General features: G+C 42.0%; 1 protein-coding gene and 1 pseudogene across 2 annotated transcripts; both read left to right on the top strand.

Moving 5' to 3' along the window:
- The first annotated feature begins 2,851 nt into the window (after positions 1–2,851).
- On the top strand, positions 2,852–41,890 carry Tmem65 (transmembrane protein 65). 2 transcript variants are annotated; one of them, XM_075960971.1, is made up of 8 exons: positions 2,852–3,593; positions 18,601–18,681; positions 26,385–26,429; positions 29,483–29,550; positions 33,948–34,002; positions 34,670–34,712; positions 36,411–36,516; positions 38,451–41,890. In XM_075960971.1, exons 1-8 carry the CDS (start codon positions 3,308–3,310, stop codon positions 38,550–38,552), a joined length of 786 nt encoding a protein of 261 aa, XP_075817086.1. In that variant the 5' UTR covers positions 2,852–3,307; the 3' UTR covers positions 38,553–41,890. The 2 variants fall into 2 exon arrangements, with proteins under 2 accessions (XP_075817086.1, XP_075817087.1); XM_075960972.1 differs by lacking the exon at positions 18,601–18,681 and having other exon boundaries at positions 2,855–3,593.
- LOC142845339 (U1 spliceosomal RNA) lies at positions 7,588–7,725 on the top strand (annotated as a pseudogene).
- Positions 41,891–51,653: the final 9,763 nt, after the last annotated feature.

The following is a 51,653-nucleotide window of genomic DNA, read 5'->3' on the forward strand; positions in this document are numbered from 1 at the left end:
CATAACTTAAATTAATCTGCTTCTACTAATCTACGTTCTGCCACACTTTTTACCTCTCTTCCTTTCTGTCTGTATGTCCGACTCTCTTCCTGTGTCTTGCTGGCATATTCCATGTAAGCCTAGATTCTTCCCAAGTTCCTCTCTTTCCCTGGAAGTGCCACCTAACCTCTCTTGCCCAGCTATTGGTTATTCAGCTCTTTATCAAACCAATCAGGTGCCCTAGGCAGGCAATGTAAAACAGTGACCCATACTGTTTGTTCAAATATCCTGCAGCAGTTGGGAATGACTATTGACAATATACTACTTAAATTTTAAAGAAAAGGTCTTTTATGTAGTTTAGGCTGGACTTGAATTTACTATGTAGTTAAGGCTGGCCTAGAACTCCTTGATCCTCCTGCCTCTGCCTTCTAAGTGCTGAGATTACAAGTGTGCCTCACCACTCCTTGATTAATAATGTACTATTAATATGTTTAGGAAATGGCTGATTAGTGTATCAGGCAGGGTTCTGCAGAGAAACATAATCTATAGTGTGTGTGTGTGTGTGTGTGTGTGTGTGTGTGTGTGTGTGTGTGTGAATGAATGCGCTTTCAGTCCATCAGTGACCATCTGCATGCTAGAGAGGCTGAGAACACAGAAGCCACTCAGTATTGTGAGGACATGAGTGGTCACAGGTCAGCACTGGAAGAACCAGGAATGTTAATCACACAGTGTTGTTTCCTCAATGGAGGAAATGGATACATTTTCCTCCCACAAGGCTGGCAGTGGATTTTTTTTTGTTTTTCGGATAGGGTTTCTCTGTAGCTTTGGAGCCTGTTCTGGAACTAGCTCTTTTAGACCAGGCTGGCCTTGAACTCTCAGAGACCTGCCTGCCTCCCGAGTGCTGGGATTAAGGGCATGCGCCACCGTGGCCTGGCTCGGCAGTGGATGTTGTTAATGACCTGGTGACCTTTGCTATCTATAAGTACCAGGCCTCACCTATATCTCCCAGAATGCTTGTCCCAGGCTCTTCCTCCCCAGACCTTTAGCTTTGTTTCTCAGTCAGTAGAACCCATGCTTACCTTTATGCTATCTCAGTCAGAGACGAGACCAGATCCTAGGCCCTTAAACTATATATCCCAGCTTCATGGTAGAGGTCACATGGTACACTGCCAAAGACATGCGATGAGGTACATCTTACCCTTTATTGTGCACATGGGATTGGGACAGTTGTTACCAGGAAACTTTCTTCAAGAGTTATTCTGTACTTAACTATGTCTAAAATAAACTAGCCTGGTGTCAGACTCCAGACTATCTAAGTCATGCTGAACCCAGTTCCCTCCTTGCCTCTGCTGGCTGTAGAGCTAGCAGGGACTCCTACACAGTACAGGAAGCACAGTCCAAACCTGGTGCCGAGGACCTGGGAGATTCCTGGAGGGTTTCTGATCTGCATTCCAAATCGGAAGGTTGAAGAAGATGAACGGTGGTGTCAGGGGAAGGCAGCGTCAGTAACAAAGATGGACATGTTCACCAGTAAGATTCAAAGGCAGGCAAACAAGTGGTACTGACTTCCCAGAGTCCTCTTCCTCTCTGGTCATCTGGCAGAAGGTGCTACCCAATCTAGCCAAGGGTCTTTCTCCCTCAGCTTGGACACATCAATTTTAACTAAAGCATTTATGAAGATATAACTGATTGGGTCCTCTGACATACTTTAGATCACCTCTCAATTATTTGCAGTAACCAAGGAAGTCTAAGTACATGAAATAGTTATTGCTCTGATGTATTAGGGGAATAATCACAAGAGAAAAAAAAAGACATGTGCTCCAGGCAGGGGCACATTTTTCCCCCAAGTACTTTGGATCTGAGACTGATTTCATCTGCAGATTCAGAACCATAGTTAGAGAGGGCTGACAGTACCGTCTTACCCGCTTATAGCATATTTACGAGACACAAGGTTCTGAGCTGGCAGCAGCTGTGGTTACGATAAAGATGGGGATTTGGATCTTGATTACACTTGAGTAGATTTATCGTCTAATCAGATTTATTTTCTAAGATAGGGTGCCTAAGTGTCCTTAGATAGATTCAGATAAAGCTGTCATCTTCCCCCTTACGAAGAAGGGAAAGCTTCATGGAGTAGGTGACACCTGACCCAAGCCTCGGAGATATCTAGGGAGACGAGGGACCACGGAATTTTCTCTTCTGCGTGGCACACAGAAAGACGTAAATCACTAGAGACCACTCAAATAAGGTTTTACTACATGTTTGTCTCTGGCTCCAGAATTAACAATCTGCAAGTAAGCAGCTGACATCAGGCCAGGGACCGGTGTTTTCCTCCCTAAACCTTGAAGTCTCAGTCTCAAACCCGCCCGCCTCTTCTCGGGACGGGTAGAACCGGCCCTGCTCTCCCCAGGGAGCGGCCAGAGCGGGCGTTTCAGCGCCGAGCTGTCTGGCTGCGGTGGGCACCAACTCCGCAAAGGGCGCGGCTCTTTGTGCTCCATTTCCCACAGGCCTGGGCAGGTGCGGTGACCCCACGAGGCTCTTAGCCGCCCCGCTGCTCCACCAGGGTCATTCAAGCTCCGGATTTAGAGAGACGCTGCAGAGAGCAGCGCGGCAGCCGTAGCACCGCGCGGACCGCGGGTCCTAAACTCTGCTGTTCCCTGCTGTGCATTTAACAAAAGCAGACACCACCAACCCCGGTATGAGCCCCTGTCTTCCCTCACTACGCAAGGGAGTGGGCGGAGACTCCAGGGTGAGGTTCCTCTAGGGAGACTTTGCGCCTGCGTGGCTCCGCCCAAGCCCCGCCCTCTCTCCGCCGCCCCGCCCTGCCATCCCGCGCTCCACCGCTAGGGGTGGCGGCTGCGGCTCCGGTCTGATTGACGGCGCGGTTGCTTTGAGGGCGCCGCAGCCCTACAGAGCGGGGACAGCGAGAGGCCGGAGGGTGGGAAAGCGGCTGGCGGCGGAGGGCGGCGCCGAAGGAGGGCGGCGCGCGGTGACTCATCCCTCTGGAAGATCAGACACGCTCGCTGAGCCCGCCCGCCCGCGCTGCCGCTCCTCAACCGGGAGGCGCCCGCCCGCTCGCACCGCCCTCCCCGCTCCGAGCTCCCGGCCCGGCTGCTGCACAGAAAGTTTTTCCGGGCTCAGGGCCTGCGGGAAGCGGGGCTGGCACGGCAGGGGAGGCGGTCGCCGTGCGGGCCCGCCGAGTGCATGGTGCCTGGTGCCCGGGCCGTGCGTCTGGAGGAGCCGGGGCGGGGCGGGGCTGAGCCCAGCTCCTGAGCCTCTGTCCAGCTGCGTCCGAAGCCAGGGACTGTCTCGGGGGTCGCGCTCCAACGCCATGTCCCGGCTGCTGCCGCTGCTGGGGAGCCGGACGGTGCGCAGCCTGAGGCCGGGCCCTCCCGCCGCGCCCCGCCCGCCGTTCTGGTGCGGCTGCGGCCGGGGACTGCTGGCGCTCGGGGTCCCCGGCGGTCCCCGGCTCCTTGGCACCCACCCCAAGAAGGAGCCCATGGAGGCGCTGAACACTGCGCAAGGCGCGCGCGATTTCATCTACAGTCTGCACTCCACCGAGAGGAGCTGCTTGCTCAAAGAGCTACACCGCTTCGAGTCCATTGCCATCGCCCAAGGTAAGCGGGTGGGGCCGCCTGGGAAGACCTCGTTCTTGGACCCCTGTTGCCTCCCCACCCGCTGGCCCCGCGCCTGGGACCGACCGAAAGGGGAAACTTTCCACCACCTAAGTGTCCCCGAGGCAGGTAGGACACGCACACGCACGGGTCGTGCCAGGCAGCTGGGGCCAAGCCTGGCTGGGGCCTCCCTAGCCATGGAATTCAGGAGCTTCAGCCTGAAATGCCTGCTGACTCTTGGGATTGTGTTTTGGTTTGTCCCGTGTGCCTCCTCTCTCCGGCCCTCCATTCCCTAAGCTTTTAGTGTCTTCCTGAAACATGCACCCATGCAGGTGGTATGCCCTGCCTGCTCTATAAAAGGGCTACGAACTGAGCAGGCAAGAAGAAACTTTCTTGAAGGTGCGTGGATGTCCCCCCCAAAAGGGGTGTAACTTCCCGAGTCAGGGATGCTCTAGGGTGTGCATTGTTGCATCTGGTTGTGGACCGGCCCAAGGAAATCTTTTCGCGGAATGGAAAGAATGTATCGAGCCAGCCACTATGTGTGTCCTGGAAGCCTGGAGATTAGAATTGAACTCCAGTTTTTGTTTCCTTCGAGTTGGAAAGAATAAGGGAGTTCTGGGGTGGCTGAAGTTAGGGAATCTGTGGCTTGACAATGAAGAGCACGCGTCTACTTAAAAATAATTGGGAAAGGATGAAGGGACAGCTATTTTTAAACAGACACGTTAAGATAGGATATTTTTAAGACGAGCGCCGAATGTGGTAGGTCAGATTTGAGTGTAGGTGAAAAGGCCAAAAGTTCAGAAAAAGACTCAAAAAAAATGCAAAGACAAAAATGGATTAAGTCTTAAAATACATTTTTGCTACATAAAATTCTGTTGTATACACAGAACACACTACTGTTTTATATCACTCTCGAATGTGTCGGAAAGTTTTTAGATAGTTGAAGTTGGCACTGTACAATGTATAAACATTCCATACGTTTTGAAGTGTGGAGTGCATGTATTTGGAATGTGTCTTTCAGGCCCCTTAAAAGTTTGTCCATTGGCCTGTGCCTGAGAGGAAAGTGAGTTTTACCTCGTATTAACATACCTTACCTTTATTACTTAAGAAACTTTTTTATTAGTTATACCCTTTAACTACTTTAATTTTTTTTCTCAGTTTAGGTGATTGTGAACCAATATAAAGTAGTGGATAATTTCAAGCATTGCTTACCCACAATGCTTTTTACAGGAAAATGCAGCATCCCAATCAATTCAGTTGGTGAATCACAGTATTACAGGAAGTCATACTGAATACTAGCACATTTTTAGTCTATGTGTGTTCGCTATGTGTGGCTTAAAAACGTGTTCTTTGAAAAGCAATATAGATCATCATGTCTTAGAAGGTCAAATTTTGTCACTCAGGCAAGACTATGTCAACATTCAGTTCCCTTTTCTAAAGCAAGATCTTGGAAATTCTACATTGTCAACACGTTATGCTGTAAGACAGGACCCTGCGACTATAATTTTATAGCCGTTATTGAAAAGCATGTTCCACAATACCTGACCTGCTCAGTTTTATCTCATGCGTTACTATTTTTGCACATGCTGGCAGAGTATCAGGTATGAGTGCCACATTGTCTAACTAAGGTAGTACCTTTAAATCTAAGATGGTTTTAGATATCCTTGGAAGAACCTAGAAACTCAAGTCCATGGAGGTCATTAGCATCAATAAAGCCTAATGACCTAAGTTATTTGAGGATGCCATTGGTGGTGTAAACGTGTTTGTTCAGGAGAAAAGGGTGAATATCTAGGAAAGGATGTGGTGGGTGAATGCTCCCTGTTTATAGGCCAGAGGACTTTGGTGTTTGCCCAGATGTTTTTGTGGATGCTCCTGACTAAATCATTGCCTTTTGAGTTAAGTGACACTTAGAGGTGCTGCTGCATTAATTTTTAGCCCGCCTCAGTGCTCACTTACAGTTTGCATCACCAGTACATGTAGTTATGAGAACAGCTGGACTTACTTAGTAAGTTACTTTTGATCAATCACTAGGGGTCTTACTGCATTGGGAATGCGTGCAGCTCATGTATGCTATTGCTGAAATCGATGTAGCTTCCCCCCAAAAGAAAACCTCTCATGTTTTTCTTTGCTTTCCCAGTGTTTCTTCTTAATTTTTAATTATATTTTAATCTCTTATTTTTGTATGTGAGTGTGCCTCTTTATGCTTTTGGAGGCCAGAGGACAATGTAGTGGGAGTCATCCCGTCTTTCCTCCCAACGAGATCACACCCAGCCCTTTGGCCTGGCAGCAAGCGCCTAGTGAGCCCTCTCACCCGTCTTCATGATGTTTTAAAATGCTATCTAATGTACTAATGTATTAAATATATGAGTACTAGGGGCTGGAGAGATGGCTCAGTGGTTAAGAGCACCAGCTGCTCTTCCAGAGGTCCTGAGTTCAATTCCCAGCAACCATATGGTGGCTCACAACCATCTGTAATGAGATCTGGTGCCCTCTTCCGGCGTGTGGGCATACACGGAGGCAGAATGTTGTATACATAATAAATAAATAAATCTTTAAAAAAATATATATATATATATGAGTACTAGCTGCCCTTTCTAATGACATCCAGTCACTTGAAAGGGCTGTTTCTTACTATAGAAAGCCTGTGTGCCCTTGGGAAGGTGCTTAGATCATCCAAGGAAGTGTTCTGACTTTGATGAAACATTACAGAAAGAAAAAAAAATCATCTTTCTTTGAGACGGGTCGTGAGATCTGCTGAAATTTGGCACTTGGTCCTTATCTTTCTCGTGTGCCACAGCAGGCTTGTGGTAGGACTTGTGAGAAGATAGCAGCTTTTTAGAATCAGTTCACAGCCGTGAGGCTGACTTTGCGGGGTTGCTTATCTTAGTGAGTTGGGTTGTATTGATTTTAAAATTACAAGCCGATTTCTTTCCCAATTTGAAGTTTATGTCGCACTCTGATCTGCACACCTGGCTCTCTCTCCCAGAAGCGGGCTGCATTCTGCTGATGGCTCTTTGGTAGGACTGATGACAAGCCGAAGTTGTTACAGTTGCCTTTTAGCTTTAGCCAAGTTGTTTTTTTTTTTTTTTTTTTAAATTTTCGAGACAGGGTTTCTCTGTAGCTTTTTTGGTTCCTGTCCTGGAACTAGCTCTTCTAGACCAGGCTGGCCTTGAACTCACAGAGATCCGCCTGCCTCTGCCTCCCGAGTGCTGGCATTAAAGGCATGCGCCACCACCACCCGACTTTTTAAGCCAAGATTTTTAAAGCAGTCTTTCTTCTTCCTCATTTTTGTTTATAACATTTCTGTTTACTTTTTTTTTTTTTTGCATTTGAACCAAGGTAACAGTCACTGTATTAGTTGTTACCTGATACTGGAAAACAAATTATGCAGAAACACAGAGCAAGCCTCTCACAGTTTCCTTCACAGTTCTGGATTCCTGGAGCCACTGACTTGGGTTTTTCTTATTCTTAGTGTTTCATGATATGGAAATCAAGCTTTTGGCTTTTTGAGATCTTGGCTGGGGCATTCCCTCCCAGCAGGACTCACATGGCTACTGGCTGGCATTGTCGGTTCTTTGTTACATGGACCTTTCTACAGGGTAGGTAGCTTTCAAGGTAGAATTCCTGGAGAGGTAGGTGATAGAGGAGGCAAGATGGGTGCTCAGGGAAGGAAGGATGTCTGGAAGCCAGTCTTTTATAGTGCAGTCTTAGGAGTAACAGCTCTTGTGTACTGTGGTACCTTGTAGGAGGGTCCTCTACAGGATGTGAATATAGCATCAGTGATTGGGAGCCAATGAGGTCATGCTGGAGGCTGATTGCCATACTTACTGAGGTTTAATGAACAGTTACTATAGAGTTATGTAAGACAAGAGCTGGCTTTGGGAGAGATACCATAAGAGACGAGATTTGAAAAAAGCTTCTTAGGGAATATTATTGTTAAATGTATTCAAAACTTAAAAAAGATTTTTTTATATGGCAAATAAGATATACCAAGTTGACACTTACCTGGCTGAGGGGATACCATAATCAAGTAGGTGGTTTTCCTAGATGTGCTGACCCCTGCGGTTTCCCCAAATGGGGCAAACTTGACTGTATATTTTGTGGTAGGGAGGGACTGTGTTTATGTTTTACTCTGAAAAGAAAAAAAAATATTTCAAGGTGAATAGTGCAGTTTTTCTGACAACAGGAGACACATTAGCTTACAATTTTTGTTTCTTTGTGTAAACAGTAATTGTGTACTTTTAAAGTTTATTTTTATCACTTATGTGCTCCACTCCATGTTACTTAGATAATTCTAAACTGTATGTCTTCACTCCTCCCCTTTTGTGATTGTTTATTTAAGGTAGGCCAAGCCTCTGTTTGAAGTGCTGGCAAGTAACCTAAAGGGCCTTTGACACAGTAAAAGTCTGGCTTCTCTTGGTCTGGATTCTAGCGTCCTTATACACGATCAAGTTTTGTCTTGGAGATTGTTCTCCTAGGGGTCTTGTCCCTTTAAAAACTCTCTCCCTATTCTCCAGAGTCTGTTCTTCAGGATCATATGAGAAAGAAGCAGTTGTGCCAACATCCTAGCCTCTGGGATAGATTAGAATGGTCTCAGCTTTTGCTCCAAGAGAAAAAAAGCACTTTCTATGCCAATTAAGAAACAGGAATAAAGACTTTTCAGTGTCTTAGTTGAGATAATAAAGGAGAAATGCAGGAGGGATAGCCCCAACTGGACTCAGCAAGAGGTCAGAAGTGGCTAACCAGAGGGTCCAAAAAGGGTTTACTCACAGGGGGCTGGGCCAATTAGAACTGCTGACTCAGGCAGAGACAGGTTTCCTCAGTCACGTGAGTGGCATATTCAGAATGGCCGCAGCATTTAGGTAATAGGTTAGAGCTCCTAGAGGAAATGTTCAAGATGGATAAAAGAAGCTGTAAAACTTTGTGTCAGTTTTCATTGCTGCTGTGCCAAGTTAGCACCATTCCTGCTTAAAACAACACACTGTTACTCTTCTAGAGTTTTGGCAACTCAGTATCCAAAGTGAGTCTTCAAGGGTGTTTGTCAGCAAGGTCCAGTCCTTCTGGAGTCTCCGGGGAGAATCTGTTCCTTTTTTCTTCCAGCTTTTAGCATTCCTTGGCTCTTGGCTCCATCTCTTGATCTCTGCTTTAGGTGACTTTTGTTTTGTTTTTGTTGTTGTGTTTTGTGCCTTCCTTTTGTAGGGACTCTTGTGACTACATTTAGTTTTCAATTAGCAATTATTATGCCCTGGACAAGCCTCATCGCACATGCCCCTTTATAAAGCTTGTGACAACATTTAGGACTCAACCAGATAATTCAGAATAATCTCCCCTTAAAATCTTAAATTACACTTGTAAAGTCCCTTTACTATATAGGTAGCATACTCAAAGGTTGGATGATAAGTCTGTGGATATCTTTGAGGCCCCTGATCCAGCTTCCTTCAGACTTGTTATGATCTAGTCTCGAAAGCCCTCACTGCCCTCCTTGCTGCATGCTGTTGATGAAGAAAGCACATCTCTAGGGCTCATTCCACATTCAAGGAAAGAGAACTTAGTATTTTATGCGAGTGATTCTGCCAAATATTTTAGTTTCTTTGTATCTGTATATTAAATGAATTTCCTGTTGAAGGTTTTACAGATCATTGTGTTAGTTTTTTTATAGGGTATAACCCTTTTGAACATTGGTTCCCATACCAGGTGCTGCTACAGTGATTCTTTTTAGCTGCTGAGATGCACAGTGTTCCTCTCTTTCTATCAGGATTTACCACTTTCTAGGTGTTGGCATTTTGGGCTGGGTAATTCTTTGCTTTGGGGGCTGTCTCATAGGATATTAAATAGCCCTCCTCTCTGTGCCTACCATTTATTTGCTGGTGGCCTCCTTCCACACTCTCCTAGCTATGTTGGCCAAAAATGTCTCTAAGTGTAGCTAAATGTTTCTTGGATGGTAGGGAATGTGGTGCCTTGCAGAAAGAGGCTTATCAAAATCTGTCTGAGAGACGTCATTTATATGAAACGTTGAAATGGTTTCTTTAGCTGTTGGGACTTGTCTCTCCTCTCATTAGCTTCAAGTTTGCTACTCGCCACATGCCACTGCCCCGACTTCACTGTTTTGTTTGACAGCGATTTGTGTCCTGAGGATAATTCTTAACCTAATTAGTAAACTTGTCATCTGTCTGATCAATGAACTTTATTGATAACTACTTTCCTTGATTATGTTGTTTCTTCATTTAACTAAATTCAAAACATTAGCAAGTTAGAAAGTATGGCTTTCAAATAAATCAAGTGTCACCCTTCTTTGATTTACTATTTGGTGTTTTCTCCTCCTCTTCCTCCTCCTCCTCCTCCTCCTCCTCCTCCTCCTCCTCCTCCTCCTCCTCCTCCTCCTTCTCCTCCTTCTCCTCCTCCTCCTCTTCTATAGCAGTTATGGCAAGCACGTTTTTAATGAACAAATTTGTGGGTAGGAGAATTGGAACACTATAAAGCCAGAGATTTATAGGATCATGAATAGGATCGCATGGAACTGAAAGAAGTTGCATGATCTTGAATGTTGGGTATGACTTCATATTAAGTCATTCTTAGTCGAGATTTAGTTTTTCTAAAAATAGTGATGTTTGCATAATCACATTCTTGTCTGCTTTCCTGTGGCGTGCCTGCTTATAAAATCACTGGAACAAACAGACCAAATCCCTGAGTGCAGATTTTATTAACATATTATTCTAGTCAGTTGAATTAATTAGTAGGTAGCTTTATAGGATTTCAGTCATGTCTTTCGCTTATTGCTTTATATCTTCTTTAAGGCACATAATCATGTAACAAGTAGTGACGTTAAAAATCACCTCAAACAGTCCAATTAATGTGAGATTCTTGTAAAAAGAATTTGCAGGGAAACTATGAAACATTTATTCTTACTTTTGATGTGCTACATTTGAACATACTCCCTTCTCTGCCTTAGATAAAGTGTGAGAATGTGTACAACGTACCCTCCACTAAATGCCAGAGGCCTTCCATACTGCAGTTTGGTATGATGACTTTCTCTGAGCCTACTTCTATTTGTACACCAAATGCCTGCGGAACACAGCTGTTTTAGGTTTTTAGACAGTCGTAGTGAGAGTGAAGTACGTTGGGCTTAGCCTGCTTTTTACCCCGCTCCACTCCCGACCCCTCGGGGCACTCACACATTCTGCTCTGTTCATTCATTCCTGGTGACTCTTTCCTGCTCTGTGAGGAGGTGTGCTTCTGGCATTTCTGCTGGTGTTTCCATTTCCACTGTGTGCCATTCTGTTATTTGTTACCATTCCACAGTGCTTATAATTTATTTTTCTTTTATTAGTAAAATAAAACCCGTGTCCCTCCACGCCCCCCCCAACAGAAGGTTTATTTTATTTTATTTTTTTTTTAAAGATTTATTTATTTATTATGTATACAACATTCCTTCTATGTATGCTCGCATAGCCAGAAGAGGGCACCAGATATCATTACAGATGGTTGTGAGCCACCATGTGGTTGCTGGGAATTGAACTCAGGACCTCTGGAAGAGCAGTCAGTGCTCTTAACCTCTGAGCCATCTCTCCAGCCCCCCAACAGAAGGTTTAATTCTGATTGATACTTCAGGGACCAATACTCTTTCCAGCCAACCAGTGACATCCATCACCTGGTTATAGATCCAGCCTCAGCTTTCTCAGTGAAGATTTCCTTGGGAGTGTTTTTATTAATAACATCTAGGATATGGCTGGATTATCATTGTTCTAAACACTCAAAAAGTAGTTGTCTTTTTATGAATCTTTAAGCTGCTAGAAATTTAAGTTAGAATGATGTTCTTGGCTTAGATCAGATTTCCTGTTTTCCTTCTGAATTTGAGGACAGACTGTTTAGCATGTTAAAAAAATCTATAATTTAAAAGTCAGTCTGGAATTTTGTCAGGTAACTTCTGGGTTTTTGTTGTGTATTATTGTTACAGGGATTGCTGTTACAGGCATGTCTTCACTACTGCTCTGTGTAGGTTACTGGGTAGCTGCTAGATACACTGAACTGAATTTTCATGTACTTACCCTGTTTACTATTCTTGGAGGATGTTTTCTTTTTTTTTTAGATTGACAAACAGAGGCTAAGGGTACTTTGTCCAAGATCTTTCAAGCTGCATGTCCTATTTGAGTTATAACCCTGCTTTGCCTGGGTTTAAAACTTCAATTCTTATTCTTCCTTTTTGAATATTTATACTGAGATGAATATACAAATATCCAAAAATAATAACTAAAATCAATACTTGCCAGTGTTATCTCTTTTGTATGTTTGCTTGTGTTTTGGAGGTAGGGTCGCCTCAAACTCCTAAGTGCTGGCATTGTAGGCCTGCATTACCATACCCAGCTGGTACCATAACTTAGCCCTTTTCTGTATATGTGCACAAATACATATTCAATACACACACACACACACACACACACACACACACACACACACACACACGGCATCATTACTTTGTCAGTAAGGGACCTCAGTGTGCAGCGTAGTTAATAAGATTGGGTAGAAGTTTGGAGAAGTCTGGACACTAGTGTTTGAGTTCATTCACAGCCTTCTGTAAATTGTGCGCCTGTGAGATAATTATGGAGAGCTATTTAGTGGGCACTAGTGTTCAAAGTGAGTGGAGTGAAAGGAGAAGCTCTTAGGAGGTCGTTCTGAGATGCACCAGTGCTTCCTGGATGGGGAGAGGAAGGAAAACCAGAAGTAGATGGCTACAGATGTCTAGACGGAGATGGAAAAATAGCAGTAATGTGATTTGAAAGCTAAGTAAGGAAGAGAGCATTTCAGACGAATGGGTGATCGGGCAGTTCAGATGGTGAGAGGGGCACTGGGTGGGGTGGGGGTGTCCCTTGGCGTTAAGAACAAGAGGGAGCAGTGTTTGTTTCAGAAGTCGGTTATGATGGTCACACGGGGAGCGGCCAAATTTAGTTGGCGAAAAAGGAAACACAGATAAGGAAGGGTTTGACTCTGTAAAGGGAAGTTGGGGTACAGAAGGTTGCTGTGGGGCTAGATTTTACCCCACAGCAATGTGGGGCTCATTGCCACATGTGGCTCCTGAGTAGGATTCTAGTTCATCACAGACGTAATTTCCAAGCTGTGTAAATTCAGATATCTTGTCTTTCTCTGTCTCCACCCCTTTCCGACCCTCAGTTTATTTGCAAATTGTGCTATCCTTCGAAACATGGCTTCGTAGCAGGATGACATTTTAACATTTTTCCTAGAACCAGCAATAGAAGTGACCTTGTAGGCAGCCGTCTAGAGGGCCATCTTCCATTGCTGTAATCTCAGCAATCTACTCTGTTTGAGGAAAACTGAAAAGTAATTAAGAATTTTCATTATGAAAAAACTTAAATTTCACATGTAAACGAGTTGCACTCATTGGCAGCGTTCTGTAGAGAATGTGTGGCTGTTCAGCAGGTGGATCTGTTCTTGGTGAGAAGCTTAGAGGCAGAGTGGGATTTGCCAGCGTTTACATTTGCACCATATGCAGGAAAACTGAGCAATGTCTAGTTTGTATGTAGATAAATTATCAGCTACGAGCAGTTCAGACTCAGAAGCTGTAGAAGTAAATTTCTGGGGCATCAGGTGCCCTTTGGTTGGAAGACATGAATTCGCACAGCTCTCTGTTCCTAGGAAGATGGGGAAATGGGACTAGTAGTCCTGGATTTGAGCCTTGTTTGTTGGCCTTGAGTGGCAGTCAGAAGCACGGTGTAGTGGAGTTACACTATATGTTATGGGCAACCATCGTCAGGAACACTTTGGGTTGGTTCATTGTGGATAATTTTGAGTAGAAATCTTCAAGGAGATGCAGGCAGACTCCTAGCATCTCTGCACTCCCATCAGCCTTCACGCTGCCTTGCCTGCTCTCCATCTGCTCTAGCTGGACTCTTTTAATGGTGTATGGTTTCATCCATCTCAGGCAAACAACTGCTAATGTCTCCTCTGCCCTTGTAGGCTCTTGACAAGGTTCCAGTTGCTTGCCCTGGACTGCCGTTCTCTTAGGGGTCTGAAATAAGATTTAAATGTGAACTGACTTTGGTCTTATTTCATTATAGACATGGATAATGTTTCTTGTAGCTCTCTGTATTTCCGTGGAAAGGAGACTGGCTTTCACAGCGTTTATTATATGTATGTTATCTGAAAATAGGATATAAATGAAGAGTCTGTCTCAGTAGGTTTAAAGGCTTTACACTTCCTCGGGAGTTCCCAGGGATTTCCATGTTTTACAGGTTCAGGGACTGTATTTTAAATAACAAAGGTTAGAACTTTTTTTTGTTTGTTTGTTTATTTTAAGGTAGTAGGAAATTGAAGCCATACAGATAGTAAGTGTAGGTGCATCTGAGTTGAGCAGTGTAAACAAGTATCATCACTACGCTGTAACATGTGGTACATTTTACAAAGTGGTAGAATTTTAGATTTGCATGTGCAAATGGTCTTATATGTTAAAGAAATTATCCTAGAATTTTTTTTTTCTGCTTTGAAGGGGTTTCCTTCAAAGGAAACATGACCTGTTAATATGGTTTTGTAGCTACAAAGCATGAATAATGTATAACAGAGGCCACATTCTGATGCTGTGCCCAATGCCAGGTTTGTACTGCTGTAGTGAATACTTGAGACTTAGCTTGGAGTTTTGGAGGCAGAGTCTTGAGAAGCCTAACTGTTCAAGCCCTGCAGATGCCTCGTGATTGCATTCCTTCATGGTGCAGACAGCAGCGTGGGAATCCTGTGGAAGCCATTAGCAGACGGGTAGAGGCGTAAGTGGTACAGTCTCCACACACGAAGTCAGGGGCAGGGGAGGAAGGATGTGCATGAGAGACAGACAGACCCTGGATCTCATAGGTTCCCATAGTCCCTTTCTAGGGCCTATCTCCAAGGACCTAAGGAATTACTAGGCCTTGTAGAGAGAGATTCTGTCACCCTCAGCAGCACTACCCTAGGGCCCACCGCATCTTTGGAAATCAGGCTATGCTCAAACCGTGGCCGTGGTGAACCGCATATACCATGGTGCTCCAGAAACTCGGAATTGCCTGGCGACAGGATCATTGTTTAAATATACTCTGTGACGTTTGCACGACTGGGATTTCCTGACAGTGCTTTTCTCAGATGTGCCCCTATTAAGTGATGCATGGCTGGATTACTTTTTTATTTTATTTCCTGTTGTTGCCTAGAACATACTCCCCAGTCAAGCATTTCATCAGGGAATATCTCCAGACACAGAGCATTTTCATCTGCCTTTTAAAAGTGCTGTTCTCCTCCTGTGATTTCTGCACTTATTTTTGATTACTCAGAATTTTTTTGGTACAAGCTCACATTTACAGACTTCCAAGTATTGTTCAATAAACATTTTTTTTCCCTTCCGTGAATCATTAGGAATTGAATTCCTGGGATGAAGCCCTGTTGTCTCAGTCATAGGTTACAGAACCTTGGGAAGCAGTCTGTGTGACAAAGAATAACAGGCAAGAAGTGTATCGGGTTCTGTTGCTTCAGTCCTTACCGTAGGAGAGAAAGGGAGACCCAGGCCCAGCTTCAACAGGGAAAGGAATACAATTTTGGTATAATCAAATCTGAAGAGAAGACTCAGATGCCCCTGGGGAGAGTTCTAGAGTTGGGGTGACCCTTCTTCATTGTTCTGAGGTGGTGGGGAGTTCTTAGTCTTGCTTCTGTGAAGCGGGGCTGTTGACAGTAGACGGTTCTGGGCAGAGTCTATAGAGCCTTAGGTAAATCAGTATTCTCCAGCTGCAGCCTCCTCCGCTCCCCCAGACCATGGCTGCTGAGAGCCCTCTCTTAGGCCTGCAGGCAGCTGAAGCTGGTATTGTACAGCCAGTGTTCACTGCGATCAGAGCACTTTGGTGTGCATTTCCTATAAACTAGAACACCAGAGGAGAAGAGGTATTGGCGAAGGGTTAACCAAGACTAAGGATGTTTGAAGAAATCTTAGAGACCCTACTAGTTTGTAAACTAATTAAAAATACAGTTAAAAGGGGGGGGGGGAAGGGCATTTGAACAGGGGTACCATGAATGAACAGTACTGCTCCCAGGAGACAGTTTATTAGTGAAAATCTCAGTGCTGTGTACAGGCCGTCGCCCTATGAGTTACTGGCCAGGGAGGCCCCGGAGTCATCCATACAGTAGCAGCTGTTGCTACTGTTCCTGCTATGTTACCCATCACGACTAGGTTGTAAGACTCTGTTGCTGAAGATACCACATTGGTTGTAGGACTTGGTGAAATCAATCCTTGAGCTGACCAGAGTATTCTCTCTCCCTCTGGCTAGCTTTCCTGGAGCTAGAAGGTGCTGGGTAGGCTGCTGGGGCATGGGAGGGAGGAGAGACATCAGTGGTCTTACCCAGTACTGCATGCTGCAACACTGACCTGCCAGTCAAGGTGTGCCTACAGCTGCGATAAAGGCAAGACAGTTTATAGGGTAACCAACCACTCTCTTGATTGGATTTGAGGCCTGCTCCCCAGGATTGAAGTCATGCCTGGCACTGAAAACACTGAAAATCCAAGTCTTGAGAAGTCATAGGCCCACGGGGAGAACTTATTGATATTGTTTTGCTAAGTGGTCATGTTATCAAACTTTTTTCTAAATATTTATGTGTATATGTGCTGCCCCCAGCCTTAGTCAGAGAAGCTGCTTCCTCTGTCAGGTGGTGGTTCATGCAGATGTACATGACTGTTCAGGGTGCTGGGAGTGAGTGACTGAGCCGTCAGTGGTAGTGGGGCAGCTGTAGCAGGGCTCAGGGAGCTTTGCAGAAGAGTGGGTAGAAGGACCGGGAGCCGTGACTCCTATTAGTCTCTGATTCTGTTGTCACCAGCGTGCCACCACCAGCACTGCTGTTGCCGTCTCGTGCCAATGCCCTTTCACTTTTGTTTGGGCACTGACACCCAGTGCATGTCCCTACCACTCCTCAACCAAAGTGGATTTCAGTACCTGTTCCAGCCTGACCTCTGGCCCTGCTATGCATCTGTTCCCACACCCAGCTTTAGCCGTGAGACCTGTTGTGTATCACTCTGCCTTCCTCACCCTTTGCATAAATGCCTGCCCGACTTAGTCTCATCTCATGACTGTTGGGCTACATCTATGGGAAGGAATCATTCCCCATTTCTCCTCTCCCGCTTGTTTACAATGGGCAGTATTTTAAGGCTAAGCCCAAAGCCTTGCTCTTCGGGAAGGCTGTCCTCTGTCAGGAGCGCAGTTCTTCCTGCAGGAAGGTCACAGTGTGCGTGCGGTCCAGCACTCTACTTACCTGTGTCTGCTTTTACACTCTGCCAGCTCTGTGTGTGTAACTCTTGGATACCAGGGACAATCTTCTATGAGTTTTTTTTATTTTAAAAGATAACTATTAAGGTTTTATTTTGTTTTCCAGTCATAAGTGGAAAGGCAGATTGAAAAACTTCCTAGCCAGTTTGTGGTAAAATTCCCTTATTTTTAAATGCAAGGTTTAATAGATGAACTTGGCTTCATCATAGATTAGTAAAAGCCTACGCTGATAGTTGAATGCTAGTAAAATTGAATAATTTAGAAAGAAAACATTCAGCTTCTGAGGAAAATAATTTCTTAATTTGCATATGTAGAGTTTATGCATAATTTATTAAATAATCTATTTTTCATTTGCTTAGGCTGTTTCAGTTTTATATGGTTCCCAGGATTTAAATGATTATGATTTAGTTAAATAGTGTCATCTCCAAAAACGTGGCTGCAATTTTTAACTTTGAGTAATTGTATAAAGTACAAACTTTTCTACAAATTTTGTTGAGCGCCTCAATTCACAAATCACTCTATAAACACAGGTGTGTGTGGTGCTCGTGACCAATCTCATCACAGGTGTTCATATTTGGTTACTGTGTATCCATTCTGCTCTTCATTGTCAGAAGAGCATGCTGTGTGTTTCTTCTGGTCTCCTAGTGATAAACCCGTGGAACATTTCACAGAGTGGATAACCAATAGGGAATTGAAGATCAAGCATGGCTGCACATAACTGTAGGTGTAACTACTTGGGAAAATGAGGCAAGAGGGTTTTTTGAACTCAGGGGTTTAAGCCACCCTAGGCAATGCACTGCAACCCTGTCTCAACAAACAACCATCAAACGAATGGACAAATGAACCAGGAGTTGATGGAGAAAATGAAAGTGGTGCATCACGGACATGAAAAGTGTGAACTGAGTGTGAGCGCGCACTTCTGATCCCAGGCCAACTGTTATAGTGAGGAGGACAGGGAGGAGGACGCAGTGTGATTGTTAGGTTGTTTTGTATTATCGTAGTCAGAGACCTGAGACCAGGATGATGGCATTTTGATAAAGGTTTAATAAAGTTATCATGCCTGGGTATAGTGTCACATGACAGAAGCTGTCCTCTGGCTTTCACACGGGTGCACCTGCCTCATTTTCACCCTTTCCTTTTTCTGTCTTAAGAAAGGGTTTCGCTAAGCTCAGGCTGCCCTGGGACTTGACTCTGTGGTCCAGGCTGGCCTTAGTGCTGGGGTTATAGACATGTACTCCTGGGTGATGGGGGTTGGGAAGTAATTCTTTAAGGTCACAGAACAATTTTAATTTTTTTCTACTGGCTATTATTATTATTGTTGTTGTTATTATTGTTACTCAGTGTTGGGGATCTAAGACACACCAGAGCCTTGCCCGCTAGGAGCTAGACCTAGCCCCCATTGGCTATAACAGCAGCATTTAATACTGCATCCAGTTATACAGTACTGTGCATAGGAAGGACTGCCTGTATACTAGCACTTAAAAATTCTTAACATAGCCGGGCGATGGTGGCGCACGCCTTTAATCCCAGCACTCGGGAGGCAGAGGCAGGCGGATCTCTGTGAGTTCGAGACCAGCCTGGTCTACAGAGCTAGTTCCAGGACAGGCTCCAAAGCCACAGAGAAACCCTGTCTCGAAAAACCAAAAAAAAAAAAATTCTTAACATATTTTATTCGTGCACACATTGTAATGACTCCATTGCTTGACTGCATTCTGATTTTAGAATATTTTTAGCATGCAGATTTCCCAAACCCGAGATGGTCATTGTGAAGCATGCGAAGGAGGTATCATCAGCAGAGACCCCTGATAGTTTTGGTACAGTACAATCTGACAGTGTTGTTTGGCCGATGTTTATTGCAAATAGCTAAGCATCTAATTGACAGGACTTCTTGCTTGTTCAAAATAGAATGCTTAAAAACTTTCCTTTTGCATTAATATTTTAGACTGTCATGAGATTGTTTGCATTATCTAACCCTGGTCTGTGGATGTGATTAGGTAATAACTGCACACTTAACTAAAGAAGGGATTGAGTTTGTGACGCTGAGAAAATAACAGCCAGGGAGCCTCGTTTCTTAATGCTCCACAAGGAGGCTGAGACAAGAGCTTTACTAGTTCAAAGCCACCCTGGGCTACGAAACGACACCCTATCTCAATGCACACCCCTCCCCCATATATAGACATGTGCTCTTGAAAGTCTAAAAGTTTATGTAAGTTCTAAGTTCATGGTAAAGCCAGAAGTGAAAGGCTGTTTTGTTCTTGGTTTTTGATTTGCTATCTGTACAGTTGCATATAATAGTAGAGGTGGAATTGTGTGAATTTGTGTTTATGTTTGAAGTTCACACAGGGAAAAATAGTTTAAAATCGATATTCTCTATCCTAGTTTCAATCCATAGTCTATTTAACATTCAATATTAAGGAGTTAACATTTAGCCATGCCCAGCAATGCAGTACAGTGGATGAAAAGTATCTGAATGATTTTTATGGCTTTTATGGGTTAAAGAAATTTTGTAAGGCTAAGGATTAAATGCTACTGAGAAAGTATTTATTAAGGACAAAAATCGAGTTGTCGGAACTTCAGAGGAATACAGAGGCACAAGCCTGTGTGTGCACGTTTGTACAAGCCTGTGTGTGCACGTTTGTACAAGCCTGTGTGTGCACGTTTGTACAAGCCTGTGTGTGCTCGTTTGTACAAGCCTGTGTGTGCACGTTTGTACAAGCCTGTGTGTGTACGTTTGCACTCACATTGGCACACTAGTTCCTTACCTGTAAAATCCTCTACTCGGTTCTGCTTTGTTAATTCTAATGCAGTGTGAAAAGAAAGTAAGCAGGCAAGCATGCACATTTAATGCTGGTATCTTTTGAAGACTAGTTTTGGTTTTGAGTTATTCTGCAGGCTGTTCCCAGTGTGGGCATTAAAGGAAGGCTGTTCCAGAGCGGACTGCTGGTGCTCACCCCCAGAAGTTGCTGCGGTGCCGAGTGGGAAGTGCACTAACAGGAGGGCACACATGGGGCTCAGCATTGGAAACTCAGTCTCCAGTTATGCCCCTAGTTATTCCGTCTCTTTGCAGACATTTAGGGAGTTTCCCTCCAAAAGCTACCAGTATGCAGTAGAGAAGAACACAATTGAAAGGTTGAAAGTTCTTTTTTTTTTTCCCCACAGGGTTTCTTTGTAGCTTTGGAGCCTGTCCTGGAATTCACTCTGTAGACCAGGTTGGGCTGGCACTCACAGAGATCCACCTGTCTCTGCTGGGATTAAAGGTGTGTGACACCTGGAGAGCACAGTTGAATCTTTGGGAATGCAGAGACTTCAGACTCTCGATTGTGCACCTATGACAATGTGTTCAGGACTTGGCATCTGTCTGTTGCCACATCAGGCGTTTGCGTCAGCCCTGCAGAGTTTCAGTTCAGTGCAGTTTCAGGACAGTGGATCTGTTCAGGGTTAGAGATGGAGATTGACCCCGTACTGGAGGCCACATAGTTTTGAAACACATCTGATGTGTGATCCCCAACCTCCATCCATGTAGCTTTTTATCTGGTGATCAGGATGAGCCGTATGGATTTTTTACTTTCTTTTTCATGGTGAGTGGTGGTGAGGTACGTCAGATTTCTTATTTTCTTTTAAATGACAGGCGTTTGAAATTATGTCTGAGGGAAATTCTATCTTAGGAGAGAGGGAAAACCACTTGAAGAGGATCTGGTATTTAATTGCGGCTTTCTTTCTGTTTGAAATACTGATGCATAGCCAATGTCATGATAGTGCTATGTATTTACATGCTGTTATTTTTTTAATTGCCCTTTATTTTTCTGTTGGAGGTTTATTAAATCAAAGGGAATTCAAATCTAGAATCTAGGTTGTGAACCAGCTTTCTGACATGATCAACTCACCATCCCTGTGGCTACATCTTCATATCATCAAAGAGAGGATATAGACCACATTTCCTGGTGGCCATGCTTCTTGCCTTTAGACCTGATAGTTCTTAGCTGTGGCAGACTTTATGGTATTGTTAAACAGTTTTGAACCCCTGCTGCAAATAGCATTTCCCATTTTTGTCATATTCTAAGCAGCCCTGAATTTGCTTCTAGAGCGAGGCAGCATCCCACTGAGAACCACGAGCTTCAGTTCCAAGATTCCTCTCGTCACTCATTTTCTGTGGGAGAACCCTTATTTTAGGGATGGTGGAAAGAGAAAAGGGTGGCGACCAACTGAAAAAAACCTCTGTTCTTTCCTCGATGTTAAGCAGTTTTATTTTAAAATGAATGTCTTTGAGGTTACACAACCATACTCACAGACAGATGTACTATTTGTGGTATTCTACGATAGGTAGATTTTTTTTCTAGCTCAGTTTAAGTTTTTCTTTTGAAGCACACATGGCTAAATGGTTATTTTAAAAAGAGAAAGCTAAATACCCACAGTAAGTAAAAGTAGCAGAATCTGACTTTTCCTAGAGTTACACTGTTCCTTTACCAAATTAACCTGTAAAAAAGAAGCATTGCATGTACTAATAGTTTCCTGCTGTTCACAGGCATAAAAGCGGGGGAGCCTGTGTCAAGACATTTGTAATTGTTGCACATACACAGCTGCATATGTAAAAGCAACTGCACACCAGTGGTATGTGTGGTTCTTAAAAGACAGGTACTGTGAAGTGAAAGATAGGAAAATAAAATGATGGTATCTTTAGTGTGGTAATTATTACTTAAGGCCGAGTTTAATAGGTCAGTAAATTAGTGTCTAGTTGAGCACTGCAGCCTTCTTGTCACACTGGGTATGCCTGTTTCAGCTGTGCAGTCTGTCACTGGCCCAGGAGCTCCTAGGTACTAGTAAGCTGGGTGCGGTCCAGCCTTACGTTGCCCATCAGGTCCTCCAGAAGATCTAGGGAGTGTATAGTTCTGCTAATATAATGTGTATCTCACAATAAGCACTTCTAATAGCTAAATAAAGTTACAGGACCACATGGGTTTAACCCAAGGCATGTATTTAAAATATGATTTTGAAATCTTTATATAAAAGGCCCTATTAACTAAACTCTCCTAATCAATTGAGTTCTTTGCTGTTTCTAAAGAGTGTTCATTTTTTGTTTCTTGCAAGTGTGCTGCCTAGCCACGTTTATGTAGTGTTATAAATTCCTTTTTGGTGCATGGCTTTTTGCTGTCTAATAAAACTAGCTAAATTATTTTGCCTGCAGCATGGTTTGAATTTTGTACTCTTTAAGACAACGTTGAATTTCATCATACACATCATATTTTTTGTTCCCATTAAGAGCTAAACAGATATTCATAATGCCTGGAATCTTAGCTCTCTGGGTGTTGTTTAAAGCACCAGTTTTGTACTTGTTCTCCCTCATGAGTTCCTTAGTGGACTCATTTGTGCTGCTCCCTCTCCTCCCTGGGGCAGATGCTGGGTGGGTCTGGAGGAGGCCAGCGTTCAGAAGGCAGGCGCCGACTCTAGAAGCTATCTGCCCTCGCAGAGGGAAGCTGTTTTGCTACTTAAACTAACTAAGAATGATGTAAAAAAAATTTTTTCTTGATTTTTTTCCATGCTTACGGCAATAGTCTGAAATAAAGCACTATATTTAGAGTTATCTTGTGGTGTGAGCACAAGAGCAAATGGACTCAGACACTCGGGGTTTCCAAACTCTCGTTTCAAGCTTAGAGTTATAGGATGTAAAGTGTGGTTAATTTATTGAGTGCTCAGCATTAAAAAAACAAATCATAGTTTCTGTTTAATAATATAGTAAAGGTTATTGTATGCCGTGGGACTACATTTCTGCTTTCCAGAGCCAGTTGCTGTAAACACATTTTATAACTCAATGGTGGAAACTAAAACATGGAAACTGTAGCTTTCTCACTCACATTTCTCTTATTACAATCTTTTGATTCTAAAATATGTCTTCAGAACAATTAGAAAAGAAATATACCAACAAGCATAGCTTATTCTAAAAATTCCATAAAATTTTATTAAAATTGATAAAATTATCTTTAAAGGAAAATATGATAAAGAAGAGATATAGGTTAAATCTTACAGTAAATTCAGGTTTATTGTTATTCTTGTCTAGAGTCTTATCATTTAAAAGGAATTGACAGTTGGAGCTTGAAAAAATTTTTTAAACAGATTTATTTATTTATTATGTACACAGTGTTCTGCTTGCTTGTATGCCTACAGCCAGAAGAGAGCACCAGATCTCATTTCCGATGGTTGTGAGCCACCATGTGGTTGCTGGGATTTGAACTCAGGACCTCTGGAAGAGCAGTTACTGCTTTTAACTGCTGAGCCATATCTCCAGCTCTGGAGCTTGAAAATTTTAAAATTTCTTTCTTACTGACATTTTATCTAAATCTCAAAACAATAAAATAATTTTCATCAAGTTTGACCTAAAATGCAAACTGGGTTCAGTGTGCACCTGTAGCCGCAGCCCTTGAGTGTCTGAGGCTGGAGGACCACCGGTTTCAGTGAGCCTTGTCAGGGAAGTGAGACCTCCTTCCCAAGAAACGGTGGGAAAGCAGCATGGTGGGGTTCAGCAGGCATACTTTTCCTGGAGACATTTTATAGCTTTAGAGCCGTCTTTAAATTTATGTCTTGCTTTTATTTTGGATTCAATCACACCACAAGGAAGCATCACTTAAAATGACTTTTCTGAAGAACGCTGAAGATTTAGGTATAAATCCTAAGTTAAAAACACCAATAACTAGTTAAAGTATCCAATAAGGAATTGATCTGCTGTACATTTGTCTAAGTTAGCAGACTGAAAATCCCAGATTAAAAAATTAATGAATTTTGTCTGGCGGTGGTGGTGCAGGCCTTTAATGCCAGCACTTGGGAGGCAGAGGCAGGCGGATCTCTGTGAGTTCGAGACCAGTCTGGTCTACAAGAGCTAGTTCCAGGACAGGCTCCAAAACCACAGAGAAACCCTGTCTCAAAAAAGCAAAAAAAAAAAAAAAAAATTAATGAATTTTGTTGTAAAAATCATTTTGACAAAGGAAGATTAGCTATAAACAAATGCTATTTTCTCTTCTCTGGATAACTATATATTTACTGTGTTTGCTTTTGTGTAGTTTATTTTACTAATAACTTTGCTGTGAATACATATTCATATGACTTATTAGTCTCTGAAAGCAGTAGTAGAGCATATAGTCTTTTGCTATGGAAATAAATTGTTTTGGGAATTTGCCTGTCAGAAAATTGTTTCTTCAAGTAGGGTAAGGGCTTGATGGTTTCATAAATAAAATTGATTTTTCTTCACTAGGGAAAAATGTGATCTTATAAAAGACACAGCAAAGATAATTGAGAAACCTGGGCTTTACTCAACCGCTCTTCTTTTGTTGGTCTCGAGCCCCTTTCTTGGTGATCATGACACTTTATAGATCCAGCAATTAATAATGATTTCAAGTGCAAAAGTGATATTAGAAATATGAGTGTCATCTTAAATACTAGAAGTCACACGTATAATTCTGTAAAACATGTGTCATTATATAAAGCCAAGGAAGAGAAAACTGCCTTACCAATAAGGGAAAATATTCTACATATGTTGAGTGACCACACGTCCAAGACACTAATGTTGGCATAGTATGATCGGTCTGACCCCAGACTCCTGTATGTGTGTGGTGTGTGTGGTATATGTGTGCATGTGTGTTGTACGAGACCGCTTGCTTGTTCATGGCTGCCCAGACTCGAGATAACCACACAGAAACTGTATTAATTAAATAACTGCTTGGTCCATTAGCTCTAGCTTCTTATTGGCTAGCTCTTACATCTTAATTTAACTTATTTCTATTAATCTGTGTATTATATGTTGCTGTGATTTACTGGCAAGGTTCTGGCATGTCTCTTCCCAGCGGGGCTCCATGGTGTCTCTGACTTCACCTCCTTTCTTCCAGTATTCAGTTTAGTGTTCTCTACCTACCTCTATTCTGCTCTGCTCAGGCCCAAGACAGATTCTTTATTAACCAATGGTATTCACAGCATACAGAGGGGACTCCCACATCATATATATGTGTGTATGTGTCTGTATCTGTGGTGTGCGTGTGGTGTGTATATGTTGTGTGGTGTGTGTATGTGATGTGGTGTGGATATGTATGTGTGTGGTATGTATGTGCATGTGTGTGTACATGAATGTCTGTTTATGTGGTGTGGTATGGTGTGTGTTTGTATGTGTGTAGTGTGAGTATCCTAGGATTGAAGCAAATGTGAACTCTAAAGTGGAAATATTTGCTTTACTCTGGTTAGGTTATAGGGTTTCTACAGCAGTGCAGGCTCAGATGGAGGATTACCGTCCTTGTTACGGAAGGTGCTGGGCACAAAGGTGCATCTTTTCAGGTGTATCTTCCGGTTAGGACCCACGCCCTACTTTCCAGCACCTCCCAACAATGCCGCAGTTTCACGACTCTGTAAAGGATGAATCTGTTGATGAAGCCAGAGCCCCAGTGACCCAGTCACTTCCCAGAGTCTCTCCTCTGAATTTGCTGCACTCAAACTGAGCTTTCAACCTAGGAGCCCTCTGGGAAACAAACCTATACAGGTTCTCCTCTGTGCTACCAACTCATTCTACTTGGCTGGGGGAGGAAAGAGAAGGCAAAGTGTTGACCTTTCCTACTTTCACAGATGCTGAGATGTTCTGATTGAGGAACCAGCTTATTTGCATTTTGTAATAATTTTAAATTATTATCCTAGATTTACCTAAATTCTTCTAAATGTAACGAGACATGATACTTTTGTTAATACTCAGAAAAACTTTCTCATGTATTGCATATTGCCTCTTGGCTTTTTGACTAAAGATCAAGTGCCTGCCATACATTATAAATAATATATTATGACTTGTTATATTAAATAGTAACTATACCTTTTTGGTTGTTTTAGTGTATAGACTACTTATTCTAGTAGTATAGTTTTAAAAAATTCAAATTTCAGTGTATTGTTAAATGGACATTGTACAAGCCAGCAAAACCAGTGTTGTAATGACATTTTTAAGATGTAATTTCCAAGTGGCCGTGGTAGCACAGGGCTGGTATTTCAGCACTTGGAATATGGAGGCAGGAAGACTGGGGATTAGAGGCCAACTAGGATTATATAATAAGAGCCTGTCTCTAAATAAATAAACAACTAATATAAATATATCAGAGTGTCTTTTTTCTGCTGTCAGTATTGGTTTGTATATATTTAAGTCATCCAGAGTTTCCATTTAAAGACAAGTATTATTTCTGGAATGTGATTCTATTGAATTGATGCAAACGGGTTCTCTGCATGTGATGCCATGACCTAAATAAAAGAGAGCCCCCCGCGTGTGACACCTGCTTATGGCCCCTGCGCGTGACTCACACCATGTGGCCCCTGTGTGTGGCCCCCGCGCGTGACCCACAGTGTGTGGCTGAAACTGCTTAGCACCTACCCCTGTAGTTCACTCCAAACCAATATTCTTTAAAGTGGATGTTTTGATCTACTAACCCAAATATATCTTTGGTTTTTGTAAGTCTGTTGCTGTACAATAGTAACTAACTCTTGCTCCATACCTTTTCTTCTCCTTTAGAGAAATTGGAAGCTCAACCACCCACTCCAGGACAGCTGAGATATGGTAATGGCTCTATAATTGTTAAATTGACACGCACCTCTGTTTTGAACCTGAAGGAACTGTTTCTTAGAATGGCACAAAAGTCAGTAAATTAAACCTCTCTGATAGATTGGATTGTCCTGTTTTTTTTTTTTTTTCATATAGGAGTACTTTCTAAACCTGGTTGAAGATAAATCATAATATTATGGGATAATTAATATTTTTAAATGTTCTTGTCATCTAGTAATAAGAGGAAATTTGCTAGAACTTTTCTTAATTTGCAGGAAAATGTGTATTATGTTTACTTCCTAGGCCAAATTTAAATTAGATAACTACAGAACTTAATTTTAGATTCAGGCTAACTGTTCTCTTATACAGAAAGTGTTTCTGGGTAGCGTTTGTAGCTGTAAGAAAGTAAGTGAGTTCGTTTGAGGAGGAAGAAACCTCACTGTGGAGCTCTACCGTCTTTCTTTCCTGTTATGGTAAGAATGAGTATTACAGGTTAACATGGGAGTGGTGTAAAACAATTTAGGGGCTTGTTAGAAGACAGTGGAAGAATCATTTAAAGTGTGCTGGTGAATTTGAGTAGGCGGTAATTAAGTAGGCAATTAAATATTAAATGTGATTTGCTAACAGCTGCTTAGCTATAGAATAGTGTTTGCCAAAGGGAATTGAAGAAATAGCAACTTAGTAGGAGAGCATTCTTCACTGGAAGGCAAATTCAAATGACTAGGAAAAAACTAATGATCGTTCCTTTTTTTTTTCTCATAGGTAGAATGTAATTTATGTTAGGAATTAGTATCTTTTCCCCAAACACCAAAACAATTTAAGAATTTTTTAAGATCTCCCTTCCCAGGTAATTATTCCTGATTCTCCCAGCCCAGATTCCTAACCCGGTACTGATAACTGCATACAGTACTATTATCATATTTTTGTAGGTGATGTTGAAATTAACTGTGTATGTGGTTAGGTTTCTATGTCTAAAGCTTCTGAGATGTGGAAACCAAGTTTCATGGCTTTGTCTCTCGAGTTCCCAGCAGGGTGCCCAGGGCATAATTTTTTTTTGATAAATTTTATTTTCCTCCATTAAATTAAAAGTAGTTTTTTATTTATATGGCAAATGGATTAATATATTACACATAAAGACCTATTCCATAGTTCATTAGTTGATTAGTATGGCAGTATGCCTTAGCTTCACTGACCAGCTTCTACCAGGATAAGCTCTTAGTGCAATCTTAATGCCATTTGCACCTTATTTTAAGGCATTTGTAACTGGCTAATTTTAGAGATGTCATCGTATTGTTCAAATACTAAGTAATCTCAGCTGATTTCTTGGTTGTTTGCCATATATGTATTTCAGAAACCACGAAGAGGGCTGTGTCTAGGAACACCCAGACAGGTTTCCCTTCACTGTGTGGGCTTCTTTGGGTGACTTCAAAATTTCCAGCGTACTTTTTTGCCCATTAAGTTTATGTTGTAGCTGGAAGGTAGGGTTGTGTGTGTGGTTAGGAAGCTGCTTACTGTAACAAGTTGAATGTCAGTAGGTACCCAACGGACATAGGTGGAAAGTCAGAGAAAGAAGGCTGAGGTCTGGAGTTGAGTCCCATCTCATGAGTATGTTGTTTGGCTTTTACCATCTTGATAATTTTCATAGTAGCAATCACAATGGATATTCTGCTCTTCGTCATGAGCATTGTTACTGCAACAGGCAGAGACCTGAAATAACTGGTTATATCTGTTGCATGCTGTGTACAGTATCAATATATGTAATAATCTACACACGATGGTGCCTATTATTATGCTGAAGATGGTATTTCTTTGATAGAATTTGTGGCTTGAAGTGTTAATTTTTTTGAATTACTGCCTACTAGTTTTCCCTGATGGTACAGAAGTCATACCATAGAATATAATATTTTCATAACTTCTGGATTATATTTCAGTTACAGTGTATATTTAATTACATTAAAAGAAAAAGAATCTGAAGTCACTAACAAATATAACCAACTGTCTTAAAGGAGAACTGTTTTTAAATATAGTATAAAAATCATTTTTTTTCTCAGTTTCCTTGATTCCTCAGTTTGTTGAGGAAGTTGTCAGTTGAGCTGATGTTGGCTATGCCTTAGAAGTTGTAATGATCAAATAAAATAGTTTTTTCCTGTTCCCAGCCTTAATCTGTTTCACAGTATGCCTCCGCTAGTCTAAATATAGAATTAGCTTCTTTTCCAGGTTAGTATCCTCAACTTAATTCCTTTTGAGCATCTGCTCTGAACTCAGCATTGTACAGTATGCTGAGGATACAAATTAGAAAAATGAAGCTAGATTATAAAAAGCAAACCCACAGTTTTCCTGCTTTGACTTTTAATAATCCAGGTTTCAGGTTATGTGCCAGATGGATGAGGTGAGAGGTGTCTTTGGTCAGATTTCTGGAATCCTGGTGGGTTCCGAGATGCTAAGGACTACCCGTCCACAGGTGTCAGGTGAAGGTAGTCGCCATTTCCTAAAATTGCTTTAAACTGTTGACTAGGAGCCGGGTGGTGGCGGCACATATCTTTAATCCCAGCACTGGGGAGGCAGAGGCAGGCGGATCTCTGTGAGTTCGAGACCAGCCTGACTTACAGAGCGAGTTCCAGAACAGACTCCAAAGCTACACAGAGAAACCCTGTCTTGAAAAACAAACCAACAAACAAGCAAACAAGTTGACTAGGAAGTAAAAGCAATCAAATAACTTTCCTGGAATTTGAGTATAGACATTTTAAAAATGATTATTATAGATACAGAGATTAGGACTGTTGTGATAGACACAGGCTAAGTGGGGCCATCATGTGCTAAGAATTTACTGTCCATGAACTGTATGTATATACATCGCTGGTAAGAAAACATAAAGGCCTGAATTGTTCTGTGTTACATGTTTGTGTTTTGTCTCCTAGTTTAGCTTCTGTAAGTAAAGTTACAGCAGCAGCAGGATCTGTGATTGTTATTAAATCTGCCTAGAAGCTTTAATTACACAGCCTGTTTTGGTCATTCTAAAAGTTATCAAAATTTTAAAATATATTTTTCTGTGTTTTGATGTTTTTCAGTATTCTTCCACAATGCGATACCTTTCATAGGGTTTGGCTTTTTGGATAATGCAATTATGATTGTTGCAGTAAGTCTTCTCACCACTTCTGTTTTGAGTTAATAAAGAAATTAGTGTGTTTTACATATTCCTAATAATTAAGTTAATTAACAGTGAACAAGTTCAATTTTTAAAGTATCATATATTAATCATAGAACTTTTAGCAAAGCATGTAGACAATTACTTATGTTGTATATAATTCTGTTCTAACATTTTTTATTAAGGAGCAAATGTATGTAAAAATCTCTGGTTTCTTTAGTTATACTGGTACTTGTTATCACATATAGTTTTGATTAGTTCCTTGTTCAATTTTCTCATTCTAGAATATGTTGGTAGGTGTTTTGGGGCATAGACAAGGCTTTGGTCTCAACATTTAACCCAACGATGCCTTAAGATTCATTTAACAACATCCTCTGCCTTTGCTGTATTATGTAGTATTTTAAAGAGTTTGCCTCTGAAGGGTTTTTGATCCTACTGCACGTACTGGCTTTGGGGGAGCCTAGGCAGTTTGGATGCTCACCTTACTAGGCCTGGATGGAGGTGGGTGGTCCTTGGACTTCCCACGGGTCAGGGAACCCTGATTGCTTTTCCAGCTGATGAGGGAAGGGAACTTGATCGGGGGAGGGGGAGGGAAATGGGAGGCAGTGGCGGGGAGGAGGCAGAAATCTTTAATAAATAAATAAATTAAAAAAAAATAAAAATAAATAAATAAAAAAAACGAGTTTGCCTCTGCTGTGACCATTGCAATCTCAGGAATGCCTGGTTTGCCTTTCTTATATTAATGATATCTCTTTTAGTGGACACCAATATTTGGTACACTTCCCCAACAAATTAGTGATTAAAACACAGCTATTTTAAGACTTTCCCAGAGTTTATTTACTGTTTTTTATAAAGAATGATTTTCTCATAGTTCAGTCAAGGTAATTACTAACCTTTAAACATGCCTTTAGAATGCTTTATGCGGTCATCCTTCTTGGATATCAGCAGTAAATAGATAGACTGAAGGTTACCTAAATCCTTGAAAGAGAAAAAAGTATAATTACTTATTTTTTTCTGGGTACCAGTTTGAGAGTCCAAAGGGTGTATGTATGTATGTATGTATATATGTATATATTTATTTATATATATATTTAGATTTATTTGAAAGAGAAAATGCTTCTCTGAATTAGAATCTACCTCACTTTAAAATTTTTCTATTAACCATTGTTGAAGAAACTACTCAGAAAGGTGGAGGGAGAGAGGTAGGGGATGGTGGGAAAGGAGGGAGATGGAAGCGTTTACTTTGGGGGTTTTAGAACTTATCTGTACTATGAATGAATGTAAGTAGATTTAGGTATAAAATAGAGATTTTAAAAAGTAATTTACATAGTCATTTGATAGACAGCAGGTGTTTTTTAGAGTCTCTAAAGTCAGTTCATTTGAGATGGCTTGGTTGCTGCAGGGCCTGTCTAGCCTTACATCCAGATGAAGAGGGTCCAGCTGCTCCCTGATTTAAGAAGGGTTCAGGGGCCACTGTCAGCAGTGTGACTCTGGCCTGTGTACAGCTTGGGGTCACAAGCACCTCTGTAGGTTTTTTTGTTCGCATGCTGTGACAAGTCCAGACTTCTCAAGGATGATGCACATTAAGTGAGTGTCCCAAAATGTAATTCTAGAATAATCAATTTTTTAGGATTATGATGCTTTCCTAGTATACACATAAGAATAAAAGTGATCTGAGTATATAAAAAAAGTCCGAAGAGTATTTAAGTAATTAAAACTCAACTAACACTGAGTTGGCTAAATTACTGTTATTAATGAAAGCATACCTACTTGTAATAACAGCTCCTTTATGCTGTTTCTGAACCTTAGTTGACGGTGTGCCCTGCACAGGCCGTCTGATGGAAAGCACCGCTGTGCTAAATATTTCACGCTCCCATTATTTCGCTCAACCTTTTAGTGCTCGAGCCGCCATTTTAGCAAACTTCCTTAATAAGACACAGCTTAAAGACACAGGTGCTGAAAACTGCCCTTGCTGTTGGCAGTTGTGGAGTGGTTCACTTTGGGTACAGTCAAGAGAGGGAGGCGTATGGACGCTAATAGCTTCCGAGAGCTCTAATCAGACCGGTCGTGCTATAAAATGCCACAGAGTGGATGTCTGTGTGCAGACGGAGCATCGATGGGACTGGACCAAACCCAGCAGAGCACGTCAGAGACTCCAGACACCTCTCCGCTTTGTCATGTTGTGTCCTGCAGGCCTGTGCCTCATCCTTAGTACTCAGAGTGTTCTTCCAGACCTGAGATATTAGCTCCAAATTATCAATAACCTGTGTACACTGAAATCCATCTTCAGGATGCACTCCCTTGGATAAAGTTTTTATAGAATAAATATTTTAAATCACTGACTTCAACACCAGATGAAGAGTGATGGTTCTGACTGTTCCTGTAGTTGAAGGCTATTTCAGAGAGATGACCTTTTCCAATTTTTATTTGACCCCAGACATTAGAATAGATAAATAATACAATGGCAGAATCTCTGAGAAGGGAACAAGTAGTCTTGACTGCCCTAGCAATGTGTTTTTTCCTGCTTGTCTTCACTCTTTTCCATGTTTTAAAGCACAGATGATCTTTTCACATTATGGAGCCAGTGTGAGCTTTTCAGACAGGGCAAAGTTGAGTCTTCTGCCCTGTCGTGCTATAAACTTACTTCCCCCTTCCTTTTAGATGTACACTCCTGGCTGCTACTTGGTGATCATGAGAACGAGTTTCTATATAATCAGTTATAATAGGGCAAGTAATACTCAGCCTTAGGTTATATAGTTTAATTTTATATTACTAAATTGCTTTTTATAATTTATATTTTATTCATTTGGGGAATTGCTTTTTTTTTTACAATTCACTTAAGATAGAAAGTTTTAGAATAGATTAATCGTAAGTATAATTAAAGTGATAAATGAAGTGTTAGATTTATTTGTAATTCCCATCTCATCTATTAAAACATTTTTTTTTAAATACAGAGGAAAGTAAAGAAGTGTGGGATTGTCATTGAATTTATGCTCTTAGAAGAACCTTTAAGCACCCCAAATTTTACCAAATGATAAAGCACACAGATACTTCCTTCTCTGTGTGGGCGGTGATGGAGCTCCAGCTCAGAACCTGCGCATGCTAGTGGATACCCTCTATCCAAGAGAGCTACATCTTTAGCTCACACAAATAGTTTTTCCGATGCATATTTTAAAAGAGGTTCTTCTTGGGTCATTGACAATGATTCATTGCTGTCACATTACTGTTTACTGTGTGGCCTGTGCACAGCACTGCTGTGGGGTGCTCTGCCGTCTTGGCATTTATGTAAGAAGGACTTACATAACAGATCTGTATCTTTGTTAATTTCTCCTGTTTGGGCTGTCCTTTCACGTCCCTTTCGTCTTCCTCAGAAACCTGTTATTTTAGCTCCTTCAGAGAGTGGTGCATCAGGCTGTTTGGTCATATTCAACAAGAGTTACATCTTCAAGGGGCAGAGCTGAAGGCAGAGGGACAGGAGAATTGAGGAAAGTGTCTTACAGACCGAGCAGTGGGACATTTATGTAGCACGTTAGATACTCTTGTTTTCCTTAGTGTTAAGAGTTGAATTTTTTTTTTTTTAATTTTCAATGCTAGTCTTCTAGGGAGCTCTTGAAAACTAAGTTTACCTTCGTGAAGGATTGGAGCTGAATTAGCAAAGTAGACTTAGGGCCTCCTCCTCTGTGTGAAAGACAGCCCAGGGGAGTCCCTGCATCCTGCCACTTCAGCTCCACATCCGTAGAGTGGGCCGGAAACGTGAGCTCCCTTCTTTCCCCAAGGGGAAGGATAAATGTGGGACCCTTTGGCTCCCTGTAATAAATCAATCCAGTGGGATGCTGTGGGCCTCATTCTTCCTGCAGGTGTCGGACTAAGTGTTGTTCAACTTGAACACGGGAATCCTAGCGGGACTGCCCAATGGTTAGGGAACTAAAGGCTGTGAGGAAAATCTTACTAATGGCAGTTTTCCTAAAAGATTATTCAGTCTTTCAAATTTTGATAGAGTAAATAACAGCACAATATATTTTAGAATTTAGCATCTATGTATCAGTCTTTTTGTTTGAGTCTTAAAGCATATTTCTCTGTGATAGAAAAGTAGAATTAAGAATGTAGAAATTAGATTCTTAGTGAAGAATTGATTATTGCATGTGTTGCTATTCATTTTGAGGGAGGATCAATTTAATGGATGAAATGTTAGTGGTTATTTCTTCATGAATGTGTATATATGTAAGAATTAAGTGAATCACCTCATATATTGTGCACATTTATGGATATTTTGTGTGTAATTATGTTACAACAGTATGTGGATATTACTACATAGTCTGTTTTTATTAGCACATTGATATTCTTTGATAGCCATGCCAGCTTTAACTTCTTTTCCAATTACTTTTCAGGGAACCCAGATCGAATTGTCTATTGGAATTATTTTGGGAATTTCAACAATGGCAGGTATATAATAATAACAAATGTTAAAATTCTGTCGTCTGCGTGTTGTTTAGAAACGTCAGTAAGTTAGGTTTAGAAGACAATTCATTTGAAATGCGTTTGCTCATTGGGGTGTTGATTTGTTTAGATATCTCTAATCCTAATTTTCTGGTCCCAATTTTCTGTAGATAGCAGGTGTCTCCTGACAATTGTAACTAGTTTGTGTTAGGTAGTGGCTAACACTGCTCCGCTGAATTGTCTGTGTGAAGGCAAGTTTTTCTCAGAATTCAATCTTACCATTGAACATGAAGTGTTTTCCTTCCTTTACTTTCTTGTATTTGGAGTTGCTTATGCAGCTATGCTCCTGAGATTCCAATATCTAAATTGCCCGAAACAAATACCACACTAAAGACACAACTATGAAATTTTAAAAATAGTAAAAATAGAAGATTTCTCCTGTACTCCACAGACACTCTATTAGTGGAGGTAGGATATTCTAATTTTAGGATCGTGCTCTCTTTTAATCTCTTGGCACCTAGAGCTATCCCTGAGCTGCTTCTAACAGAGTTGTTATAGCAGAGAAATACGGTGATTCTGGCAGCCAGAGCTCAGTGTTTCTCACGTGATGTAATACTGTGACCTCTGCCGGCTTTGTTTTGACGATTCATTGTGTGTTTTTTCAAATTTCCAGCTGCTGCTTTGGGAAATCTTGTTTCAGATTTAGCTGGACTTGGGTAAGTCCATTCATAATTTGTTTCTGCAGCTACGTACTTACATGTTCTTGTCTTCATTCTCCTCTAATTAATAAGCCCTTTAAAAGGATAATTATTTTCCTCTGGGTTCTAAAACTAAACATTTAAGTTTAATATTTCTAAAATAGCAATACTAAATATGTGGTGGAGATCAAATATAGTTGTTGACAATGAGTCAAACTGGATTAGTGATTCTGAGAATGGATAGAACCATGTCAAAAATATAAGCAGGATGGAACAGAGAATTAAAAGTAAACCACTCATCCTCCCACTTCCTTATACTTGTAAAATCTCAAAGATAAACAAATTAGAGGATACTGACCCAAAATGAAATAATGTCAACACTTCCCCTCTCTCCCTTTCTTCTCCCTCCCTCCCTCTCTCCCACTGATGTTAAGGGGTTGATCATAGGGTTTTATTCATGCTAAGGATGTGCCCTACCAACGAGCCATACCTCAGTCTCCAAAGCTTATGTTTACCTGGCCATTTTTCCCTTTCATCTGGCAGGAATGATAACACAGTGGAGGATGGCTGCTCCGAAAAGCCCTATTTCTCACTTTCTTCCAGGTGGCAGATGGCCTGGGCTGCTTCCTGGGCTTGGGAAAGCTGAGAAGTTGGCATTAAATATTAGCACAAACATCTCTCTCTTGCTCTGTCGTTGACATTGTTTTCCTTTCTTGGCTACTTACATGGTATATTTTGAGATTTGGGTTTGGATCTAGTAGGATTCTATTTTGGCTCACAGTAGGCAGTGGCAATTTTATAGGTGATCTGTCCCTCAATATTAGGCATCTATACTTGAGTTTGGGGCCAAAGCTAATTTTAAGTTTTTTTTTTCATTTGGGTCATGATTGGGATTTTATATTTTAAGAATTTTTGACATAAATCTTATCTTGATGCAGTGTCCTTGATATTCCATTTTCAAACTTCAAGCCTAATTTGACAATATTGCCGCTTCTGTATAGCTTTCTGTTGTATTAGAACCAACTAATAGATTTTAAAGCCACTTAGCTTTAGATCGGGTATGAACGTTTTTATAAGCACTTTTACGTTTGAGAACTGGTTCCTCTCTTTTATTTTCAGTGTCTCTCACGAATATCACATTTTATGTGTTCTTTGATGCATACTTTCAAAACACTTGATATCTGAAGCTGGAATGTATCTTCTGGTTGTCAGTGTATGTAACTGGCAAGCTGTTTTCTTCTGACAGTACTTAGAACAAAATTATACCCGACAGTGGTGGTAACTTAGACTCCCCCATTAGGCTAAAAGTTCTAGGCTGTCATTCTTAAGTGCATTATTAGTCTGGTGAATTTTAAAAACTGTTACTTTCTGATCATAGTTACCAGATTAAATCATATGTTCAAGTAATTTGCTTAGAGTTTGAAGTAAGTGCAGCAATTTTAATTATTTATAAAAATTATATGCCTTGATTGGCCTCTTAAAGATAATGATAGGGAATAAATGCTCTGAGTCACTGTGTATTAAATGTGAATTTGAAAGTATCTTAAAACTGGGTTATCTATATAGAATAAAAATAGAAGCTGTAAAATTTTTGTGCTTTGTCTGGAGTGATAAGCACGGGCAAAACTCCTGCTTCTCTTTGTAGAGATGGGTTTTTACTGTATGAAGATGTTTGCATATCTCTTAAAACTCCCTCATTCTTTTGTTCTCTTGAAGCCTTGCAGGTTATGTTGAAGCCTTGGCTTCCAGGTTAGGCCTATCAATTCCTGATCTCACACCAAAGCAAGTTGACATGTGGCAGACGCGTGTTAGCACACATCTGGTAAGTGATGTGGCTCATGGGCCTGGATCCGGTGGTTAGCGTGGCAGTTCTAGACTATAACTGATTTGAATGGAGTTGCTAGGAAAAGTTAGCCAGGCCTGGGACATTCTCGGAAAAATAGTGTGATATCCCTTTATTTTCATGTATTCCAGCTTGATTAATTAAGGACTTGAACACCCAAAGATTTTGTTCTTCATTGATTATTCAATGATGGAGCTGATCCCCATTGTACTGAAGTTGTTCATTGGTGTTCATTCCTGAGCCTTTCTGTGGACCAGTAAGGGAGGAAAGATCAAATAGCAGTGGATTGAAATATTAATGGAGGCAAGCATCACTCTGCTCCAGCATTTCTAAAGGGAGCAAGAGGGGACCCTTGGTCACCCTGGGTGATAGTGAAAGTCATTTTAACAGAATTGGTGGGCAGTTGGGGGTCTCTTAGCAGAGGTCACAACCTAGGGCAATCGGGAGCCAAAATGAATCGTCTCTGTTGAAATATAAATGATCAAAATATGAGATCAAAATAAGAATTGAGGACTGACTTTATTAGTATCTGGACAGAGCAAATTTCTTGTTATATTTCTGAAACTGTAGTACCTTTTAAAATAGTTACATAATGAGATTGGCAGATTTAACAATTAATAAAAGACATGGGTGTACCACCACCACTACAGCAAACAACAAACTGCCGTAGTAACAGATTGAAAGGGTGTTGTATACGCTGTTGTCAGAACATTGATGTCTTCCTTGAAAGTTGTTACCAATACTCCATGACGCTATCCAGAACATTTCTCTCCGCATTTCCTGCTGCAGATCATGTAGTTTGCACAGCTTCTGTAATGCCAGATGGGACTTGTTTTGTCTCTCTGTGTCTTTATACGTGGAGCTCCAGGAGGAGAGACCAACTCTGTGTGATTGGTCCCTGTCTCGGGATTACCCAGCACCGAGAGTTTAGTACACAACAGAATCTCAATGAATGATCATATGAAAGAAGAAAACTTAATTGAAGAGCCGGAGAGATGGCTCAGATGTTAGGAGTGCATACTCCTCTTAAGGATCCAAGCGCTCTGGGCTCACAGCTGCCTGTAACTCCAGTTCCAGGGTATCCAGTGTCTTCTTTTTTTTTTTTTTTTGGTTTTTTCGAGACAAGGTTTCTCTGTGGTTTTGGAGCCTGTCCTGGAACTAGCTCTTGTAGACCAGGCTGGTCTCGAACTCAGAGAGATCCGCCTGCCTCTGCCTCCCGAGTGCTGGGATTACAGGCGTGCGCCACCACCGCCGGGCCCTCCAGTGTCTTCTTAAAGACATATAATGCACACAAATAAGTTTTTTAAAAGAAAACTTACAGCTAGGGCTACACAGAGAAACCCGGTCTTGAAAATAAAAAAGATTTTTTTATTTAAAAAGAAAACTTAATTTTAAAGCATCTAAATTTTATAGTCATCATAGAAATACAAAGTTTAGACTCATTTATAGAAGTGAGAATTTTAAACTTTCACAATGTAGGTTTCCAGTGAGACAGAGTGCAACATTGTTTCTATAATGGTTGTATCTTCATATAGCTAAGCATTCAGGGGGTTAAGTACTGAAGGACTATATACAAGGATATCAAATCCAAATACACTGGGAATAGTCAGTATGTTCCCCCTCCTGTGTTCTGGTCTTCTGACATTAAAATACACAAACTATTAAAATAATGCTTTCTACTTGGATATTTCTTTAATGTCATGTTCATGATAAGTTTTTCCCTTATTCCTCTGAACTTTAAAATGGCATGTCGAGAGTTTGTAGTTTAGTACGTAGGTTTCTATAATCGACAGGAATACAGTTGTGGTGGCAGTTTCCGTGTGTGGCAATTGACTGTTGTCATCAATGTTTATGCAAGGGGACCTCTTTTGTGGACACATAACTTTAAGAAATATTCTCTTCTGTTTCCTTAGGGCAAGGCTGTTGGGGTGACTATTGGCTGCATTCTAGGAATGTTCCCTTTGTTTTTCTTTGGAGGAGGCGAAGAGGATGAAAAACTGGAAACGACAAATTAATCATCTTAGAATCCCTATAAAAAGATGTAAACTAATGTACCTCAGTCATTAACAAATACTGTCACGGCATTTAGTGATGAGGACAGTGACAGTGCATAGATACGGGATCAAGTACTTCAGCATGTATTGTGGAAACACTAACTTATTGTGGCTTGGTCTTCTTAAGATATCTTTTTAAAAACCATTTAGTAGATCATTTTATGTAAATTGTTGAGATGCTTTTCATCAACGGCAGTCAACATGTTCTCTTTTCCTTCTCTCTATGTATCAACATATTATTTAACTTTTAGTCATTGATACTGTACTGTACTGACTTGGGATTTGCTTATTTGTTATGTAACATGTACATGCATGGAAATACCTATTTATGTTTTTTTTCCTTGATGATTATAATTCAAAGCTAGGGTTTCTCCAAATTATGTAAGATGTTTAACATCAGTTAAATTTTGACTCCCTGCCTGGAGGCATCACTTCTGTGCTGTTTCACAGTAAACATTAACAATCATATACTTTCACTCATTTCTGAAGCTTTCGCATCTGTTCAAAGTGAATACAGACTTTAGGTGTTTTAAGTATATCTGGTTCTTTTTAATTTTGAACCACATTGTCTTAAGGGCCAGAGGCCAATCGGAAAGATTGACTCTCTGGCCTTCCTTTTACACACACCATACACGCTAACAAGTGTACTTATTTTTAGTCTACTTTTTACCTTTGATTTCCCAACCTTGAATAATCGCTCAGTGAGTTTTGGGTTGCGAGGGAAAGACGGTGCTTCAATGCTTACTGTCTTTAAAATAGGGATTAAGAAATTAGGGTGGGGCTGGAGAGATGGCTCAGAAGTTAAGAGCACTGACTGCTCTTCCAGAGGTCCTGAGTTCAATTCCCAGCAACCACATGGTGGCTTACAGCCATCTATAATGAGACCTGGCGCCCTCTTCTGGCTTGCAGGCACACGTGGAAGGAATGCTATACACATAATATAATAAATAAATAAAAATAAAATAGTTTATTCTTTAAAAAAAAGAAATTAGGGTGAACTGAAGAATTTAAGATGACATTTGAGAACTATGCTAATTTCCCTTTCTTTTTAAGGGAAATAGGAAATGGAAACTTTAAGGAGGTTTATGGAGGAAGCAGCAGAGTTCAGGTGTTTGGAAGGTCCATGACCAGTTCTGTTTCTTTGGACGGATTTCCCTCCTAAAATGTTATTATCTCATCAGAATGGAATGAGTCTAATTATTCCTTGCTCAGAATCATAATCTCATTAGATCTCGCTTTGTGATTTTTTTCCTCTGGATGAAGTTTTTAGAAATAACATGTGTTTCATATTTTGCTCTATAGCCTAGTCAATCATGTCATGAGGCGAGAACCTTTCCCCCAGTTTTGGAGATTTTTCTTCTGTGGTGATTATAGCACATGGCTGGTGAAAACTGCTGAGTCTGTGCTTGTATGTCTGACCTAGATCATGTGGGAATCCTAAGTTTTAATTTTTTCCATGTGATCTACACATGCTAAAAGTTACATGTGATAGAATAATTGAACATAGGGAAGAGAGAAACTGAAGTTAGAATTTATTCTTTGGGGAAATTAAAGTTATTCACATTTGCCAACTAGATGAAAAAGACAAACAACATGACTACGCCTTTTAAATCTTATTTTGGAGTTTTGTTTGCATATAATTACTGTGAGCTCTTCTTAAAGATTTTTTTCCATAAGAAAACATGTCACATACTGTCTGATACATGTCACACATTGTCTCATACACGTCACATACCGTCTCATACACGTCACATACCGTCTCATACACGTCACATACCGTCTCATACATGTCACATACCGTCTCATACATGTCACATACCGTCTCATACATGTCACATACCGTCTCATACATGTCACATACTGTCTCATACACGTCACATACCGTCTCATACATGTCACATACTGTCTCATACACGTCACATACCGTCTCATACATGTCACATACCATCTCATACATGTCACATACCGTCTCATACATGTCACATACCGTCTCATACATGTCACATACTGTCTCATACATGTCACATACCGTCTCATACATGTCACATACCGTCTCATACGTGTCACATACCGTCTCATACATGTCAATACTGTCTCATACATGTCAATACTGTCTCATACATGTCACATACCATCTCATACACGTCACATACCGTCTCATACACGTCACATACTGTCTCATACATGTCACATACTGTCTCATACACGTCACATACCGTCTCATACACGTCACATACCGTCTCATACACGTCACATACCGTCTCATACACGTCACGTACTGTCTCATATGTGTCACATACTGTCTCATACATGTAACATATTGTCTCTACCACACTTTGGGATGATTTAGTGCTGTCCATTTATCATAGACTTTCAAGGACAAATAGACAGTATAAAAACCATCAAATTCTCATACACCCAAGTAGCACTCTCCTTTGATCAGATTGGAATTACACGGCTTGCCATCTCAGACAGGTCTGCCTTTTGTATCTTCTTCACGTATAACACACGGGTACCAGCAAGAGGAGTCTAGGTCAATGGATTATAATGCTTATTTCACTTTCTGTGTGAACTGTGAGTGCTTGTGTCTCTCCTCTGTGTATGGTAGCTTTCCTGTTTTTGTCTTTTAGTGTTGTATTGTGGTGCTTAACTTTTCTTCTTATTAAATCCCATTTCCAGAAACCTCTCTTGGAGTTCAGAAAGGAATTTGATTGTTGATTTCCTTTTTCATTCTCTTAAAAATATTCTAGCCCTTACTACCAGAATTTCTGTGAACAGAATTATGCCGGTTTTGTTAAATCTTCAGTTATCTGAGTTGTCAAAGCATGAAAGACGTAACTTTCACATTGAAAGACACTCAGATTTTCAGTAAAACATTTGAATCATATTTAATCAGTGAAATGTGTTGGATCATTAAAATACTTAGTTTTCAAAAGCAGACAAACAAAATCCAGAGGCGTCGTTTCCTCAAGCTCTCGCTCCGACCTCACACGGTCCTCTGCACAGTGTGGTTTCTGAAGATCAGTGACTCCGTGAGAGCCTTGCGTAGTGTTTTCACCACAGACAACCAGCATCAGCTGAAACTGGACCGCCCTGTCTCCTAGCGGCTGCTCAGTCAGCACCGCAGCTCCGGCGGACTGTCTCGTGAGCTGTAGGACTGCTGGTTCAGAATCTGTGTTGTTCCTGTATTATAACTTACTTGTCGATGCATGTGAACTGGGTGCATTTTGTTGCCTCTGTATGTTAAATAGTGACCAATGTTTTTACGAAAGAATTGAACAAAAATATCTTTTAAGACATTTGGAATGTGGTTTTGATTTTAAAATTTGGTTTTCTTAATCTCAGAGGGCCTGGCTATTCTATCACTGAAGGAAACAGGATTAATAAATGTAGGTTTGTTATGAGGTGACCGACACATGAAGACACTACTTGGAGCAGTTTTACACACACACACACACACACACACACACACACACACACACACACACACACACACCGCTACATGCACACACATATACACACCTATACAACCTACACACATGTGCGGGCATACACAAACACACACACCCTTAAAGTCTCCATTGACATTGAATCCTGTGGCATATGAGAGAGGAATGATCCCATAAAACAGCCGTGAGTGGCTGCTAAATCAGAGGGTCAGGTTCTTACAGCCTGAGCCATGCAGACGGCTCAGCCGTGCTCAGGTCACACTATGCCTTTTGTCCAGACAGGACAATGTGAAAGCAGCAGAAAGGTTTTCAATTTTATTTATTGGTTCTTTGCAGATTTCATCCAGTGCATTTTGTCATTTTCACAGTCTCCATGCAAACTCTTTCTAGGCTCTTTTCCTACCCAGCTTTGAGCCCCAGCCCCACCAGGGCCAAGCGGAGCTGCCAAGTATTCTTGGCTGTGTGGCCTCCACTTAGTGTGGGTGACTTATCGGGGCCTGGCTGTAGTCACTCCTAGAGGAAACTGTCCCTTTCCCAGCAGCTAACAAGCACAATGGAAGATTGGGTGGACTTAGAAAGTGGCTTCTCATTCTTGTCATGCGTTATTTGGAAATGATAAGAAGGATGATGGTAACAACTCTGTCCCCTCCCCCTTTTATCAGCCTTGTTGCTGTATGCTGCCGTGTTCACACTGCAGTGTTCACACCACCACCACAGTTAGTACACACCGCTGTTGGTGCAGCCCCCTGCTTTAAACTGAGGAAACAGAGGCGTGGTGAAGGCATACTGCTACTTGCCAGTGGACTTGAGTTAGTTACGTCCATGTATACAGCAAGTGCTCTTAGGTTCTATGCAATAGGGGCGTCATATGCTTGAACCATGAGTTAACTTTTAACAAAGATTTTTTTAAAATCCGTTTCTCATATGTAACCCAGCAATTCTTATTTGAAACCTCAAGGTGTACTTGGTAAATTCTGTGTGCTTGGTTACATACGGTGGGCTAGGGACTGCCCAAAGCACCAATGACTATTGTTTGTTTAGGGGATGGTTTTGTTTTTGTTTTTTCCTTTTGTTTTCTTCACACAAGGTCTCACACTGCTGATATCAAACTTGGGCAGCTCTCCCATCTCTGCTTTTGAGTACTGGGATTACAGGCCTGTACCACCTCATTGGGCTTGGTGTCTCTGACTTCGTGAAGCTTAATCTTCAGGGAGCAAAGGTGGGGAAGAGAACATAAAAATAAGGGCACACTTAGGTTGGTTTTTTTTTGTTTTTTTTTTTTTTATCTTTTGGTTGATAAATGAAACAAAAGCATGGGATCAGAAAATGCCAGTGATCATAAATGGGGTTTCTAGGGACGACTGGAGGAAGTGAGCATGCCCAGTACAGATGTCTGTCTGTGCAGAAAAAAAAAAGTGCTACATTTCCGGAAACTGGCATTACATCTCAGCCACATGAAATAATATTTCATCTTGAGGTGCCCTGTGTATGTTTCCCTCTTTGTCTCACTAGGTGAATGTCTGGAGCTGTCTGTTGAAATCCGCCTCTGTGGCTACCACATATTCTGTCTCCCCTGTCCATTCTGTGAAGACATTTACCTGAGACAAGGCTCAAGTTTCTGAGTAGTGGCCTTGTTTATCGGGAACAGCATCATCCCGTTCTGTGTGGCTCCTTAGTATCAGAAAACCGACACATGAAAAACACCTGGTCCAAAACACCCAGCGTGCACTAACAGATTCCATGCAGGCAGAGAAGGGGTGGGGATACAGTGGTAACTAATTTTAGCAATGGTCATCACCCAGCAAACATCCACTGTGACCGTCCAGCAAAAGCTGGCTAAAGGCTAGGGCTCATCTACTTGAAGAAACTGGCACAGGGAAGACTCAAAGGTGAGTGGGTGTCTAGGGTGAGATGGCGTCTTGGAGGCTTTCAGTTCTACTTGGTAGTTTGGGCTCTGGAGTTTTAAAAACTGGCTGCAAGAGAACAGAAACCAAGAGAGCTTTGGGCAGAGACACCAGGGGGTCTCAAGCTGTAGCTTGCCCTTGAGAACCCTGGGAAAAGGGGGTTGTGTAGGATGGAAAGGAAAACAAAGCAGAAGGCTTCACGTAACAGATTAGGGTGGCGGAGCTGTTAGGAGGAGGGCTCTGAAGGTGATGATCGGAAATTGGTTGAGGGGAAAACAGAGGTGCAAGGAAGCGTATGCCCCACCCTTTTCTGCACACATGCTCAGGATTCTACATTTTAATCCCTGGAATTTGGGGATGTGTTATATAACATGGCTTTGCCTATGGAATTAGGAACGTGGCTTAATGATAGATTGTCCAGTGTTGAAGTGAAAGAGAAGCTGTAGAAAAAAGAGTGATCTTCAGCACGGAAGACCACATCACTGTTACTGACCTTGAGGATAGAGGAAAGGGGCCATGATCCAAGGAATATGGGCCACCTCCAGAGCCTGAGAGTCAACAAAAAAACGGAACTTCATCATGTATCCCCCGCTACCTGCAAGAGCGAGGAAATGGAGATTCTGGAAACTCCAGAAAGTGACAGAGCCCCTACTACCTTGGTTTTGTCCTCGGGAGTCCTTGTGGGACTAGCCAGGTCCACAAGACTTCTGATCTACAACCCATGAATTAATACGTTTGTGATGTGTGATGCTTACGAGAGAAGTAGAAAACGGATACATCTTGAACATACGTATTTGAACCCCTGGATTTTCTCTTCTTCCCCCTAGTTAGTTTAACTTTATTTTGCCAAATAATTTTTTGACATTGCTTGTGCCCCAGTTGGTCCCTGGTGTTTCTGCATACAGTTTAAAATCAACTTGCAGACCAACCTGCCTTCCCCAAGTTGAAGAGTAAAACCCAAGAAACCAGCAAAAACATACTGGTACTTTTTATCAATTGAATTGTTTCACAACTTTGTTTAGGGAGATATATGCATTTTCCTTTCCTTCCCTTCCCTTCCCTTCCCTTCCCTTCCCTTCCCTTCCCTTCCCTTCCCTTCCCTTCCCTTCCCTTCCCTTCCCTCCCCCCCTCTTTCTCTCTCTCTCTCTCTCTCCCTGAGACAAGGTTTCTTTGTGTAGCCTTGGTTATCTTAGAACTTGATCTATAGACCAGGCTGGTCTTGAACTCAGAGATTCGCCTGCCTCTGCCTCCCAAGTGCTGGACTTGAAAGGCGTCTGCTACCACCACCCAACATGCTTTCTCAGCACTGAGTCTTCTACTCCATGTGCACAATTCATCCTCTGTCTGCAATAGCAGTCCATAGGTGTGTGTGTGTGTGTGTCTGTGTGTGTGTGTGTGTGTGTGTCTGTGTGTGTGTGTCTGTGTGTGTGTGCGTGTGTGTGTCTGTGTGTGTGTGTGTGTGTGTGTGTGTGTGTGTAACTAGAGACCTAGTTTTCTTCTAGGTATTTGTTTCTACCAGGTATTCTGGGTATGTATTATTCTTGGAATATATAAAAAGCATTATTCTATTCTGTTTATAGCTTCTATTGTTGTTGTTTTTTTAATCACCCTTGTATGCAATGGGTTTGCTCACGCTCCTTATTTACATAGCCTGTGTGGTCTTTTCTGTTTCTCACATGACCTGGTTGTGAGAAGTTGATTCTGCTATCCCGAAACATTTTTCTTGGCTTAGTATTTTGACTGAGATCATAACATACTGTGGGCAGTGAAATTCGGCTTTTGAGCAGGAGGATCTCAGAGTGGAAATTTTCAATATTTCACTGCAACATATTGCTATAGGTTTTTGGTTTTGTTTGTTTGCTTGCTTGTTTTTTAAAAATAGATATTTCTTATTAAAGTAACAGAAATTCCTTTCTATTTTGTAAAGAAGGTTTGCTTTTTAATCATAAATGTGTGCTGGATTTCACAAACTGCTTTTTTTTCCCCCCGAGGCAGGGTTCCTCTTTGTTGTCCTTGAATGTGCTGTGGTCCTCCTGCCTCCCCCTCCCCCAGTGCTGTGCAGGGGCTAGGATAGTTTCTTTTTCCTTCTTGTTCTTTTAAAACAGAGTTTCATGCATCCCAGGCTGGCCTTGAATAAACTCCCTTTGCGACTAAGGCTGGCTGTGGATTCCTGACCCTCCTGCCTCCATCTTGTAAATGCTGTGGCTAAAGGCTCTCATCACCACACTGGCCTGAAAGCTCTTCGGCACCTGTAATTGCTCCCTCTACCTCCGATGAGTCTAATTGCCATTTTCAGTTCACTCCAAGCAGGCTCCGAAGTCAATCATAATTAAACATGCAGGAGAAATGAAATTCCTCAACCAGCTTACCTGGTCACTGAAGTCTAGAAACTTCAACACAATTGCTCCAGGCCTAAAGTAGTGGTTCTCAACCTGTGGGCCAAGACCCTTTTGGGGGTTAAACCACTCTTTCATAGGGGTCACCTGTCAGCTATCCCACATATCAGATATTTAAACTTTTAAGATTTAAGATTCTTAAATGTAATCTTACATTTAAGATTCATATCAGTTGCAAAATTACAGTTGTGAAATAACAGTGCAAATAATTTTATGATTGGGGATCACCACAACATGAAGAACCATATTAAAGGGTCACAGCATTAGGAAAGTTGAGTGAGAACCACTCCTCTAAGGGCATCTCCACGGGGATGTTAAAATCAGCAGACTGTGCTTACTGAGAGCCCAAGTTCACCTGTATTAGCACTTCAGTTACAAAAGGAGGTTCCTTAGAGAAACAAGCCAATCAGCTCGTCAAGTTTTACTTCATTGTGAAGTTGGCTTGATATTTAGATAATGTCGTAAATTGCATCCTGAGAGCGATATAACCTCAGAAGCCATGGCTCTTGTATCTCTTGTCATTGTAAAGACACCTAAGTCAATCTCTTGTTGCTGTCTGTCTCTCCTCTCCTCTCCTCTCCTCTCCTCTCCTCTCCTCTCCTCTCCTCTCCTCTCCCCTCCCCTCCTCTCCCCTCCCCTCCCCTCCCCTCCCCTCCCCTCCCCTCCCCTCCCCTCTCCCCTCCCCTCTCCTCCCCTCCCCTCCTCTCCTCTTCTTCCCTCCCCTCCCCTCTTCTTTCCTCTTTCAAAACTTTCGGGTGCTAGAGTGGTGGGTAACCTGGGGCTTTCAATTCACAGTTGAATATTCTAGCGGTCAGCACCATGCTTTTATCAGTTGTATTTCTCTGTGTAGAAAATGAACCACTTTAGGAGAGCAGTCAATGCACAAGGTTAAAATCCTCTTAACTCATTTTCCCCAGGTCCATTTCCCTTTCTGAGAAGCCTGTGTTGAGAAGACAGCGAGCCTTTCTGGATTTCTCAGTCTTTCTGTCTAAGCGGGTTTATTTTTTTCTTCTATCATTAGCAAACTACTTCGTGCATATAACCTGAGGGCTGTCACGTGTTATCAACAGGCTGCATCTCAGGGCTGTGTGCTGGCTACATTCACGTTCCATAGTGACATCTGCCTGCACTGGCCTTTCCACTCAAAAGCTAACGAGCAGTTTAACTGAGATCCAGCCTTTCTTTGTCTCTGCAAAATGCCAGCATCCCCAGCACCGCTAACACTGATCATTTCTGCATCTATCCTTACCTATACGTGTTCAGTGTCCAGTCAGGAGTGGGCTGTGAGGGAGGAGCCTGTGAGCACAGCCTGACAGCCTTTCCATCCTCGACCTCACACAGCTCACAGTGCCGCAGTCGACATGTGAGCCTACTCAGATTGCCTTCCTTTCACGTGATTTAACGTACGGGGCAGCGGAGTCTTCTGATCCAATTTGCATTAATCTGTACTTTGCAGCAAGACTTAATGCATAATCAGCTATTAAGCACAACTCTTGACTTACTCCGATTTGGGAAAAGTGTAAGTGAAATATAGGGGGCAGCTTCCAAGGGCAAGACATCAATTTTAATGCATGTTAAGTTTCCCCTAGGCACGAATAGACTCTTACGTTGTTCATGCCTGGCCTTAGCCCCATGCTCCTGAGTGCAAAGTGCTATTATAATTCATTTCCCTTCCCTTGGTATCTATGATGATGCCTCAGGATAGCTCATTCTTTCTGAAGGAGCTGGGCACTTGCTGTGACCGCTCTGAAATCTGTCCATCCACAAACCCCTCCTTCTCCTTCCAGTTTGGTAGTACAGTATTTGAAAAGGTGTGGAGCCTGGTGGATAGCTTTAAGTTGAAGAATGATAAGTAAAAGCATTCCATTTTCTGTCTCTTCAGATACTTACTGTACGACTCAGTTGTTCCCAGTATTGAAATCTCAGCTCATCTTTGGTGAAAGTTAAGCCCCACCCAAAAGAGCCCAGTTCAAACACAGTTTTGAAGTTACGTGTGCATTGTGACCCCTTACCTATTTCTGCTGAACTGTGATGATTTGGGTCCCCTCAGTATTTCTTGCTGTCTTGGGAACTACTGTAGTGTCTTTGGAATAACATTTAGAACCAAGTCTGTGGTCTTCTGTTGACTGACTGTTTTGTTGAGCCATTTCCTTAGACTGCAAATGATTATGAAATGAAACAAAATCTATCCCCTGGCAATGCTGAAGCATGCATGGGCAGCCCGTATATGGCGGTTCTGTTGAACTTGATCATATTGGGTTTCATGGTCTAAGCTGATAAGGACGACTGACCAGGTCTCTTCCTCGCAAATGGTTATTGTCCCTTGGATTTATTTTTCAGTGAGACATTGCAGAGCATTGGGGGTAACCATATTAAATTCACAGCCGCACTAAACACCCAGAGTGGTGAAGAGGAACCTTCATCCATGAAACCCTTCAGACACATCCTCTTTCTTGCGTAAAACTAGATCGCTCCGAATGGTTGAGAGGAAATGATGCCTTAGAGCTTATGTCTTTATGGGTCATGCTCTGCAACAGTTGTTGACTCTGTCGGTCCGAGCCCACTTCCCCTCCTCACTCTGTGGTGAACCAGGGTAAGACCAGGAAAAGAACTCGATTGACTCTCACCCCAGACTTCAAAATTGTGACACACACACACACACACACACACTTGCCGTCTTAAGCTGCTGAATTTGTTACACTGTAATTGCTAACCAAAACAGAAGTCAGGAGTTGGATGTAGGCAACCACCATAACAAAACCATAAAGCTGGTACTCTTGGCTTTGGAACTGGGTAGTGGATGGAACTGGAGGAGCCTCGGGGGGACCCCCAGTGAAGGCTGACAGTGTTGTAAGGGAAGTGGCATCACAGTCTGGAGGAGAGACAGCCTGTGGTATGTAGGGGTTGGAAGTTTGGCCATATGTTGGCTGTGGAAGACAGAAAAGATGTCCAAAGAACTCACTAGCCTGAGAAACTGTTTCCAGACAGAATGTTACAAGTGCTGGCTGCTTGCTTTAAGCTACATAAGGCCCAGAGAGAAGCATGGAAGATGAAAGCATTGGAGCAGAAGAGCTTTCCAAGTTGGGTCTTACGGATTTAGCAAAGAAATCTGCCTGTCATTCCAGTCTGCAGAGTTCCCAGATTTGTTCAGGGTGGGGAGGGGGGCTCAAATCCAAAGCACGGGGAAAGTGGGGTCACTTCTGCAGTCATGGCTGTGAGATCTACTGAGAGTGGCTCTCGGTAGAGCCTCTACCTGTGCTTCTGAGAATGTAAGGACAACTTCCCACAGTGCTGATGCCCCGCTTACGGAGACACTTAATTGCAAATGAAACCTGATGGCCTTCTCTAATGGAATGAAGCCTGGCAAGCATCTTAAGAATCTCACATGTGTTTGCTGAGCTAATACCACGTTAGCAAAGATGGGGCCAGGCCTGCTGGTACAAGCCTGTAATGCTAGCTTCTTGAGAGGCTGAGGAAGGACAATCACAAGTTCAAGGTCTGCGTGGGTTACAGAGGAGGATTAAGCCAGCAGGGAAGTTCGGCAAGACCTGCTCAGAAAATTAGAAAAGTTAAAGAGATCTCTGACTCAAAGCACAGGAACCAGGATGGGAAATCTGTTTAGTTATAGAAATAAGCTGTTTGTTTTCCTATCCTAAAAGAAGGCAAATTTGGAAGCCAGGGTCAGGAATGGTAGAGAAGCACCCTCAGGGACCACAGTTGTCCCTAGAGCAGATGGAACGGGATGACGTGCACCAGGCTGGATTTCAGAATGGCTGTCTGCCGGCATCCACTGCACGCGCGTTCTCTCTCTCTGCCCCTCCCCCGTAGGTCCGTATGCCTAAGTCTGCAGGTGCTAGTGTGTATTGTGTGTGTGTGTGTGTGTTCCTTCAGAGGACAGTCTGGGGTGTCCTTCTTCATAAGCTGTTCCCTTTATTTTTGACACGGGGGTCTCTTATTGGCCTAGAATTTGTCAAGCATGTGTTCTGTGACCAGTGAACCCCAGGATCTATCTGTCTCCACTTCCCAGCTCTGGAAATACAAGTCTGTACCATCACACCTGGTATGTTTTATGTGGATTCTGGGAATCCACCTCAGGATTCTTCTGCTTGCAAGGAGAGAACTTTCCTGACTAAACCAGTCCCCCGGCCCAGCCCTCCTTCAGGACCAGAGTCTCTAAGCTCGGCTTATGCTGGCCCCCTGATGTACAGGGAGACACACAGTTTGGTGCTTCAGATTGGCCCCCCATACCGGGTCTGGTTGTGCTGGAGACAGCAAAGCATAGCCCCCCCTCCATGTGCGGTTCCTGAGAATCAGGAAGCAATTCCCTCCAGGCAACCCAGTGTTACTTGAGGGCCAAGGAGAAAAGACCTATGTACCCCGAGGATCGCTTCTATGGCGTCTGCCTACGCATTTGGCACTGTTACAAATGATTCTGGTTATAGCAATTCTATTAGTGTACTTGTTCTTTTTCTCTTTCCACACCAGTGGCTTTTGAAAATATGGATGCGCTGTATGATAATATGAGTCTTCCTGAGCTGACGGAGAGGGCAGGCATTGAAGCTGTAAAGCAGGCTATGGAAAAAACCTGACTGATGGAAGAATTGGGGAAATTTGGGGAAAATGTAGAAATTGACCATTGCTTGATTATAAAATTTGGCAAAAGAATTATTCTGAAACAGAAAAGAACTTGGCTATGATGAATAAAGTTTCTGAGGGACTTAGGACTTTTAGGGCTGATTGCCTATGGCCTTATAAATCAAACTTGGAATCGTGAGGAACAACAATGGGGAAGGTACAAAACCCACTGAACTATGCTTCTGTAACTGCAGGTAGTTTGCCTCTGCGGTGAAAGCCTCAGGAAGCTGTTTTATGATGAACTCAGCTAAGAATTAAGAATATAGTGGCTGGCATGGGGCTTGGGAACTGGGAAAATGTCATAATGAATGATGATGTTCTGATTTCAAAGGATCTTTTTACTTCTTTGCAATGTTTTGCCCAGGTAATGATTAACCTGTGGCAAGAAAAAAGAGTCATTTTCCTTGTGTAAAATTTACAATAAAAGACTGGGGTTCGAAGATTGGGGCAGAAGAAGAAGGAAGAAAGAAATAGAAGAAGAAGGAGAAAGAGAAGGAGGAGGAGGAGGAGGAGGAGGAGGAGGAGGAGGAGGAGGAGGAGGAGAAGAAGAAGAAGAAGAAGAAGAAGAAGAAGAAGAAGAAGAAGAAGAAGAAGAAGAAGAAGAAGAAGAAGAAGAACAACTTGCCCTGCAGCGGATAGCCTATCGGCTGGCATCAGAATCTTGTGTTCATGTATTCA

Source organism: Microtus pennsylvanicus, chromosome 2, assembly GCF_037038515.1.
Source record: "Microtus pennsylvanicus isolate mMicPen1 chromosome 2, mMicPen1.hap1, whole genome shotgun sequence".
In the NCBI taxonomy this organism is placed as follows: Eukaryota; Metazoa; Chordata; class Mammalia; order Rodentia; family Cricetidae; genus Microtus; species Microtus pennsylvanicus.

Excerpts from the sequence above, each read along its gene's own strand:
- Tmem65 (XM_075960971.1), top strand. The coding sequence starts at position 3,308 with ATGTCCCGGCTGCTGCCGCTGCTGGGGAGCCGGACGGTGCGCAGCCTG. Across the intron at positions 18,682-26,384 it reads AGAGACCCCTGATAGTTTTG|AGAAATTGGAAGCTCAACCA; the intron begins GTACAGTACAAT and ends CTTCTCCTTTAG. Across the intron at positions 34,003-34,669 it reads GGGAATTTCAACAATGGCAG|CTGCTGCTTTGGGAAATCTT; the intron begins GTATATAATAAT and ends TCAAATTTCCAG.